The 72,089-nt window shown below is 36.7% G+C and overlaps 1 protein-coding gene and 1 pseudogene across 1 annotated transcript; both read left to right on the forward strand.

Moving 5' to 3' along the window:
- The first annotated feature begins 6,411 nt into the window (after window positions 1-6,411).
- On the forward strand, window positions 6,412-12,282 carry IFI44L (interferon induced protein 44 like). Its single transcript, XM_054566844.1, is given in 6 exon segments — window positions 6,412-6,558; window positions 8,109-8,278; window positions 9,798-9,808; window positions 11,517-11,617; window positions 11,903-12,077; window positions 12,242-12,282. Coding segments are annotated over 6 exon segments (600 nt in total). The 5' UTR covers window positions 6,412-6,456.
- A 17,798-nt stretch (window positions 12,283-30,080) lies between these two features.
- On the forward strand, window positions 30,081-52,879 carry LOC129065600 (interferon-induced protein 44-like; annotated as a pseudogene).
- Window positions 52,880-72,089: the final 19,210 nt, after the last annotated feature.

Raw genomic sequence — 72,089 nt, forward strand, 5'->3', positions numbered from 1 at the left:
TTTCTGAAGTTTTGTTCTGATTTTTCATTTGGGACATATTTCTTTGTCTCTTCACTGTGGTTGCCTTCCTGTTTTTGTTTCTATGTATTAGGTAGAGCTGATATGTTTCCCAGTCTTGGTAGAGTGGCTTTATGTAGTTTATGTCCTGTAAGGCCAAGTGAAACAGCCTCTCTAGTCACTTGAACTGGGCATACAGGTGTGCCCCACAACTCCCCTGTGAAGGCTGTGTGCACCCACCTATTGTCATTGAGCCTTAATTGCTGCTGGCACATCAATGAGAGGGATTAAACTCCAGGCCAATTGGCTGTGAGTATCTGCCACAGCTACAATGGAGGAACTGTTGTGCAGGGGTTGACCCATGGAGCAGGACTCTCTTCAGTGGTATTCTGGTACCCACAGAGGCTGCCCTTTGAATGCGTCAATTGTGGAGGTGGTTGGGTGGTACTCTGGGATGGCCTGAAGTTGTTCACTGGGTATGCTGTCTATAAGGCCTCTAGAAAGGTGTAGGGTAAGGTCAGCTGTCATCTCTGCCCTGCCTGGGGCCACCTGGCAAGAGCTACAAAGTGATCTGAAGATGTTTGTTACTTGTGCTGGGCTTGAAGGTGCCCAGGAGAGGCTAAGCTATGAACTGGAGTTGGCTGCTGCTAGTGTTGGGCTTGGGGCCATTTAGTAAGTAGTACATGTTATGCCAAGGCCAGATGCTTGTATGCCTACTTTTTTCACCAGGTTAAGGAAGTTTTCTCTTTGGGGTTTGTGACCCTTTGAGATATTTAGGAAAGTTGGCAGCATGAGCCAAGGCAGCCTGTTTATATGGAAAAGCCACTGGAAGTGGCTTGGGTAAGCTTGGGCTTCAGAGAATCATCAAGGATGGGGGAACAGTGTTAGCCAGACTTATGTAGACTCAGACATAGCATCCTTTTACACCTGGAGGGAGAAGGCTCAGCAAAGGATCAATAGCTTCTGCCAGCACTTCTGTCTGTTAAAAAGCTGCCCCTCAAGTCCTCACCACAAATTAGACAACTTGGTTCCACCCTCTATGTCCCTTTCCAGATGCCTCCCAGCACTGGAGCTCAGAGGAAATGAGTCCAAGCAAGTCCATGCATGGGCCCTTTAATAGGAATGCCAGGGATTCCAGCAGCCCTCTGACTCACTGAGCCACAAACTCTGTTGGTTTCCACAGCCAGAAGTCATGGCAACATCTCTTCCCAGCACTGGGACCCTGGCCCAGGGAGCCTGTTATGCGGCTGGGAGTCCTCACTCTTCATGGACGACCTCTGTAGCAAGATATCCCTCCCAATTTTTAACTGCCACATGGATGTGGGACCTGCCCATTCCGTGTCTTGGCCCCTTCTACCAGTAGAAGGCTTCCACTGGTAGAAGGCTTCTTTATATCCTTAGACATAGGACTGCTGTTCAGCTAGATTTCTGGTGGCTCTCCATGATGGTTGCTTTATAGTTTAGTTATAATTTTGATGTGGTGATGGGAGAATGTGATTACCATATTTAACTACTCAGCCATCTGACCAGAAGCCAATAAAGACTTTTTAAAATTATATTTTATTGATTATGCTATTACAATTGTCCCAATTTTTCCCCCTTTGTCTCCCTCCACCCAGAAACCTCAATCCTTCAGGCAATCTCCACACCATTTTTCATGTCTATGGGTCATGTATGTAAGTTCTTTGGCTACTCCATTTCCTATACTGTACTTCACATTCTCATGGTTATTCTGTAACTACCTGTTTGTACTTCTTAATCCCCTCACCTCTACACCCATTCTCCTATACCCTCCTCCCATCTGGCCACCATCAAAACACTCTCTGTATCCATGATTCTGTTTCTGTCCTTCTTGTTTGCTTAGTTTGTTTTTTAGATTCAATTATTAATATGTGTGTATTTTTTCCCATTTTATTGTTCAGAGTTTTGATCTTCTTTTTCTTGAGTAAGTCCCTTCAACGTTTCATATAATAATGCTTTGGTGATGATGAACTTCTTTTGTTTTTTCTTGTCTGGGAAGTTCTTTATCTGCCCTTCCATTCTAAATGATACTTTATCTGGGTAGAATAATCTTGGCTGTAGGTCCCTGCTTTACATGACTTTGAATATTTCTTGCCAGTCCCTTCTAGCCTTTCAAGTTTCTCTTGAGAAATCAGCAGAGACTCTTATGGGAACTCCCTGTAGGAAAGTAACTGTTTTTTTTCTTGCTGTATTTAAGATTCTCTCTATATCTTTAACTTTTGGCACTTTAATTATGCCATGTCTTGGAGTAGGCCTCTTTGTATCTATCTTGTGTGGGACTCTGTGCTTCCTGGACTTGCATGTCTATTTCCTTCACCAAATTAGGGGAGTTTTCTTTCATTATATTTTCAGATAGAATTCCAATTTTGTTGGGAAACCCCCAGCCTGGTTTCAGAAGCTGTAACCCTGCCAACAGGCTGGAGGGCTCTAAGGCTGGAAATAATCAGGAGGATTTGGAGAAACAGGCTCCTGAGGAGACTTGACTTGTTCCCCCTCCCCCCGGCAGGGGCGTAGCCCCTGCCTCTCTGCTTTGCCATGGAGGGTCAATTACCCAATGACAGGTAAGTGACCTTGCACTGAGGTTAACAACCTAAGACAGGTGTTGGCCGATTTTGGAAGCAGGTAAGAAACTGGGGGACATAGAGAAGGGGCAAAAAGGCACCCCACACCCCTCTGCTTGGCTTGGACACGGCCGGAGTCCTCACTGCAGCCGAGAAGCAGTCTCCTTAACCCTTGGTGGCTCCCTCCCCCGGCCTGGCTCAAGCTTGAAACAATGCAGAAAAAACAGCCCTAAATCAGATCTGACAGTCCTGGGGTAATCAGGCCTAGAAATAAATTTTTTAGAGTGCACTATGTTCCTCCCTCAAATCTCTGGTCAGCTCATCCTGCAAAGGGCACTCACATTATTTACATCCCTTTCCTTGTCAAGACATTTGCTTTATTTCCACCTTTTACCCTATATCTTGAAGACACCTTTAAGTCTACTTCCCCCTTATCTATAGCCTCTATTGTTGATTCTAGTCTCCTCTCAGACCCATGTACATCACTGATTTCCTGTCATTTGTTTTCCTAAAGGTATCTATTCTCTGTGAAACTTAACTTGCTAATGTAATGAGTGTACGTATGCACAATGTAAATGTACTTAAGTATGTAACTCTAATGCTTTGTGTAATTCCTTGCATGTTGAGGAACCAGTAAGTCCCATTCACTTAGATCACTGATAAGATTTTCAATAAAAGCCTTGGAACAAATGGTGATGTGCCTTCCCCACTAGGGGCATGTGCCAGGGCCTTCTCTAGTAAGAGGGAAGTGCCTCATCTGCTCTCCTGGCAAACACAGAAGTGTTTGCGACGTTTTGTGTTTATTCCCCCTCATCCGTGACAACCCCGAGATAGGCTCCGCAGGTTTCAGAGCCCTGCTCCTACCTCAGCTGGCCCCAGCCGATTTTCCTCAGGTTTCAGGGAGCGCTTCGCTCTCTGTCGCGCCCCCCTGCGGTGGTGTGTCCCCTATAGCCGCAGCGCAGTGCGACATAATTTCTTGCTCTTTCTCTTCTTCTTTTGGCACCCCTATGATGTGACTGTTGGAATGCTTGAAATTGACCCAGCTTATATTATCCTCAGTTTTTTTTTTTTTCCTGTTCCACCCCTTTAAAACCCCTTTTCTTTCTTCTTGTTTTTTTTTTAATGATGCTTTAATAGATGCTTTAATAGAGGTACTCATCAGGACAGAATTTCTCTCCTTTCTTTTTGGTTAAAAATTCCAAAGGCATTGCTTAAAGTTAAGATGTAGACGCTGAATTCCAAATGAAATGTAATAATATATAAACTGAAAGAATACAGGACAGAATATTTGTAAGGAAAATAATATTTTATTGCTCAGATATCTGATCCTTCTTTTTGAAGAACTGATGTTTCCAATAAAAATCAAGGAAAGTAATTAATAGTCAATGAAACCATGAATGTGCATATTGATCTTAAAATGTAAATGTACTTAAGTATGTAACTCTAATGCTTTGTGTAATTCCTTGCATGTTGAGGAACCAGTAAGTCCCATTCACTTAGATCAGAATTGCCGATGGGATCACTCCTAGGCATTTTATGACTTCATCAAAGTTTGTACTTGGACATAATGTGGTTCTGAACTTCCTGGTATGAAATGGGAGAATCGTGATTAAAGTGTCCTCTGATGTCTCTAAGAGCTCTTATTTATTTATTGGGTAATTTTCCCCAAATCTTCCATAGTGCTGTCTATGTTGGAAGTGTATTTGACCAACAAATAAAAATTTTTCAGAGTGCTACTGAAAAATTCTTTTGGGATCAGATTGAGTGTGTTTACTTAGGAAAGGTTTGTTAAAGTAGTGCTGCTCTTCAAAATGAGGTTTGTAGACCCCTGAGTTTTCCCAAGAACTTTTTAGAGGATCTGTGAGTTTAAAACTATTTTTACAGTAAAACTATTTTTATGGTTTTGCACTTTCTAGTGTGTTGATATTTGAACTGACCATACAAACTTGGTTTTATCAATTGACAACTTGACACTAATCAAGTAATGGCACCAAACGCTAGTAGTAGAATACTCTTCCTTACCACTGAGCTTGCAGTGAAAAAATGAGAGGTACATATAAAGCCCTTCTAATGCATGTCAAATTATGGTGGTTGTTCATCAAAGGCATGGATGTAACTGAGTTGTGAGCTCAACTTTTCTCATGTAACATAAAATTTTAATCAAAAAGACAATCGACAGACTTGCTTATTTATACTACATATTTGGTAGACAATTTTTGGAAAATGCACGAAGTGAGCTTATCTCTCCAAGGAAAACCAACAGTGCTTGTTGCCAATGACAACATTTTAGCTGTTAACAAAAATATGAGAACCTTAAGAAACGTATTTCCAACACTTTGAGCTTGATAACTTTCCAATGCTTATCTAATAAGATTAATGGTGGTATTAACAGATATGATGTTTTAATACTGTACAATGAAACAAGCCAATATTTGGAAAATCTAGATAAGCCAGTGAACCAATATAATCTATTTTTTTATCCTTACCCTCGGATATGTTCACTGATTTTTTAGAGAGAGGGGAAGAGAGAGAGAGAAAAAGAAATATCAATCAGCAGCCTCCTATATGTGCCCCAACCACGAATCAAACCTACAGCCTTGGTACATGCCCTGACCAGGAATCGAACACAAAACCCTTTGGTGCTCCAACCAACTAAGCCACCTGGCCAGGGTTGAACCAATATTTTAAATGAGCAATGCATCAAGTTATAAAATCATGTGTGGATAAAGGATATAGTCAAAGTGTAAGATACATCAGTGAATTTAATATAACAGAGTATAAAAATGTCACAGATACCATATTGTAGCTAACATTTGAGAAAGTATCTCTTATTGAGTTTTTATGTATGTTAATGAAGACTATCCAAAATCTTTTGAAAGCTGTTAAATACTCCCTCCTTTTTCTACTACATATATGTATGTGAGGCCAGATTTTCTTTATATACTTCAACCAAAACAATGTATTGCAACAGATTGCAGAGGCGGATATGAGATATCCAACTATCTTCTATTAATCCATACATTAGAAAGGATTGCAAAAAGTAAATCAGTCCCATTCTTTTTAATAATATTTTTGGAAAGTAATTTTATTTTTTGTAGAAATCTTGTTTAGATTAACCTGTAAGAGATTCATAATTGCATTTTATTTTATTTTATTTTAAGATTTTATTTATTTATTTATAAAGAGAGGGGAAGCAAGGGAGAAAGATAGGGAGAGAAACATCACTGCATGGTTGCTTCTCATGTGCCCCCAACTGGGGACTTGGCCCGCAACCTGACATGTGCCCTGACTGGGAATCAAACCAGCAACACATTTGTTTGCAGGCCAGCACTCAGTCCACTGATCCATGCCAGCCAGTGTTCATACTTACATTTTAGAATAAGAAATATTTAAGCTCTGGTCGTTGTGTCTCATTTGGTTGGAACATCTTCCATACCAGAAAGTCACAGGTCAGATTCCCTGGTCAGGGCACATACTAAGGTTGTGGATTTCATCCTCAGCAAATTGATGTTTCTCTCTCCCTCCCTACCCCCACTTCTGTCTAGAATCAGTGAAAATATATCCTCCAGTGATGATTAAAAGTTTTTTAAAAAGAAATACTTAAAACTTTCAGTTTTGACTTCTGTGTTAAATATTAATAAATGCAACCGATATTAAGTATATGTGGGAATCTCAATAATTTTTAAGAGTCTAAAGTGATTCTGAGATCAAAATGTTTGAGGACAACAGTGTTAAAATGTTAACCAGTCTCTGGTCTTCTTATTATCTTGTCTTGAGTGCTAACTGAAGAATACAATTTTACCTTTGATGTATATATTCTTTGCAGTATAGGATATATTCTATTGAAGATGGAAAAGATGGTGAATGCTTGCCATTTATGTTGTGTGATTCCATGGAGCTGGATGAGAAAGAGGGATCAGGACTATATATGGATGACATTCCCTACATCTTAAAAGGCTGCATGCCAGACAGCTATCATGTAAGAATTCTTTAATCTCTAAAGCATTTCAAGTAACTTTTATCATGCTTTCTGTTCAATTTTTGCTCCATGAGGCAGTTTCAACTATTATAAGGTGATTTCAACATTAACTAACACTACTGTACTTTGAATGAGTAAGTATTCATGTACGTACAGTAACTGCCCTTCTTTTCTATAGTATTAAGAAATATAGCCAAAAGACAGATTCTACTTCCAGTAAAAGGTCATGAGGAGATGGTGTTTATATCACACACTTTAATCTCACACTTTTTTGATCACTTAGACAAAACATTGGAACAATTAACCATTTTTTTTGTTGTTGTTGAACCATGATATACTATAAATAATCTTTGTTGCTTAAGTACTACTTAAATACCTAGAACCAAAGATTGGCTCTGCCACTAATTAGATGTGTATTTGTAAGCACACCATGTACTTGTCTCTGTAAGTCTTAGTTTCGTTCATGTGTGAAATGTATTGCAGGTTATAATAATGCCCATCTCATAGAATGGCTGAAAAGATAAATGAGTTGATATACTCTAAATTCTCAAAAAGTTAAACATCATTATCATCTTTCTTTTAGATATTGGGAGTAATACAATTAGCTTCAATTTCTAAATGGTGATTTCTTTTGACTTTCAATTGTGCTTGATTGGAAACGATAACTATGCACTCATTTATTCAAAAACCCTGTATTTAAAACTTTATTTGTGTCAAACACTATGCTAGTTACTAGAAACACATAGTTGAATAAGAATAAAATTCTTATCCTCATGGAGCTCACAATTTAAGAAGACAAAGACACAGGGAGGAAGAGCAGGGCAGAAAGATGGAGAAAATCATGAGCGAACTAACACCTTTATTTTTCACAGAAGAGAAAAATGAATCCTCTCATTCCATCATTAAAACATATAATTAAAAAATAACTAATCGATCTTTTACTATGCTTTGTAATTTGTTTTCCTAATCCTAGAAAGATTATTGTCTTGTGGTAAAGTGATATTAACTTGAATTTGAAATTTGGTATTTCTTCCATTTTATTTTAACTTTTTCTTCTGTAAAATTAAAATAAATCATAGTTTTTATTTTAAATGGAATTTTCAGTATATTTTGTCTCTCCTTTTTCCTCTATTCATTAGTTCATTCAAGTATGCAAAATGCTTAGAGAGGAGTCTTACATGGTGTGTAACATTGTAATGGTGTTTTTTTTTTTTTTGAGACTGAGATTTGAAGTTAGCTTAAAAAAAAAAAAAAAACATTGTATTTTCCTAAAATATTTCTTTCATAGATAATGTAAATTATGGATAAATATAATTTTTAACCAAAGTAATGGAGTGGTTTTTCTATTAAAAAATATATAATGGCATTACGCTCAGAGTGGAGAGGAAATATGGAATGAGCACCATTAATCGATCTGTGGAAGGGGGACCTGAGGGGAAGGAAAGTTTTGTGTTGGAAGTTAGTGGTGGTCACATTTGAAGCATGAAATTTGTCTTAAAGAATTCAACAAAGACTTTCTAAACGTTACCTTATGTTTGTTTTCCTAATAGTTTAGTCCCCAGCAACCAATTACATCCAGGCACCTCAGCTTCATCGTCTCCCCATCACGGAAGGACAGGATTCACTGTGTGGCTTATGTCTTAGATAGTAACTCTATGAACATTCTGTCCTCCGAAATGGTGGCAAAGTTCAAATAAATTAAAAAAGAAGTATTAAATTGGTGAGTCTCATTTCACTTATCAAAACAATGTATTTTGAAATAATTATAGATTCATAGGAAGTTGTAAAGAGGTTACAGAGAGGTTCCATGTGCCTTTCGTCCATTTCCTAAGGGCTGGGTGGTTGGTGGCAACAGCAGGCAAACAACATCCACAGCCTTGACTGAAGGAAAAGCCCTAAGCTCTGATTTTCAGTCCTTAAAGACTAAAATGGCCATATTTTTTTGTCATGTGTCATTTTATTGTAGCTTGTTAAGGGAGTCACCTCCCCACATTATGTGACAGACCAGGATGCTCAAAACTTGGAAATTGATCCTGTTTCAATTTGTGTGTATAGCTCTATGACATTTTATCATGTGTGTAGATTCACGTGACCACTATAATCTAGGTATAGAACTATTCAATCACTACAAAAGTCTCCCTTATAGTACCCCCTCAGTCCCCATCGTCTTTAACTCTTGACAGCCACAAATGTCTCCTCTCTCTTTATAATTTTTTATTTTAAGAATGTTATATAAATGAAATTACAGAGTATGTCACTTTTTGACTCTTTTTTCACTCAGTCTCATATCCATGGAGGTCCGTAGTAGTTGCTGCGTGTATCTAAATTCATTCGTTTTCATTGTTTAGTAGTATTACATGGTATAGATATACCACAGTTTGTTTAACATTTTGATTACTTCCAGTGTTTGGCTATTGCAAATAAAACTTCTATGAACATTAGTGTATGTGTTTTTTATAGTTTTTTCTTTTTTTTATCAAGATGAGGGAGTTCTTTATTCCTAATTCTCTGTGAGTTTTTATTTTTTATCATGAATAAAGGATGTTGAATTTTTGTCAAATAGTTTTTCTCCATAGATTGACATAATCATGGGATTTTTCTTTAGGCTTTTAATATGATGGATTATATTGATTGTCTTTGAAACTTGAGTCAGTCTTGTCTCCTTAGACTAAAACCCATGTATTCTTGGGATATAATTCTTTTGATATAGTGATAATCCCATTTGATAATACTTTATTAAGAATTTTTGCATCTATATTCATAAAGGATATTGGTCTGTAGTGCTCTCTCTCTCTCTCTCTCTCTCTGTCTCTTTTTCCTTTGTCAATGTTCATATCAGGGTAATACTGGCCTTGCAAAATGAGTTGGGAATTCTACCTTCCTCTTTTATTTCTGGAAGAGATTGTATAGAATTGGTGTTAATTTCTCTTTATATATTTAGTAGAATTCTCCTACAATGAAACCATCTGGGCCTGGAGATTCCTTTTTCAGGAGTTTTTAAAATAAAAAATTTAATTTTAAAATGGTTATAGAGCTATTAAAATGATCTATTTCATGTTAGATGAGTTGTAGTAGTTTGTAATCTTTAATTTTAGTCTATTACAACTAAGTTGTCAAATTTATGTTTGTAAAATTGTTCATAGCACTATTCTTTTTATGTCTCTAGGACCCATAGGTATATCCTTGTGTCCTTCCTGATGTTGGTGATTTGTATCTTCTCTTTTGTTTTTCTTTGTCAGTATTTCCAGAGGTTTGCCAATTTTACTGATCTTTTCAAGGAATCATGTTTTTATTTCTTTGATATTTTACATTGTTTTTTTGTTTTCAATTTATTTATTGATTTCTGCTCTTTGTTATTTCTTTTTCTGCTGTTTTTATTTTATTTATTTTTAAGTTAAATTATATTTTATTGTTTATGCAGTTTATGATTTCTTTCATCTCATTGATTTGGGTATAATTTGCTTTTCTTTTTTCCTAGTTTCTTTTTTAAAGAATGATTTTATTTATTTATTTATTTTTAGGGAGAGGGGAAGGGAGGGAGAAAGAGAGGGAGAAAAACATCAATGTGTGGTTGCCTCTTGAGTGCCCCCTACTGGGGACCTGGCCCACAACCCAGGCATGTGCCCTGACTGGGAATCTAACTGGCAGTCCTTTGGTTTGCAGGCCGGCACTCAATCCACTGAGCCACACAAGCCACAGTTTTTTTTTCTAGTTTCTTGAGATGGAAACTTAGATTATTGATTATGGACTTTTCTTCCTTTCAGTTAGAAGCATTGAGTGCTACATATTTTCCTGTCAGCACTGCTTTAGTTATGTTCCATAAATTTTGTTATGTTTTATATTCATTATTATCCAATTTAATACATTTTTTTATTTTCCTTCAGACTTCCTCTTGACTCATAAATTATTTAGCATATATTGTTTAACTTTCAAGTGCTGGAAGTTGTTCCTACTACCATTTTGTTACTGACTTCGAGATATATTCCATTGTGGTCAAAGGACACAATCTGTCTGATTTAAATTTTTTGAAGTTGGATTTGTGGCTCAGAATATAGTATATCTTGAAAAATGTTCCATAGGTGCTTAAAAATAATGTGTATGCTGTTGATTTTTGTCTTGTTTGACAAATGTCAATTAGATGAGAGTTTCTTGTGGTTTTTTTGTTGGTATTTTTTTTGGTATAAGTAATTCTTGATTACACTGTGGATATTTTGCATACTATAATATGATACTCTAGATCTTGGTGAAGTTTTGTGTTTTTACATACTTCTTCTGACACTGTGCTGGTAGGAGTGAAAGTACAGTTTTCTTACCAGGATTTGTTTGGCACATTTGAGGGGAAAGAATACTTTGTTTTTGATCACATATGGCCTACACTTACACCACAGGGGGCTAGGAGTCTCATTAGGCCTGCATGAATGGTTAAAGTTTCAGTTTTTCACTTGGCCCCCCGACACTGATAGAGAGGGAGAAGAGCACCTTGTAACTGTGGTTTAGGTGGAAGTCCAGGGTTCCCAAGGAGCTTCCATTGACACCATTGAGGGGGACCTAGCACACTGCAGGTATAAAGGTCCAGGCTTCCTACTTGCTTCTCTTCTATGGTATTATTAATATCCTGGCAAGGGATGGAGGTTGGAGAAGGGAAGAAATATTTCTATGGATGGGACTGAGGTTATCTCTGTGGTGTTTGGCCGGGGGAGAAGAGCTGTTGTCTAAAAGCTTTCTGTCTTGCTAGGTTGTGCCTTTTCTCATGGTTTCGCTAGAAAGAACATGATGGAAGAAAAAGATTATTTCTTGTAATAGAAGAACTTCAGGTCCCATATGGAGATGTGGGGGATATTTCATTCTCTAAATTTTAAAATAGCCTACAGGGAACTGATTTTGTGCCTATATAATTACCTTGTTGACACATTGCTGATTATGATATAAAAATAACCAAATTTATCTATTTGATATAGGTATACCACAGATAGCCTTGCTTACTAAAGTGACAAATTATCATGAAGTTCTTCAAGATAACTTTTTAAACATGAAAAAATGTATAACTTCTGAAAGCAAGGTAAAGAACCCTGTTTGTAACCAGCTATTATTGAAATAGTGTTGTATTCTTTGTGTGAGCGCATGCACTCACACTACATATTCACAGGCAAGTAAAGAAATGGATCAATAGCATGGTTAAATCAAGTTTATACTTCATTTTGAAACTATAATTATCTGAATTATACTTATGTTATGTAGAGAATTTATCTAGCCATTGCTTTTTTAAATTTCTTTTTTGATTCATATTTAAATTCAGTCAAATTTGAGTTGTAACTTATCTTTATTAAATTTATTTTTTCCACAGATAATGAAAGTCCAAGAAATGCTACACATTCCTACTTCTAATATTTTGATGGTTGAAAATTATGCTTCAGAATTAGAGCTGGAACCTTGAAAGGACGTTCTGATCCCTTCTGCTCTGAGGCAGATGTTACGGGCTATAGATGACTACTTAGAGGATTTGCCCCTTGAGGAGACAAGTAATCTGGCCTCTTTACGTTCTTTTCATTAAGCACTGGTTCTTTTTGAAACACCCAAAGCTATACCTCATTTGGATGGCTGGTGTCCATCTGCCTGTTTAACTCCTAACAGCCATGTTACGATAGGTGTTTTATTTCTCCTCTTTTCTTGTTTTGTTTTTCAGATGAAGTTGTGGGAATGTCCCAGCTTTGTATGTGTGATTAGTTGCCCTGATTCTGACACTTCTCCCACACCTGGATTGGCAAGCCTCAATCAGAGTCGACCTCTGCTGCTAGCCTCTTTGGGACTCTGTTTCTTCATACTTTGCTTTCTGTCCCTGATAGCATTTGATAGTTCATTCTAGGATCAGTCAGACTTCAAGCTCCAAGGCCAGCTCTGAGCAGTGATGGGCCAAAGTATCCCTACTGTAAACCATCCTTCATATTTCTGTACCATTTACAATTTAATTTCTGTGACACCTTCCTAAACCTCCTAGCCAAATTAATTATTCCCTAATCTATAAATCTATAACACTTTATTTAAGACTCTATGTAAGTAGTGATCATATTGAATAATAACTATACAATAATTACACAGGTATGTGCTTCCTTAAATAGACCATGAATTCTTTAAGAAGCCAGGTTTGGATTTTACGTATCTTTGTATTCACAGAACTTAGCACAGTATCTGGCAGGACGCAAGCATACCTATCACTATGCATCCCTTTTGACCTCCCCAGAATAGTACTTAAAATGTTTCTCATCATAAAAGGGAAGAACTAGGAAAGAATAAAATCCTAGAGGGATGAAAGTGAAATAAAGGAGAGAGAATGTTTCACTTATCTCTGAATGAAAATATGAATTTAAGTTAATTAAAAAAACAAATATTTCTTAAAGACTTAGATTTTCTTTCTGTGAAAAAAAAAAAATTTCTTCCTCTAATGAACCAAGGCCTGATTTTCTGTAATTAAATTCCAAACCATCATAATCATGTCTCCAAAGTAGAGTATTAAAATAAGATTACTAGTGCAAGTCAATAAGAGGTTTGTCTTATACAAGTGCTCCCAAATGATTCTAACACCCTCCAGGAAGCAATAGAAGTTAGGACTATAAATAAAGAAAACACAAATTCAAGAAGATATGTTTCAGGTTTTTTCCCCTAACACCGTCTTCACTCTTTTTTCTAAATTTCTTAGACTTTTGCAAATGAACATGCTTTGCTTCAATAGTTATTTATATTAAAGTAGTCTAATTTGTGTTTAATCGGAATTCTTGTCTTCTTTGGAAAGTCCTGGGTATTACCAGGGTATCTCTATCCTTAGAGATACTTACCAAAAAAAAAATTTCCTAAAGCAAAGCTGCAGGTTAAACTGTGCTCAAATGAATGTTCAGAGGCCATGATTCAGTGGAAGAGATAAATGGGATCTTTTGATGTAGGAATAGAATCATAGATGTTGAGGAGTAGAGCCAGAAGGAGATATTGGGAATAGAAGAAAAGTGGCAGGGAAGATGGCTATGATGTGGATCTAGGGATCAATAGATCCAAAAAATAAGATGTGTTTGTCTCCATGTGATCCAGCTAGAAAAAAACCAGCAAAAAATACTTTTCTTTGAAAGAGATTGAAGGTGATGGAAAAGCCAGCATCGTGCTCACCAACTATGGGGCCATGAGTAATCCCTTTCCAGAGTGGTGCCAGCAAAACATATGGGCAGAAGAAGATTTTTCTAGATGCAAAATTTGATTCAAGGTGGAAGATTTTTTACTCATTTGAAGGGGAAGCAGGCAGTAGCCTTACAAAGGAGATGAAGATTCTGAAAAGCACAGGAGCAATAGAGTGATGAAGAGAGAAAATAGATTATCCAGGCGAACGAACATGTGTTTGAAAGCATAAACACTGAGGCTACCAAGACTTTCCCTTTTTGTAGTAAAAAGGACAATGTTAGATAAATGGTGTCACAATTTCTAATCTTCTGGCTCTATATTACTTTGGGAACACTTAAAATCCAATGGAATTAAACGTATATTTGAAATTTAGGATGGAAAAGATGACTGGAGGGGGTCTCAAAAAGAAAGAAAATGAGTAAGTGGAACTATATCGTACTACAAAGCTTCTGTGCAGCAAAGGAAACCACCAGCAAAATGAAAAGGCACTCTCCTGAATGGGAGAAAATACATGGAAATCATGTATCTTATGAGGGGCTAATATACAAAGTACATAAAAACTCATGCAACTCAATAGCAGAAAAATAAACCATCTGATTAAAAAATGAGCAGGATAGTTCATTATTGGTGTCTAAAAGTGCCACCAATTTCTGAATATCAATTTTGTTTCCTGTTACTTGATTGAATTCATTTATCAGTTCTTGTAGTTTTTTGGTGGAGTCTTTGGAGTTTTCTATATACAGTATCATGTCATCTGCAAATAAAGATGGTTTTACCTCTTCCTTTCCAATTTGGATGCCTTTTGTTTCTTCTTCTTGTCTGATTACTGTGGCTAGAACTTTCCGTACTGTGTTGAGTAACAGTGGCGAAAGCATATATCTCTGTCTTTTTCCTGATCTTGTGAGAAACATTATAACATAGGACTTCACTATATATATGGAATCTAATGAACAAAATAAACAAAATAGAAACAGAATCATAGATACAGAGAAGAGACTGACAGTTGTGGGGGTTGGGTGAAATAGAGGAAGAGATTAAGCAAAAAAAAAAAAAGTACAGGCATCAGAATGGTGATTACCAGAGTGAAGAGCAGCGGGGGCAGGTAGAAGAGGGAGAAGTGGTGATAAATGGAGCTGGAAGGAGGCTTGACTTTGGGTGGTGAACTCACAGAACAGTATACAGATGATATATTATAGACCTGTATATCTATAACCCACATAATTTTATTAACCAATGTCATACCAGTAAATTTAATAAAATATACATTAAAAATAATCAGGAGATATGAACAGACATGTTTCTAAAAAAGACATACAAATGGACAAAAAATATATGAAAAGATGTTTTACATCATTAATCATCAGGGAAATAAAAATCAAAATCATGATGAGATGGCACCTCACACCTGTTAGAATGGCTATTATAAAAAAGACAAAAATTAAGTGTTGGTGAGGATGTGGAGACAAAGGAAACCTTATGCACTGTTGGTGGGAATGTAAATTGGTCCAGCTACAACAGGAAAACAGTATGAAGTTTCCTCAAAAATTAAAAACAAGGCTACTGTGTGATCCCGCAATTCTATTTTGGGGTATATAATTTGAAAACACTAACTCAAAAATACATATATATTCCCAATTCATGATAATTGTTCATTGCAGCATTATTTACAATAGTCTTTATATGGAAACGATCTAAGTGTCCACTGGATGGATAAAGAAGATGTGATACACACAGGTACACGCACAAATGGAATGTTATTCAAGCATAAAAAAGAATGAAATATTTCAATTAGTGACAACATTAATGGATCTTGGTGATATTATGCAAAGTAAAATAAGTTAGAGAAAATATTGTATGATCTCATGCATATGACGAATCTAAAAAAGCTGAACTCATAAAAACAGTAGAATGGTGTTGCCCGGGGCTGAGGGTGGGGGAAATGGTGAGATGTTGGTCAAAGTGTACAAATTTGCAGTTTTAAGATGAATAAGTTCTGGGATCTAATGTTACAGAATGGTGACTACTTAACAATACTGTATTATATTGAAAGTTGCTAAGAAAGTGGATCTTAAATGTTCTCACCACACATACAAAAAAGGTGATTATTTGAAATGATGAGTGTGCTAACTTAACTTATTGTGATAATCATTTTGCAATGTATATTTGTATCAAATCATCACATTGAACATTTTAAATTGCATCACATTATATATCAATTATATATTAATAAAGCAGGAAAAAAGTAGAGAAGGAAAGAGAAATGGCTAACAGAAGTGTAGCATTGTACAAATTCACCCAAAATTCACTTTAATTAAATACCAAAATGAGCAGTTATGGTGGATGATGAGTAAGCCTGTGTCTTTTAAAAACTAACTAAAAATTAAGTTCTTTCTTCATAAAAACAGCAAGGCCATAATTAATATGACAAAATTAATTGCAGGACTCAAGTAAGTCCCAGCTGCTTCAGGGACTGATTGATGAGTAATCATCTTGTAAACTCAATCTGATGTTAAAGCTGCCACTTGATGGCAAGGCTGATTGAGGTCTTCATGGTTACCTAAAAGCTGTAGGAATTCCCATCTCTAATGTGATGAGTCTCTGGGCCAGTTTATGGAGGATAGTAGATTGTTCATCTGTTTTTTGCCATCAATCTAAGCAAGATGGAAACTTGCACAGCAGTCATAAACCCCTGCAAAATCTTTCTGTGGTGTTGAAGAAAATGCAGGCCACTGGGGAAAGCCTGACCACAGAGTTAGGATTACAGCCAGTACACAGCTGCGCACCCCAATGTTTTCTCCCACAGAGCTCATGAAGGCAGATTCAAGATATTCCAGGCTTCAGGTCAAAACTGACAGCGTACGCAAAACTTCAAGCCGAGATTGCAGGAACAGCGACTGGGGAGGGTACGAAGGCTAACAACCTAGGCTGAACAATGGTGCGTAAATAATTATAATTTCTATTAGTTTTTTAAACAAGTGGTTTCTTTTGCACATTTAATAATGCTTGTCTGCCATTAATAAAAATTCAAGGAAATATATATTTAACATATATTTAAGCCTTTGAACTTATCTGTCTTTCATTTGGTATGTTGCTGAAGTGTGAATTCAAATGTGATTGAGTTACTACAGTTTAAATAAGCATTCCAATATAAACGCATACGTGGTATTCTGAGAGTATAAGATCCTGTTCTGCCTGGTAGATGATCAGTAGTCCTGTTCTGAGTGTTAGATTTATAGAGAGGGTATTCTCAATCTTCATTACTGAGGAGTACAGAGAGAAAATAAAAGTAACTCATTGGTGTGGTATGATTTCATACATTTCAAATGAACACTGAGAGAAGCTAGATAATCTCTTAAAAGAGAAACTTTTATGTTTTACCTGTACTTCTTTGTATATACTTCTTTCCTCATTTCCCAGTCACTCACAGTATCCTCATAAAATTTAGACTGCTTAAACCAGAGAATAAAAATATCCTAAAACAACATTCAGATGTTTTTATTTCCATAGTGGACCCTCAGGAGTCCTGGCCATGGAAGAATCTGAACAGAAAACTTATAGAATTACTATGGGTCAAAAAGGTAACAGGGGAAAGCTGTCTACCATCCCTATTTCTTTAAAAGCTATAAGACAGTAACCCACCCTGGGAAGGAAGAGGAAAGAGAAGTTGGACATAAACAGTGGAAGTATGAGAGAGGGACCGAACTGGGGGGACCAAGAAGACATATGTGGTTGGCATAGGGGGAATTTTGAGTACTATGTGAGAGGGTCAGAGCTAGGACACTGTTTGGAAGTCAACACCTCCAGAGTCTTCATTCCCATTTGAGAAAGCCCCACATATCATGTGGTAGAGAATCTGTCAAGCTTATCAATGTGACCGTGAGTCTTTCATTAATAATGACCTGACTGACATTTACACCCTATCCAAAATAATGGCTCTGCTCTGAAATTTAGCTCAGACTATCTAAACAGTTGGAGTGTACCTTCTTTACACAGACTTGAGACACTCAGAATATTCCCAAAATATATAATGGGTCCTTGACAATGAAAGGACCAGTGGAAGCATGGAAGCACCAGCATAAGGCTTTAACGGCACCTGTCACATCTCTGAGCTCATAGGAAGCAGCTATGTCTCCCAAAGTCTCAAGGAAAAGAGAGCTGGGAATATCAAGTTCTTGAAGGTGCTGGTTCATTCAAATAATTTATGAGCAAGAGACACCTACATTATTAGATTATTGTGTGTGTTGGGAGCAGTGAGGGGCTGGCTTGAATCTGTGTTTAAATAAATGCCATCTCTACAGTATCTTTGGGAAAAAAATATGAGGTAAGCACAAACTTTCAAATGATGTCTCTTTCCAACTCCATGTTTCGTTTCTTCAGTACTAAGGAGCCAAGCCTTGTTTGTTTCAGTTCAACTGATGATATGGGGAATTTGTCAAATATGAACTTAAGCTTCCAAGTCTTATTATTGAACTGATAGTTGTTTTCCAGGCCATATTAGACGCACCTCCCCTCCTGTCTGAGTTCTTGAGGCAATCTTTCAAATGGAAAAAGTGAAGATCTGCTCTTTTGAGCCTGCCAGGAAACAGTAGGGCCTGACAATAGATGGTATTCAGACTGTGGTGACACTGTGCTTTACCTCCGGGAAATTCTGAAAGCCAGTATTAGCTAATACTCTCTGCTTGAGATGATTCCTCCTCTACCACAGCTTTTTGGAAATCTGATACTCTTCTGGATTCAGCTTCAGGTTGTTTTTTTTTTGTTGCTTTTTTTTTTCTTCTTCTAACAACAGCAGCCTATTAAGGAGTATGCCCTGATGAGAAAATAAAAGGGAATTTGTTTGGCAAGAGACTTTCTCTCCACTGAACGTGAAAATAAAGACATGAAAGGAAATGAAACTGATGAAACTGCTCATCCTTAAATATTCATGTGTCCAGAGCAGGGGATAAACTCAGCTTGCTAGCAGCAGACCACAGTGTGGAACTCAGCCCTGTGGAGACAACTTTCCTGCAGTTTTTCTACCCCTCGCCCTTTTTTTTCTTTTTGTGGTAAGAGTTATATTTTCACATCTAGCACTTTCCGGCATTTCCATCACTGGGAGATATTTAGCACTACCCAAATGCCCTCTCCCCATGGTGAGACAGGACCAGTCCTCAAATTCCCAGCTCTTTAGAATGAAAGTGAGTCTTTCTAGACACATAAATGGTGGGGGCTTTGAAGGAAGGAGTTCTGTCATTTGATGCAGCTGATCACTTCCTCCTTCTTCACTTGGCTCCTGGGGTAACTACCTCTTCTGGCTTTTCTCTACTTTTCTGGCCATGCCCTCTTAGCTTCTTGGCTAGACAACTTTAATAATTACTACATAAATGTTGTGGGGCGGTGTAGGGTGTGGTCCACAGGACTGCTCTTAGTAATTGAAATTCACTCTTAGCTTTAAATATATTTAGATGTTGATAACTGTCAAATTTAATCTCCAATCTTTATCCTGGTTTCTGATCTCATATACTCAACTACCTGTATTATGTATGCACTTAAAGATTTCAAGGGAGACAAAATACTTGGTTTTCCCTTAAGAAATCTTCTTTAGTATATTTATTTCAATAAATAGCTCCACCATTTACCCCGTGCTCAAACCAAAAATCCTTGGGATCATACTAAATCCTCTCTTTTCCTTTATCCCTGACCCCCCAACCCCATATGTAGTCCATCAATAAGCACTCCTGACTTTTATTTATCCTTTTTTAATTTCATAAAAGTCTAAGGTTTTACTTATTTTTATTTTTTACTGTATTTTTCCCATTACCATTTAGTCCCCTTATACCTTCATCCCCAGCAATCACCACACTGCTGTCCATGTCCATGAGTTCTTTTCCTTTTTGCTCAGTCCCTCCACCCCCCTAATCTCCTCCCCCCACCCTTAGCTGTCAGCCTACTTTCTATATATGACTCTGTTTCTATTTTCCTTGTTCAGTTTGTTAGATTCCATGTATGAGTGAAATCATATATTTGTCTTTCTCTGACTGGCTTATTTCACTTAGCATAATGCTCTCCAGGCCCATCCATACTGTCACAAAGGGTAAAACTTTCTTATTTTTTATGGCCAAGTAGTATTCCACTGTGTAAATGTCCCATAGTTGTTTTATCCACTCATCTACTGATGGATACTTGGGCTGCTTCAAGATGTCCTAAATATGACCACATTTCACTGCTTCCACTACTCACTTTGGTCTACATGATGTTAATCTATCACCTGATATTGCAATAGCCTTCTAGCTTTCTTATACTCTTTCCCTTACCAGAGTGATCACTTACTGCATTTTCCTCCAAACCTGCTCTAGCCATATTGATGTTCTTACTGCAACAAACTGCCATCCAAAGTTGTTTGTACTTGCCCATCTCTGCCTACAATGCTCTTCCCTTAGATATTTTTGTGATGTTCTCTCTCACTCCATTAAGGTCTCTTTTCGAATGTCATACTGTTAGACAGACCTTCCCTGATCGTGTGATTTAAAGTGGCCCACACCTCTCCCCATCACCCCTTTTCCTCTTATTCTTATTTATTGGCTTGGCCAAAAAGTTTGTGTTTTTTCCCCCTCCTGTACAATGGTTCTATTAGCACTTAGTTGTCTTTAACTTCATTCAAAGCAATTTTGTTAGACTGTATTGTGACAGCTGTCATGTCAACATGCATTAAAAAAACATCAAAACTGGTGATTTTTTGTGTAGCCATTTTAATATCAAATATGGAAGGAAATAAGCAACATTTTAAGCATATTATACTTTATTATTTCAAGAAAGGTAAAAATGCAACCAAAATGCAAAAAAAAAAGAAAAAATTTATGCAGTGCATGGAAAAGGTGCTGTGACTGATTGGAAGTGTCAAAAGTGGTTTGTAAAGTTTCGTGCTGGATATTTTTCACTGGATGGTACTCCACAATCGGGTAGACCGGTTGAAAATGATAGTGATCAAATCGAGACATTAATGGAGAACAAGCAACGTTATACCACAGAAGAGATAGCCGATGTACTCAACATAGCCAAATCAATAAAGTTATTGGTGAAAATGAAAAATGTCTTATTTTATGGAATAAACTAAACAAAATTTTTGGCTAACCCATAGAACTTTTCTCTAGATGATATTTGTGTTGACTGCCTGACTTCCAGAGAAGAATACAGCTTCATGAGGTCGGGAACTTCATCTGTCTTGTTTATTGCTTTATTGCTAGTCTCCAGAACAGTGGTGGCACATAGAAGGTATTGGATTTTATTGCAAAGAAAAAAAAAATGAATGAAAGAACCATTGTCTGCAACACAGGATGTTTATCTTGCATAGCTAGAGACATTGGAGTTAACAGATAATTAATGACTTTTAGGAAGGAGCTTCTATTCCAATGGAAGGTTAGTAGTCTCTTAGCTGTTACTTTCTTACTTTTATTTTCATATCAATAAAACACATTATTTAAATATATTTATGAAGGTAATTGTACTTAAACTGTGATCAGACAGTTTAATGGTATTAAAAACTTCCTCACAACATGGGGAAAACAGGGTAATATGTTGTTTGGAAACTGTGGACTTATTTTTTAACTACTGAAGTAAGGTATAATTGAGATATTAAATTGCAGATGTTGAAACTGTATAATATGATCAGTTTTGACAAATGTATTGTACTTGCAAAACCCCTCTCCCCTCTGTTTTAACATTTATAGTTCAAATCTTGGCTCTGTAAGTCAAGAGCGGAATGATCTTTGACAAATAATTTACCTCTGATATTCTGTTTGTTCATCTGAAAACTGACAGTAAAATTAATACCTTTCTCCTAAGTTTATTAAAGTGAATAAATAAGATGCACTTAAAGTGTTTGGTAAATAATAAACATGTTATAACATCCATTTTTTTAGCTAAATGAGTAATACCCCAAACCTGCTTAAAATATTTCAAACTGATATTACTGTTGATGTTTTAAAAATGTTTTTATTGTTGTTTAATTATAGTTGTCCCACTTTTTCCCCGTTGCTCTCCGCTGCTCCCCCCGCCCACAGTCAATCCCCACCCTGTTGTCCAAGTCCATGGGTCCCTTATACGTGTTCCTTGACTTGACCCCTCCCCTTCTTTCTCCTGTTGTTTCCCTCTACTGTCCCCTCTGCTCACTGTGGGTTTGTTCTTTATTTCCATGTCTCTGGTTCTATTTTGCTCATTTGTTGATTTTGTTGATTAGGTTTCACCTAGAGGTGAGATCATATGATATTTGTCTTTCACCACCTGTCTTATTTCACTTAGCATAATACCTTCCAGTCCCATACACGTTGTCACAAAGGGTAGGAGCTCTTCTTTCTTTCTGCTGTGTAGTATTCCATTGTGTAAACATGTTACAGTTTTTTGATCTACTCATTTACTTATAGGCATTTAGGCTGTTTCTAGCATTTAGCTATTATAAATAATGCTGCTATGAACATAGGGGTGCATAGATTCTTTTGAATTGGTGTTTCAGGATTCTTAGGGTGTAGTCCCAGCAGTAGAATTTCTGGGTCAAAAGGCAGGCCCATTTTTATTTTTTTGAGGAAATTCCACATTGTTTTCCACAGTGGCTGCATCAGTCTGCATTCCCACCAACACTGCAATAAGGTTCCCTTTTCCCCACATCCTCACCAGCACTTGTTATTGTTGATTTGTTAATGATGGGCATTCTGATGGGTGTGAAGTGGTTTCTCATTGTGGTTTTAATTTGCATCTCTCTGATGGCTAGTGATGCTGAGCATCCTTTCATATGTTTCTGGGCCCTCTGTATGTTTTCCTTGGAGAAGTGTCTGTTCAGGTCCTTTGCCTATTTTTTAATTGGATTGTTTGCCTTCCTGGTGTGGAGTTGTGTGAATTCTTTAAATATTTTGGAGATCAAACCCTTGTCTGAGGTATCATTGACAAATATGTTTTCCCATACAGCTGGTTCCCTTTTCATTTTGTTGATGCTTTCTTTAGCCACGCAGAACTTTTTAATTTGATGAAGTCCCATTTGTTTATTCTTTCCCTTATATCTTTTGCCCTAGGCAGTATTGGTGAAAATATTGCTGCATGGGATATCTGGAATTTTCCTGCTTATGATCTCCTCCAGAATTTTTATGGTATCATGACTTTATTTAAGTCTTTTATTCATCTTGAGTTTATTTAGGTGTATGGCATAAGTAAGTAGTCAAATTTCATTTTTTTTTTCATGTAACTGTCCAGATCTCCCAACACCACTTGAAGAGGATATTTTTACTCCATTTTATGTTTCTGCCCCCTTTGTCAAATATTAATTGATCATAGAGACATGAGTGTTAGGAAACGTCCTGTCTGGTTTCAGGAACTGTAGCCCCATCAACAGGCAAGAGGGCCCCAAGGCTGGAGCTAATCAAGGAGACCTTGGGAAAACAGGCCACTGAGGAGATGAAACCTGTGCCTCTGGCACAGCCCCTGCCTCCCTTATATCACCCTGCTTGGCCCTGGGAGATGGGTGGTAGTCAATGATGGGTAAGATCTCTCAATGGAAGGGAGAAACTAAGACAGGCATAGCCATGTACATCAGGGAAAAAACTTGGGGGACATGGAGAAAGAGCAAAAAGACTTGCACCCCTAGCTTGGCTTAGATATGGCCAGCGTCCTCACTCTATCTCAAAGAAATCTCCTTATCTCTTGGTGGCTCACTCCCTCTGCCTGGCTCAGGCCTGAAATAATACTGGAGACAGCTCTTAATTGGATCTGGCGGTTCCCAGGGGAAATCAGGCATAGAAGTAAATTCTTCAAAGCATGCTTTGTTTTTCCCCCAAATGCTATGATAGCCAGCTCATGCCAGGAAGGAAATTTACATTTCCTTTCTGTAAATTTTTAATTTACAAAAATTAACATCATCAAAATGTCCATACTACCCAAAGCAGTTTATAGATTCAATGCAATACTTTTTAAAATACCAATGACATATTTTGCAGATATAGAACATTTCAAAACTTTATATGGAACCATAAATTACCCTGCATAGCTGCAGCAATTTTGAGAAAGAAGAACAAAATGGGAGGACTCATAATACCTGACATCAGACTATATTACAAGGCCACTGTAATCAAAAGTCTGCTACTGGCATAAGAACAGACACATAGACCAATGAAACAGAATAGAGAGCCCAGAAATAAAGCCATGTAAATACAGTCAGTTAATATTTGACAAAGGGGGAAGGAGCATAAAATGGAGTAAAAATAGCATCTTCAGTAAATGGTGTTGGGAGATCTTTCTCTTTTTACAGTCTTTGTTTTGAAATCTATTTTGTCAATTTTGTTTATGTTTTCAAAGAACTATCTCCTGGATTTATCAGTCTTGTGAATTGTTTTTTCAGTCATCTATGTCATTCAGTTCTGCTCTGATCTTGATTATCTCCTTCCTTCTACTTGTTCTGGCATTTTTTTGTTGTTGTTTCCCCAGTTCTTGAAGATATAGGGTTACGTTGTTTATTTGAAATGTTTCTATCTTTTCTAGGTAGGCCTGTATTGCAATGAACTTCTCTCTCAGGGTAGCCTTTGCTGTGTCTCATAAGTTTTGGACTGTTGTGTATTCATTTTCATTTGTTTCAGAAATGTTTTTATTTCTTCTTTGACCTCATTATTGACCCATTCACTGTTTAATAGCATGGTATTCATTCTCCATGAGTTTGAACGTTTTTGAGCTTTTTTATTGAGGATGGTTTCCAGTTTCAAGCCTTTGTGGTCTGAGAAAATGCTTGTTATGATTTCAATTTTCTTGAATCTGTTGAAGCTTGCTTTGTGTCCTATCATGTGGTCTATTTTTGAAAATGTTCCATGTGCATTTGAAAAGAATATGTATTTAGCTTCTTTGAGATGAAAGGTTATATATCAGTTAAGACCATTTGATCTAATGTGTCATTCAGTTCCACAATATTCTTGTTGATGTTTTGTTTGGAAGATTTATCCATTGTTTGAAGTGGGGTGTTAAAATCCCCTACTATCAGTGTGTTCTGTCTATATCTTTCTAGAAGTCCTCCAAGATTTTTCTTATATATTTGGGTGCTCCTATGTCTAGTGCAAATAGGTTTACACTGTTTATGTCTTCTTGATAGATTCTTCCCTTGAGTATTATGAAGTCTCCTTTTGTGTCTCATTTTATGGCCTTTGTTTTGAAATCTATATTGTCTGATGTATATATCGTTACCTTGGCTTTATTTTTTCCTGTCCATTTGTTTGGAATATTTATTTCCATCCCTTTACTTTCAGTCAGTGTAAGTCCTTTGTTATGAGGTAGGTCTCTTGTAGGCAGCATATGTGTGGGTCATGTTTTCTAATCCATGCAGCTATCCTGTCTTTTGACTGGAGAATTTAATCCATTTACATTTAAAGTTATTATTGATAGGTACTTATTCATTTTTTCCCCTTTGTACCTGTGTTCCTCTCTTTCTTACTCTTTTTCTTCATCTTCTTAAACCAATCCCTTTAGCATATCTTGCAGTGCTGGTTTGGTGGAGGAGTATTCTTTTAGCCTTCTTTTGTCTGGGAAATTCCTTATTTCACTTTCCATTTTAGTTGAGAGCCTTGCTGGGTAGAGTAGTCTTGGTTGCAGGTCTTTGCTTTTCATGACCTGAAATATTTTTTGCCATTTCCTTCTGGCTTGTACTGTTTCTGTTGAGAAGTCATCTGCTAGCCTTATCAGGGCTCCCTTGTATGATACTACCTGTTTCTCCCTTTCTGCCTTTAAGATTCTCTCTTTGTCTTTGAATTTTGCCATTTTAATTATGATATGTCTTGGAGTAGGCCTCCTTGGGGTTTTCTTGAATGGGATCCTCTGTGCTTCCTGGACTTGTGTGACTTTTTCTCTCCTCCAATTATGGAAGTTTTTCATCATTACTTTTTCAAATAGTTTCTCTATCACTTGCTCCTCTTCTTCTCCTTCTGGTATCCCTATTATAGGGATATTATTGCATTTCAGGTTGTCTTGCATTTCCCCAAATGCCTCTTCATTCTTTTTGAGTCTTTTTTTATTTTCTTGCTCTTTCTGGGAACTTTTTTCTACCTTGTACCCCAGCTTGCTGATTCAATCATCTGCTTCCTCTAGCTTGTTTTTTATTCCTTCTACTGTGTTCTTCAATTCAGAAATTGTATTCTTCATTTCCTTTTGCTGCTTGTTGATAATTTCTACGTCCTTTTTTCATGCTGATAGAGTTTGCAGTAAGTTCCTCATAGTTTCCCTGTAGTTTTTGGTAATTCTCTCTGAACTCACAGAGTTCATTGAGCTTCCTTAGAACCATTGTTTTGAACTCAATATCTGATAGTTTACTTGCCTCCATTTCCTTTAGTTCTCTTTCTGGGGATTCTTCCTTTCCCTTCAATTGGGAGATGTTTCTTTTTCTTCTCATTATTTGTGAGATTCTTCTTTTTTTGTTTCTGCTTCTTAAACTAACCTGTCTTGACTTCCTGACTTTGTGGTGTGAACTTTTATGGTAGGAGACCTGTGAGATTCAGCGGTGCAGTCTCCTTGATCTCCTGAACTTGCTGTTCTTTGGATGTCTTTTATGCTGTTTATGATGGCTCTCTGCAAGTAATTGGATTTTGATTATTGTTTGACCATTCATTGGTGGGTCCTAGCCTCCATCTTGTTGACTGAGCGCCACTCTGCCTACCACATCTTGTGTGTTTTCGTGCAGGTGCTGCCAGAACAAAACCACAAAGTCCAGGAAGCAAATCCACATCTACAAAAATAACTCTTTCCTACAATCCCACTATCAAGAGCAAATGAACTAGGGTTAATAAGGCTATAAAGAGATTAAGACCATTATATGGAAGGGGAGAAATAAACTCTAATATAAAATCTAGTGACTTAATATGCACAAACTTGATGGACAAAAAATGAATGTTAAAAAGCTATGTAGTAAAGAAAATATCACAAATCATGGAGGAGACCACAGTGGATTTCATCTTGGTAGCATGTAGTATTTACTGCTGTTTTGTCTTTCTGGATCTACCTCTGATGATGTCAGATGTTGATCCTGTCTGACCTTAGGCAGTCTGTTCGAGACTTTCAGGAATCTACTGTCTGTGGCTGTCTCCTTCAGCTGTTAATCTAGTCCGTCTGCACTCAGCAGTCAGGCTTAGGCACCACAGGGAGGGGCAGAGTCCCTCCAGGTGGGGGCTATTGTTTCTTCTCATGCTGCTGCCACTCAGGGGAGTGATCTGCCTGAGCAAGATGGCTGCTGCTGTATGAGGGATAAGTCAGTACTGGGATCCCCCTGGCTACTCTCTCAGTTCTCTCCTCAAAGCCTCCAAGCCCAGTCTCTCCTCTGCTGTGTCTAGCCCATTCTGCCCCTGCCCTTGCTTCGCTGGAGTACAGGGTAAGTGGCTACAAATAAAAATTTATGCATTGGCCCTTTAAATCACTCTTTGCATCTCCAGTGGCCTGTCTCTGGCAGAGAGCAACCATGCCACTTTTGCAGCTGGCTGTTATTGTGTACTTTTTGGGCTATGGCATTATAAGCTGGGGATCCCTGCTTATGGTTTAGACTCCACTCTTCTCAGGGGGATCCAATTGGCCATTTAAATATCCCTCTGGCGCTGCCACCCACCGGCACCCAGCCCACTTTCTTTAGTCTCCACTACACTCCTTACCAGTTAGGTTGTGCTAAAGTCAATTCTTCTGTCTGTCCGAGGTTATAAGGCTTCTTTCTCACTATTGTTCAGTTGTTTGTGCCTGGTGATTACTCCACAATTTCACTGTAATTCCAGATTGGTCCTGGGAGGAGGTCAGTGTGACTTCCATTCATTACCTCTCCATCTTGCCCCTCCCATTTCTGTTTTTTTTTTTTAACAGCTCAGGGTTCACGTGGGTTGTCCAGTTTCTGGCATCAGTGCCTGTATCTCCTTACCCTGTTTCTAGAGGGAGCATCTGTTGTGCTCAGGAGAGTAGAGGCTCTGTGTGTCCCTTGAAAGGCACTATTTAGTATCCTGGAAATACTGTGGATGTGTGCCCCCTCTCCCATCTTAGTTGGTCCCAATTTATTTCTAATATTGTATAGTTTCTGATTAAATAGCTGTCCATTTCAGCGGGGCTGGACGATCTGTTTAAGAATGTCAGCTCTCTCCCCCTTGGTATAGACAGCAGCTCTGTGTGCAAGCTGAGGCTGGATGGCACCCTTAATCTCCCTTGGGGCACACTTTCTGAATGTCCTCCTTTGATGACCTCAGTGAAATAGGGCCCTAGAACCCAGGGTACTTTGCCTCCCTGTGAGGAGTTCAAATGGGCCCTTTTAGGCATATGTCTTGCTGTCTTACTATTCCAGAAATGTCCCCTGCAGAGTTGTGTAGCCTGCCCAGTCAGTTTTGCAGATCTCCCCCTACCCTGCCTCTGCTCTTGCAGGACGTTGGGGTTGGGCTCAAATTTCCCTTCCCAGAGGCTCTGCCATGGAAAGGGACCCAGTCTGGCCTCAAATAATCTCAGGTGCCCAGTTTCCAGCCCACTGTCCTCACAGCGCCCTGCAGTTCTCCTTCTCCACTCTGCACCACTGCTGGGCTGGGGCCAAGAAAACCCCTTGCTCTTCACCCCTTCAATCTGCCCAGCTGTACTGAGTGGAAGTAAATTGTGCCCACAAACCTCCCTTCTTGTTGGCAGGGCAGCTGTATGTGCAGGGTTCCTGCTGAACACACCACAGCTCCCCTTTGGAAAAGTCTCTCTGGGACTTCCCACTGCAGTGAAGAACTACTGTCTGGCTTTTCACATGTTCCACCTCTCCAACAGGTCAAGAGTTTATCTCCATCATGGCCAGCTGAGGCCTTTGCCCTCCCAGGGGTCCAGGGGCAGACAGTATCTCTCTCACTCTCTGGCACTCTTCCATTCATCACCCACTGGGGCAGCTCAGCTATGCCGCTAGCTGTGTATGTGCGGAACCTGGTTCTCCCTTAACACTTTGTGTGTCCAAGTTGTTTCTGGCTGGGTCTGGGGATTCCTTGCCCTGGGAGGGAAGGGACCCACTAGGCTGCTATCTCTGACCAGGCTTTCTATGGATCCTGGCCTGGCGGCTGTAGGCGCCACGGAAGCTACGATTGCTGGTGCTACGCCACGCTTGGAGACTTTCTCTGTCCACCTATAAAACCTCTTTAGTGCCCATTTTGAAGCATCCTCTGTACTCTTTGACTTCCAAACATCTTATCAGCTAAGATTCTGTTGACTGTTCTCTTTGTTTTTTGGAAGATCGGCTAAGTGTCTGAGTTGGGTGCAACAGGAAGTGGACATGGCTCCCACCTACTTGTCTGCCATCTTCTGTAGTTGCTGTTGATTTTTAATAGACTAAAACTTAAATTCTTTTATGTGTTAGGCAGAGAATATAAATTTTTCAGAACCAGGAATGCAGGATTTGTGAAGATATGGGAACCGAAGAATGGATGCCCAATGATCTAAAACATTCAAATTTAAAATTTAAAAAAAAAGAAAAGAAATTGTGTTTTTGTCCTCCAAAAAAATCTGCAGGTTATATTTAGCCTTTAGGAAACAAGTTTATGGGCCTCAACAATGTGAAATTAGAGGAGAGGTTTTAGTTAGAGATTGACATGATTTCATTTACATTTTACGTAGGTGATTCTGCCTGTTCTAAGGAGAGTGGACTGGAGATGGGGTAAAAAGAAAAAAAAACAAAACAAAGGAACTGATCAAGAGGCTATTATACAATTTACGTAAGGAAGTATGGTTGGTTTAGAATGAATTAAGATCAGAGATCTAGAGAAGTGGATGATTTGATACCTGTTCTGGAATTGGAATAGACAGCACTTTTTTGTATGTCCATATACAAAAATTGGATTTCTTAAAAGTCTTTAAAAAGTCACTTAAAAATACGGTGAGAGTTTAGTTTTTTTCCATTCAATTTTGATTCTCTAATTCTCCCAATATTGTTTTTGTATGATTTTTATTATCTAAAATGAACTGGGTTAGTTTATGCTACTTTGCAGAGGGAAGCTGGCACACTGCCAAATGGGCTGTGCCACATTGACTTTCAGTTTTCTTTTCTCTGAGTCTCTGGAGCTTCTGCTACCAGCTTATGTTTGCCTTGCTGTCCAGACAGAGCAACTACTGTCAACTTCAGCCCTTGAACAGAACCTACAAACAGGTAAAGGACCTGCTTTCCATTTTATTTAGCCACTTGTACACAATAGTCATAAAAAATCTTTTTAAAAATAATAATTTAGAATGTTTTTTCTTGCTATCTGTCCACTCTCTGTTTACACATTTCATGTGGAATGTAGAATAAATAAGAGGCATAAATGCAAGATTTGTGTGACAGTACACATTATCTGTTTTTCCATATTGATAGAAAATATATTTGATTGTCCACTAGGTTGAGAAATATGGCAAGGACAACTCGTTTGACAAGGATGCAAGAAAAGAAGTTGCAAAACTATTTGGGAAGAAAGCTGTTTAGCCTTCTCCATAAGGCTAGCATCCATGGACTCAATGCTAGTGCTTTGCTTTGGAGATGTCATGATGAAGGATTTTTATTGATGATCATATTATTGTGGCACATATGCCACAGGGTTATGGCACAGAAATGGATTCTATCACCCTTTTTACCTTTGAAGAGACTAAAATTTTACAGTGTAAAATAAAACCAGGTTTACCACTGGAATTACCATTCCAACAATGGAATAAATCATTTTACTGTAAAGATTTGGACTTCCAGATAGATCTAAATGAAAGAAAGATAACCATGAGTTTAGATATAACTGAAAAATTAAAACTACCTGAATTTCAGACAGTTGCTTTTCAAGAATGTGAAGTTTTTCGATGTGAAGGTAAGTTTATCTAGATCATCTCATATAGAGTTCTCTCCTGCATGTTTGGAGGGTTTGAGCTGAACTTTCTCTTTAAGGAAAATGACCTTTTCACCTGTCCTTATTTCCAGGTGACTCAGACTGAATCCTGGTGACAAATTATTAGCTAAAACACAACCATGATCAAAAGTTGCATATACAAAGTTTTTTGGAGTATATATGTGTGGGGCAGGGGTTGGGGAGAGGAAGGAAAAACAGAAAGAGAAGAGAGTGAGAAGCAAATGTAAAGATTGTGAGATTCTATTGAAAAGAAACCAGGGGCTGAACTTCTCTTGATTGGTACTGGATCCTTCCTGATGCAGTTTCCCATTACATCAAAAGATCAAAGTTTGTATATTTGTTTTTCTACTTAAGGACATTTAAATTGTTTTCAATATTTGCTGTTGTCACCAATGCTTCTGTAATACCTTTATGTGTATAACTGTGGACAAAAATACTTCTTTAGGGCAACTTCCTGGAATTGGAATTGCTGTTTAAGAGTTATGTACATATACATTTTGATAGACAACTTTCAAAAGCTTCAGTCATCTACACTGTCCCCAAGAGTGTTATAGAAATGTCCGTTTCCCTGTATCCTTGCCAATCTTTGATATTATAAAACTTCAGAAAATTTGCCAGTTTGACGGTGGAAAGATGGTATTTCTCTCCACTTCCTTCCCTCCCTCCCTCTTTCTCTCTTTTGCCTGATCACTAACAAGTTTATGTGTATTGGCCATTTTAATTTTTTCTATTAAATATTTGTTGATACCTATTCCCTTAAGTGAAGAGCATCTGGGAATAACATTCCCTGAATATTTGTATGTTTCACACTAAATATCTGTGGTCTTTTTACTTGAATGTAATTTTTTAATTAGATTACATCATTCTGGGGTCACTTTTTGTTTTAGGGATATTGTAATATTTCCACAGCATTGATGTTGCTGTGGAAAACCTAAGGCTATGTTTATTTAATTATATTTATTGCTTCCCTTTGAGTGACTTGATCATTTTTCCTGGCTGCCCAAACATTTAAAAAAATTTGTTGAAGTCTGGTGAATTTACTTGGATATGTCATGATGTTGACCATCCTGTGTCATTTAAGTAAACTTTTAATTGAAGTACAACACATAAACAGAGAAATGCACAACTGATAAGTGTACCAATTGATAAATTTCTACAAATTGGACACTCTCATGTAACCACTACTTGGATCAAGAACTGGATTATCATCATCATTTCAGAAGACACCTTTATAAATCTTTCCAATGACCACCCAAAGGTTACTATATTCTATCTCATATAAAAATGAATTAATACTTCATTTCTGAATTTTATATAAATAGAACCCTACCATAGTATGTGTTCTTTTGTGTCTGTCCTCTTTTATTCAATCTTTTGTTTGAAAGATTGAGCACACACAAGAGATTGGATTATAAAATAAGACCCCTAAAAATTAGATACCTTACCAGTAGCAAGTTTTACTAATAATTTCAGGGAAAAAAAGGCAATCAAAAACCTCAGAGAAAGCAGAAAGAGTAGTAGAATATTATTCATGGTTTTCAGATCATTCTTTCCCAATTTAGACACATGATTTCTTGCTAAGAACAATAAGCAGGACTTTTAAATTAAGTTTATGGACCTTACATATCAGACAATAGTTAGGTTATGAACCATTGATGTACCAATGCTATGAATGGAATTATGTCCTCCTAAAATTCATATGTTGAAGCTGTAATCTCCAGTATGACTATATTTGGAGAAAGGGCCTTTGAGGAAGTAATTAAGAATAAATGAGGTCATAAGAGTGGGATCCTAACATGATAGGATAAGTGCCCGTATAAGAAGGGATACCAGAGGCTCTCTCTATAGCCATGCCCAAGAATAGGTCATGTGAGCAGGCAGTGAAATGACAGCCACCTGCAAGCTAAAAGAAGAGGTTTCAGAATGAAACATATGCTGGTAGAACCTTGATCTTGGACTTTGCAAACTCCAGAACTACAAGCAATAAATTTTTGTTCCATTCCATCCATGGTATTTCATTTGGCAGCCTGAGCAGACTAAGACTACCTACCAGTTTATGTAAGATTTTACTGGAATAGAGTCATAGGATCCGAATTTATTTACTGCATGTAATTCTTAGCCAGGATCATCCCGTTAAGGAAAAGTACCTTTCTTGTAGCACATAACATATGCCTATTTATTAAGAGATAAGATTATTAGCATATTTGTACATCAATTAGACTGAGCCAATTTTCTTTCTTTCCCCAAGAGTGTTACTTGGTAAAGTGAGTGAATGTGTCACAGGTTAGCTCCTACCACTCTAGTGATTCATCCATATTATTGTACATAGCAGTACTTTGTTCTTTCTCATTTTCATATAGTATTCCATTGTAATGATTCCATCACACTTTTTAAAAAGTCAAATCACTTTGGTAGACATTTGGATTTTTCAGTTTGGGGGTGTTAAAAATAATATTACTATAGACATTCTTGTACCTGTCTTTTGGTTTACACATACACATATTTTTCAAAGAATATGCAGGAAATTGTTGGATCGAAGGGCCTGTGAATGTTCAGCTTCAGACGATAATTACAAAGTTTTCCAACATAGTTGTACCAATTTCCACTATCATATGTACTGTTTGTCATAGTGGAAATTGGTTTTTGTAAGTGTAAATCTTCTCCAATACAACGCATTATTGGTTTTACAATAGGTCACCAATCTAATATGTCACTGGTAGTATATTTTGTGCATTTGCCTTTCTTTGATGAAACTAGTTAGCATTTATGTATTCACATTTTAAACTAATCAATTCCTGTATTATGTTCTTTTTTAATTTATAAAATTGGTACTTTTTTGTTAATTCCTTCTTTTTACATTTTAAGATTATTATTTTCTCTTTCTGTTTTAAAGACTTTCCTTCTTTCTTGTTATTAATAAAATGTACTTTTATCATTAAGTTGATATAAAAAAGTTTATATTTTTACTTTTTACCTATAATTACAATTGTGTTTTTTTGTTTCCTTTTGGATTTTGAAGTTATTTAAGATAATACTTAAATTTGCAAGAGGTTCTTTTTCTATTTGTTTACACTTGTTTTCTAGTTTTATTATGTTGTAGTCCTTGAATGCAGTCTTTACTATTTCTACTTCTGGTAATTTAAAGATGTTCTCTTTGCAACCATATATATAATTATATTTATAAATGTTACATACAGTATGCTTCATTTTTAGAGAATTGCCATCATCATTATACCTAATTCTTTCAACTTTAAATCGACCATAAAGTAGTCTCCCTTCCTAAGCAACCAAGGAATTTTGGGTCTGAGTCTCATTGGTCCAAACAAAGTCCTCAGCCTACCTCTGAACCACTCACTGTGCTGTGATTGGATAGGCAGAATCCTACATAATCTTCAAAAGCCAGGAATAAAGTCAACGGGGCTATGAATTCCGGGAGGCCCAATAAAATAATTGACAGTAACTTTTGGAAAAACCCTGGCACCTGTTTTTTTCCCCATTGTTGTTTTTTTCCCCATTGTGTGTCCCTGCACTTTATCCCTTTCAGACATTGGGCTATTGAGGAGAAAATAGAGCATTCCCAGTTTTTCCTTACCTGTCTGTGCCTCTAGGTCTTGCTTCTCTGATTTAGAGAAGCCCTCATCTCCCATGTTGAAGTGAGCCACGTGCTACTGCTTAGTAATGAAGTGAGAAAAGATCTGCTGATGTCATAGTCTTGCGGGGCTTACCTTGCTTCTAGTCTCTTCAAGTGAGGTGATGTTAAGGATATGTGCCATAATTTTCTCCATATGCTTTTCATTATGTTGCACTGTTCATATAAAAGGCTATTTTGGTATTTTTTTCCTAGTGAATTCACTGACATTCATTCAGCCAGATAATCATTCAAAAACTTGTAATCTTCATTATTCTTTGATTATTTCCTCAGATTTATTGGACACAAGGAATATGAAAGGGATCGGTGAGTAAGTCAATGTTTTTAATGTTTTGTTCATTATCTTAGACTTATTCTAACCAGTGACCCGTTGGTTCACAGGCCAGAACTCAATCCATTGAGCCACACCAGCTAGTTTTAGACTTATTCTATAACAGGTTCTGTTAATAAAATTTGTAGCACAAATTATGACAGATAAGTTGTGGATCAAGAACAAACTATAACTACATCTTTATTCATGAAACTATTTGGTAATAGTAATATTAAAACAGAAAGAACACCGACCAGAGGAAAGAAATTTCTAATGTTTTTATACACTTGAAGGAAAATAAATATTTGGCTGTATGAAGTCTGTCTGGAAAAAGTCCAGCCATTGTTAAGATAACAAGAATGGTTTGTGAGATATCAATGTAACCTGGCAGCCAAGGAGAGTGGACTGGAATGTGCATGTGTGAACAATGAGGACTTCACTGTATTAGTCAGTGAGGGCGGCAGATGCCCTTGAGTGGGCATGTGTACTATGTGACTATCACATTAAAAATGACTGAGTGAGTAGAGTAACCAATGTGTCAAATATTGCATTAAGCTTGAATATTCCTCCATGAAACTATTTGAATGATTCAGAACACCACAGGTATGGGCAACTGATGATTGGTAGCTTCATTAGACAACACACCCACTCTCACAGATACATGAGAGATTTTTGGTGAAACATCAAATCACCCAGATGATTCAGCCCCACTACAGCCCAGATTTGGCACGCTGAGACTTCTAGCTTTTCCTAAAACTAACATCACCTTTGAAAGGGAAGAAATTTCAGACTGCCAGTGAGATTCAGGAAAATACAATGGAGCAGCTGATGGCAATTGGGAGAACTGTGTAAGGTCCCAAGGTGCCTACTTTGAAAGGGCCTGAGGCATCATTATCCTATGTACAATGTTTCTTGTATCTTGTGTCTTCTTCGATAAATGTCTCTGTTTTACATATTCCATGGCTGGATAGATACCTTCTGGACACACCTTGTATGTCTACATTTTAGCTAAGAATTCTTGCATTTACAATTTCAACAATTTTAGATATTTGCTATGGAAGGGGTGGTTAGTAGGTGGGGAATACCTATTATGAACTTCAAGGACATGTTAGGAATGTTCTCTTGTAAACTTCAAAAGTCACATATATATTGTGGTTTTTGAATTTTATTTTTGATAACTTAGTTTCATGTTTAACACAGCTGACATTTATTTCTAGGCTTATTTATTGTGGTTGCTTAAGTCTGAAAGATTGTATGTCTGATTGGCCTTAGTTAAAGTGTAATTTTTTCTTTTCATTTTTTTACAATAGGTTTTGAAGTAGGATAGTTTCATGTCTTCATATACAAGAAGGCAAGCTGATAATAAAAAATAAATAATATACAAGAAAAGAAAATGAATTCAAGGAAAACATGGTGAAATCTTATGATCTAACCTCAGTCAACTATTAAATTCTCTTGTCTAAACAGGCTCAGGGAGAACTTATTGTCTGCCATAAGAACTTACAAACCATACAGAGACCTAGTTCACAAAATATGAATTCTGCTCCTGGGTCCAATGGGAGCTGGGAAGTCTAGCTTTTTCAACTCAGTAAAATCTGTTTTCCGAGGCCAGGTAACCCACCAAGCTTTGATGTGTTCTGACAGAACTGGGATATCAGAGCAAGTGAGTCCATTCTAGGTCACTCAGCCTTTGCTTCTTTGTTCAAGTTAAATTTGAAAAGTTCTTTTTTTTGACAACTTCATTACATGTGGACTTCATCTCAATTTATATATTTTTAAAGAAATGAACTCTTTTTTTAAATGAAAAAATTAAGGTTTTTTTCCTCCTCTGCAGTATAGGACATATTCCATAAAGGATGGGAAGGATGGTAATTTCTTGCCATTTTTCTGTGTAACTCAATGGGTCTGAGTGAGGAAAAAGGGCTGTGCATGGATGATGTATTCTACATCTTAAAAGACCACATTCCTGACAGATACCAGGTATAATTTGACTAATGATAAAGGAATTATAATTGATATTTAAAATGTTTATTTTTCTGCTTACTGTTGAAAACATAAAACTCTGCTCCATTAATATTTATTTTCTTAAACTATACTTGTTCAAGATCTTTTGTTTCTTGTTGATATTTTAATTTGCAAAGAATTAAAACATCTAAAGGTCTCTCCAGTCATAGCTATTATAACAAAACTGAATATCATTACACATTCAATTGCTTTTGGCTGTATAAAACAGAAATCCAACACATCAACTTACTCATATAGGTAATTTTTCTTATGTAACAGAAAGTCTGGAGCTAGGCAGCTTTGGGCCAGTGTGTCAGCTCTCTGAAGTTATTAATTTCAAGGGTCCTTGTGACTATCTGTTCTGAGATCCTCAGCATGGTGTGCTATGGATTGACTGTTTGTGTCACTTCAAAATTCATATGTTGAAGCCCTATTCCACAATTGGTGATTTTTGGAGGTGGGGTCTTTGGGAGGTGATTAGTTCATAAAAGTGAAGCTCTCATGAATGAAATGAGTTTCCTTATAAGAAAAGAGACTAGAGGACTTCCAGCATAGGTAGATACACTTTGCCCCTTCGCACAACCAAAAGAAGGATGACAACAACAAATTTAAAAACAAAAATAACCAGAACTGCCAGAAAACCGAACTGTATGAAAGCCCGACAACCAAAGAGTTAAAGAAGAAACATTCATCCAGACTGTTAGGAGGGGCAGAGACAAGCAGCCAGGCAGAGAGGACGTGTGGCAAGATGGTGGCTGGCAGACTGAGTGGTCCCACATTTGTGTGTGGATAAACTGGAAGGAACAGCTGGCGAGTGAGACAGATTGTGCAATCCAGGATTCCAGTGCAGGAAAAGAAAGCCTCAAAACCTCTGGCTATAAGAACCTGTAGGGGTTGTGGTGGCGGGAGAAACTCTTAGCCCCACAGGAGAGTTCTTTGTAGAGACCCACAGGATTCTAGTACCTACACAAACCCACCCACCCAGGAATCAGTACCAGAAGGGCCCAATTTGCTTGTGGGTAGCAGGGGAAGTGGCTGAAAGCTGGCTGAGAGTTGAGCAAGCATCATTGTTCCCTCTTGGACCCCTCCGCCACCTATAGCATCACAACGCAGCAATGTGGGTTGCCCCTCCCTGGCGAATACCTAAGGCTCTGCCCCTTCCAACCTAACAGCATGTTGAGTCAAAGAAATATGACCCAAATGAAAGAACAGATCAAAGTTCCAAATACAGAACTAAGCAATGAAGAGATAGTCAACCTATCAGATGCACAGTTCAAAACAGGTAATCTGGATGCTCACTGAATTGGTTGAGTATGGTCGCAAAATGGAGGGAAAAGTGAAAGTTATGCAAAGTGAAATACAGAAAAATATAAGGGAACCAACAATAAAGGGAAGGAAACCAGGACTCAAATCAACAATTTGGAGCAGAAGGAAGACATAAACATTCAACCAGAACAGAATGAAGGAACAAGAATTCAAAATAATGAGGAGAGGCTTAGGAACCTCTGGAACAACTTTAAACATTCCAACATCCAAATCATAGGGATGCCAGAAGGAGAGGAGGAAGAGCAAGAAATTGAAAAATTATTTCAAAAAATAATGAAGGAAAAATCCACCAGTATGGCCAAGGAAATAGACTTCCAGGAAGTCCAGGAAGCTCAGAGAGTCCTAAAGAAGTTGGACCCAAGGAAGCACACACCAAGGCACATCATAATTAAGTTACCCAAGATTAAAGATAAGGAGAGAATCTTAAAAGCAGCAAGAGAAAAGGAGACAGTTACCTACAAACGAGTTCCCATAAACCTATCAGCTGATTTCTTGAAAGAAACCTTTCAGGTAAGAAGGGGCTGGCAAGAAGTATCCAAAGTCATGAAAGACAAGGATCTACATCCAAGATTACTCCATCCAGCAAAACTATAATTTAGAATGGAATGGCAGATAAAGTGCTTCCCAGATAAGGTAAAGTGAAAGAAGATCATCACCACCAAGCCCTTGTTATATGAAATGTTAAAGAGACTTATCTAAGAAAAAGAAGATCAAAAACTATGAACAGTAAAAGGACAACAAGCTCACAACTATCAACAACTGAACCTAAACAAAACAAAAACACACTAAGCAAACTAGAACAGGAACAGAATCATAGAAATGGAGATCAGAGGGGAGGGCAAGGGGACAATGAGGAAAAAGGTACAGGGAATAAGAAGCATAAATAGTAAGTACAAAATAGACAGGGGGAGGTTAAGAATAGTTTAGGAAATGGAGAAGCCAAAGAACTTTTATGTACGACCCATGGACATGAACTAAGGGAGAGCGGGAATGCTGGTGGGAGTGGGGCTGCAGAGCGGAAGGGAATAAAGGGGAGAAAAAAATGGGACATTTGTAATAGCATAATCAATCAAATATTTTAAAAAATAAAAAAAAGAAACACAACAGATATTATCTCTCTCAGCTACATGAGGACACAGCAAAGAGGTGGCTGTCTACAACCTAGGAAGGGTGTGCTCGATAGACACCAAACCTGTCAGCACCTTGATCTTGGACTTCTTAATCTCCAGAACTGTGAAAAATAAGTATTTGTTGTCTGAGACATGCAATGTCATAATTTGTTATAACAGCACAGCTGTTATAGCTGTATTAAGACCTGTGACTTTCATCCTCCTGCTCTCAAATTGTTCATGGGGAGCACTGCCAGTGTTCCAAGAAAGAAGAAAGGGGAAATTAAAGAGAGAAGCCAGTCTGTCTTTTTTTTTTAAACTCTCTAATGCTTTTCGTAAGTATTTTGATCTTGAATTGTTAATTTACCTTGTTCCAAATAATTAGTCAGTTGTGCCAGCATCTTTCTTTTTTTTTCATTTCCTTCAAATTTTATTATGAAAATTGTCAAACTGTTAAATCAAAAAGTTGACATTGATAATAGAATAAACTTCATCTGTATTCATCAGTTAATATTTTTGCTTTTTATTTAATTGAAATTCTTTATTTTATTTTTATTTTTTAAATTTAATTTTAATTTATTTTTCAAATACATTTGTCTCTGCCTCCCCCCCACCACTTTCCCTTGCCCTCTCCCTCCTTCCCTCCCTCAGCTCTTCCCCTTTGGTTTTGTCCATGAGTCTTTGCTATATGTTCCTTGACTTTCCCCTTCCCTTCCTTGTCCCCACCCCCCTCCCTCCTTCCCTCTTTGTCTCTGTTGATTTCTTTTCCTTTCAGTGTTGCTGGTCTTATTTTCCTTGCATCTTTGTATTGTTGGTTAGGTTCCACTTATAGGTGAGATCATATGGTATTTGTCTTTCGCGCCCTGGCTTATTTCGCTTAGCATATTGCTCTCTAGTTCCATCCATGCTGTCGCGAAGTTTAGTAGTTCTTTTTTTCTTTCTGCTGCGTAGTATTCCATTGTGTATATGTACCATAATTCTTTGATCCAATCATCTACTGATGGGCATTTAGGTTGCTTCCAACACTTGGCTATTGTCAATTGTGCTGCTATGAACATTGGGGTGCATAGGTTCTTTTGTATTGGCGTTTTGGTATTCTTAGGGTATTGTCCCAGCAGGGGAATCACTGGATCAAAAGGCAGTTCCATTTTCAGCTTTTTGAGGAAATTCCACACTGCTTTCCATAGTGGCTGCACCAGTCTGCATTCCCACCAACAGTGGACTAGGGTTCCCTTTTCTCCACAGCCTCGCCAGCACCTGTTGTTCGTTGATCTGTTTATGATGGTCATTCTAACTGGTGTGAGGGGGTATCCCATTGCGGTTTTGATCTGCATTTCTCTGATGGCTAGTGATGCTGAGCATCCTTTCAAATGCCTCTGGGCCCTCTGTATCTCCTCCTTGGAAAAGCGTCTGTCCAGCATCTTTCATTAAACACCTTTTGCATCTTTTCCGTACTAAATATAAGCATTAGGTTTTGTATTGTCTAGTTTGTACTATTGATATATTTATAAATTTCTTTATTATGTTCATTAAAATATTGTTTAATTGTTTTAATTATAATAATAATAATATTTTGACAACTCATTGGACAAATAACAATGAATATTTATTTCTCACGTTTGTTTTTCTTGACTGTGTTCACACATATACTTTCCCAAGTGAGCTTGTTTGTATTTTATTGTTTGTGGTTGTGTTTTATTTATTGGTGCTTATATTGACATCTTGTTAAAGTTTTATATTAAAGTTGTGTTGCATCTTTACATATCCACTGTTTTTATCTAGAAACACAGCATGTTTTGTTTTACATTCATGTTAGTTTCTTTTATTGTTTAGCATAGAGCCATCTTGTAGAAGTAGTTAGGTTTATTTTTAAGTATACTTTTTTAAAACAAAGATCTTTATTGTAGAGAACTTTAAACTTATGCTAAAGTGGACAAAACAATCTAATGAATTCTTATTTACTTGGCTTCAACAATTTCTGACTTGTAGCCAGTCTCGTTTTATCCATGTCTACCCCCTTTCTCCTCCACTGCATTATTTGGAAGCACACTTAAGAAATCATAACATTTCATCCATAAATGAATATATATTTTAATATACAGGGACATATATATCTTTTTAAAAATATAAGCATAATACCCTTATCACATGCAAATTATTTCTTAATTGTCCCTTAATTTATCAAATATTACCCAATGCCCAGATTTCTAATTGTCTAATAAGTAATATGCATTTTTTTAAACAGTTTAAAAAAATGATTCTAAAAGTTATTCAGCTCCTTTTAACTGCACATTTTTCTTCTCTCCATTTTGATATTTTTACTTGTAATTTGTTTTTTAAGAAATCTGTTTGGTTATTCTGTAGACTTCCCCATAGTTTGAAATTCGCTGTTTTTACCACTTAATGTAGTTAAAAAATTTTTTTCTGTGTATCCTGAAAATTGATAGATGAATCTAGGCATACATTCAGATTTTGGTCTACTTCATAGATGCTGTTGTGTTTTTTCATGAAAGCCACCCAATTTTGGATTTTCTCACTTATCTAAAATTGATTTCATTAACATTCAACAGCTAGATCCCTTTATTTATTAGGGTGTGAAATAGTGATATTCTATATCATTCCTTCTTCACTTCACATATGAAAGACAACCTTCCTCTCATCTACTATTTGATTACTTAGTGGTACCTTTAATATAGAAAAGGTAGAATATATGCTTGATTTTTCTTTATAAGCTTCTGAAATAATAAGTTGGTTTTTTTTGCATTTGCCAGTATTGACCAGTGGTTTTTTTATCATTATGAATGCATGAATTGCACATATTTGACATATTTTAATGCAATGTTGTTTCTCTTCATACTGACGTCAGATGTAACATCTTTGACCAGTGGGAGCTGCTACAACTTGGATTCTGAATCCTATTGACATAAAAATGTGCTATATTTCTTGATTTCTAGTATGATCATAAATCCAAATCATATCTTGTATATTTACAGCCCAGATTTTGCATCAGTCATTTCTCTAAGAAGTATTAGTTTAGATTATTAGAACTATTCATTGCTACTTGATTAATTATTCATTCTTGCTTTTTTTTTAGTGGACAGATCTAAGAAATATATATTTTTATGATAAGATATACTATAAATTCACACAGAAACTTTTTTATCCTCATCTGGGGATATGTTTATTGATTTTAGAGAGAGAGAAGAGGGACAAAGAGGAAGGGAGAGAGGGGGACAAAGAACGGGAGAGAGAGAGAAACATCGATCGATTTCCTCCCATGTATGCCCTGACTGGGGATCAAACCAGCAACTTAGATGTGTGCACTGACTAGGAACTGAACCTGCATTGTTTTGGTGTAGGAGATAATGCTCTAACTCACTTACTCAGCTGGAGCCACACAGAAATTTTTCTTTAAAACACAGGACTTGATAGTTTTAATTTAATCTCTGTTATCTTGCATCTGTATCTGCTTTAGGCAAACAGAGAATATCTAGTCTCAAGGACACCAGAGATGACAAAAAATGTCATGACTCATTTGCTTTATTTCACATAATATTGACTGTAATCTCAAAATAAATTATCTATCACAGTCATGAACAATTTAATAATAATTATATTTAATACCAATAGAATAAGAAATAATCACAATAAAAACTGGAAACAGTTTTAAAAATTTGGCAGATTTATTTCCTTTTTAACATATTAGAAAATAAAGATTTGCATTTCTCTTTCTTTTTAGAGAAGTGGTAAATACCTTATGTTATTGATGTAACAGAATTTTGCTGTTACAAATAGTCCTGAAATTAATAGCTTTGTACATACATCTGTGGGACAGATTTCCAGCAGAGGGGTTTCTAGTTTAAGAGTAAATGCATCTTATTTTGTACCATTTCCTCCCTTACATTCTGCCTGATGATACACCAGATTTCTTTCTGCATGCTCTCTCCTCCACCTTTGCCCACATTGTTTCTTCTGTCTAGAACACTCTCTGCTATATTCTTATTCTCTTATTTATATTAACTCTTTTATTTTTAACTTCATATTACATGTCACTTCTTTGCAGAAGCTTTTCTTATGTGAAAGGACTGCTAGCTACTTGCCCAATGACTATCTTCTGTACCAGATTGTTAGCATCACAATTCTAGAGATTTTTTTGTTTAGTTCACTGTTTTATTCAACTGCGCATTGCCTGGTACATAGTTTACGCTTACATATTATTTGTTGAATTAATATGTTCCTTTATGTTTACCTCTCAGTTTCATTTCATGAAACCAATCACACCAGGTCATGGTAACTACATTGACTTCCCAATGCTGAAGGACATAATCCATTGTGCAGCATTTGTGTTTGATGCCAACTCTATTGAACACTACTCTAATGAGATGGTAGCAACGAGCAAACAGGTTTGAAGGGAGATGATAAAGTGTGGTGAGTCTGATTCTACTTTACCTCTAAGGGTAATTGTATTGTAGAATGGCTTTTGGACAGGATGAAGAACTTAAGAAAGTGCGTATTTGAAACTTACCTGCCCCATCAGTACGTTTCATTCAAATCAAGCATTCACTGGCTATATGTCTTTGGGCAAATAATTTAAAATTTCTATACCTTGATTTCTTAATCTCAGAGATTTTTTGGTAAGGATTAAGCAAATTAGTAAATAGAAGAGTTTAGCACAGTCCTTGCCACCTGCTGCCACTGCATCTTAGCATCATGAACTTACCAGCCACCCTAGACTTCTCCATGGGCCTTTAAAGATTAGAAAGGGGGAAAAGAACATTTTAAAAAAGAGTCAAGAAAGATGTTTGGTAAAAAGAGGTAACAGAAAGGTTTTGGATAAGGTAAACAGGATTCGGAAATTAAGATGCCCTGCACGGGACTTTCTTGGCCTTATTATCCATTCTGTTTTGGAAAGAGCCAGTTTATCACAGCTTTGATAAAGTTAGAAATGGGCAGCAATTGACTAACTTGCTCATTGAAATTTAAAAGCTTGTAGGGGTCATGTGCAGGGAGGTGCCTGCTAACATTGTGACATAGGAACAGTTTATTTTTAATATTTCAACATATTCTGTTTCCTTGAGGCTTCGTTTTCTTTATCTTGTTTATTGGATACCTTTGGACTTTTCTCTGGTCTCCATAAAAACACAACTGTTAATAGTATGTAAAATCAATCAGCTGTGGAATTGTGCACCAGAAATATTTATAAATATGTTAACCAATGTCACCCTAATATATTCAATAAAAAAGAAAATCAATCAGCAATATTGTAGCATAAATTTTAGTTACCTCTTCCAAAAGGTGGTTTCATTTGAAGCCTGTTTTCTTACCATGGGAGGCAATGAAGGGGACTCCCTATGGCAGAAAAATTTCAGCTACTAATGATTAATTAAGGGTTTTTTTTTTTGTGGGGGGTAGGGAACCTACCTGAATTTCTGAAATTCCATATCTATTTGTTCCATAGATAGGCTATTGCATAAGTCATAGCTGCTTAACTGAAAAAGATACTGATGCTGCCTATAATAATAAAAAATACAAATTTGTTTGTAATAGGTGTGGGACATTTGGTTTTGCTCACTTGTGTGGATAGCACGGATTTGATTATGAAAGGAGACCTTATAGACATATACAGATATGTGCCTGTGAAGCTCAAAGTAATGAATGATGTCCTTTGTAAACACATTTCTGGTATGTCAGTATAATCACATGATATTACTGTGTATAAAAATTAAAATAATACCTATGGGGTTTAAGAATATTTGGAACAATTGCTTGGAGAATTCAGACTTATTTTCCAAGTTTTAAATATTAAATATTTATTTATCTTTACATTGACTCAGATAATAACCATTTATTACAATTTAATTCAATTAGGTTCAATTAAAAAATATTTGTTGATTATCTTTAATGATTGATCCCATGTGATAGGCTCTAATCAGATATAATTCCCCTGTATGAAAAAGCTTACAATTTTATAGGTGGAGAAGAAGATTAGGGGTGTTAGATGAGAACAAGTTGTCAAAAGAATATGATATGACTGAGTATAATATCATAAAATGATTAAGATGCTTTGAAAGTCTAGAGGAGGAAAACATTGTGTTAAAGGGCACAGAGGAAGATTTCATTACTAGGATGGCATGGGAAGTGGCATTTAAGGCTGAGGAGTATTTCCTGAAAGGAAGAGACACAAAAGGGGAAACACTCACTCTGTGGAGACAGCATGAGTGGATACATTGATGTAGGAGAAGGCAACATTTTAGGAATCAAGAAGCTCTTCAGTTTAGTGGAGGGCTGGATCCTTACTGTAGGGGAAAATGAAGGCAGAAAGTAACATTTGCTTACTTTCTTAATGGGACGATATTACTTAATCATATGCATTATGCGTAATCATAGCAACTTTTTGAAAGAGTAGTGATGTGACCAAATTCAGCATCACAAAAATTAACTCGGCCCCTATGTGCAGAATAGATTAGTCAAAATGAACATGGAGGTAGGAACAGGCTGGGAGAAGACAATGGGAGCTAATATTTGCTGAGCTCTGAATACGTGAATGATTTTTTTATTCAATACTTGTAAAAACCTTATGAGATGGGAATTGTTATTACCATATTTTATAGATGAGAAATGCACATAGAGTCAATCATTTGCCAATGTTCATTGACAGTGCTAAGACGTGACAGCCCTGTATTGATCTTAGGCAGTCTGGTTGCACAGAAAAACTAGCCTAAGCAAGAGTTAAACATCAGCACTCTATACCTGAAACTAATATAAAATAATATCAAATGTCAATGGTACTTGAAAAATTAAAAAAAAAAAAAAGAATTGAACAGCCCAGCTGCTGTTGCTCAGTAGTTTGAGTGTTGGCCTGTGAACCAAAGGGTCACTGGTTTGATTCCCAGTCTAGAACACATGCCTAGGTTTCGGGCGAGGTCCCCAGCAAGGGGTGTGTGAGAGGCAACTAAACATTGATGTTTTTCTCCCTCTCTTCCTCCCTCTCTTCTCCTCTCTAAAAATAAATAAATAAAATCTTAAAAAAAAGAATTGAACATTAAACTAGTAAAATTGACTTATCCAAAGAATAACTTTTAAAAGAAAACTGAAGGAAATTATGGGTTTCAATGTAAGGATATTAAAATGCTTCAATTTCAAAGTAGTTTGTATGGAACTATTATAGTTACCTTCCTTTTTAATTCATATTAAATCTGTTATGTGCACTCTAAATGAAATAAAGTTAGAGTGTGACTTGTGAAGTTCTTTTAAAAAAGTACTTTAGGGGCCAGGTCTCTATATCCATTTTCCACAACAGGAAACATATTGTCAAATACCTACCTTTGTTGTTTGCTTTCTTCATTTATATTGACATTAAATAGTATTTTTCACTGCTTTGAGGTTTCTGGGTTTTAATTTCTGCATTGCAGATAGAGGAAGTCCACAGAAAACTTGGATTTGTGCTTTCTAACATCTTGAGGAGTAATTACACCTCAGAGTAGGATCTGGACCCTATAAAGGATGTTCTGATCCTCTCTGCACTGAGACAGATGCTGTTGGCTGCAGATGACTTCTTAGAGGAATTGCCTCCTAAGGAAACAGGTAGGTGCACTTGGTAGTATAGACACTTGATGTCAGTTTTATGGCTATTTCTTGCTTGGATCTATTGAGTACATGACAGTTCTTTGTGCCTCTGTGTGTTGCTGCCTTGTGAGTAATCCTGCTCTTTAACCCATTGGCAAGATGTGTTTTCATCCCCCCTCACATTTCCTGGTTCCCCTACCCCCACCTAGGTTATAAGAATTTGCACTACTTCTCATCCCTTTCTCTTAAGATGAGATTTTTGAAATGATGTATCTCTATCATTCCCATTGTTTGAACATCTCATGCTGTATCCTTGCCCTTATCTATCAAAATGTGCTTCTTTGCTTGGGACCTAGAACTGGACTAGATCAACAATATTCCTGATAAAATGTGATGTTTGGTTATTTGGCTCTTCCTTGAGGCCTTATGTTTCTGCCTTTTTGACTTGAAGATGTTTGAAAACTCTTTCTTCTGTGAGCCCCTCTCAATGTGGTGCGGCTCATGCTAGGTATGTGCCTTTCATATGCACGCCTCCGATTTTAGCGTTGTGTGTATTCTCTGTTAGCAATCTGTGCACAATACATACTGTACTGTTCCAATCAAATATCAAACAAGAATTTCAATTTATACTCAAATCTTATTTTAGTTTCTGGGAAATCAAATTAGAATATCATATCCTCTCTAGTTCTCTTGCTTACAAACTACTGAGAAACTCTCAAATTACTAAGTTCACCCATCCTGACTGTGCTATCTTGGTTCCTCCACTTCTCTCCTCATGGTGCATAAACTCCCCAAAATCAGGACTGGCTTAACCCTTGAGTAGCCCAATGTTCCTATTCCTCCTGGTTGCTTTTCCTTAAATAATTCATTAAGAATGTTTTGTTTCTCTCTTCTCAGATATCAGAGGAAGGCACTTACCAAGAGTACAAAACAAAACTTAAATATGTGAACCCTTCACATATTAATCATTTTTATCTCATCAGAGAAGAGTAAAAATTAAGAAGTGAGAAAACACAAGAAAAGAGAAGTAGCTGACCCTGAAGGGGTGTATTTTATTTATGGCTGGGATGAAGATGAACAAAAAAATTTAATAGCTATAAATACCTTGGAACAGCAGGATTTAAAGATTATAAAAAACAATAATAATTTTTTGGATATATGTTCTCTACCTATGAAAAATTAAAGTTTCTTCTTATATACCTGGATCACTCATGTGTGTGTGTGAATTTGGAAAAAGTTTATTTTAATATGACTTGTCAGCATCTTTGAACTTTACCCATGTCATTCTAATTTTCCCTTCTTATTTTATTTCTAAAGTACTTGATTTTGTTTTCTTTGAATACCCAATTAATGTTTTATTTTCAGCCTACAGCCATTTTTTGTTTAATATCTGAGCTCCACTTGCAGAATGTGCTATTAATATTAATTAGTTCCATAAGACTAAAAGTGAAAGAAACTATAGTTTGATTGCTCTGTCAATTGTAACTATTTTAGTTATACATAACAAAACTCAACCTGAACTACATGAATAAAAAATTAAAAAGAGAAGTACACAATTGTATCAAGTAAACAAACCACAGACAAGGCTGGGATTGAATTGAATTGGCCTCAGGGATGGTTGAATCCAGGGAGTCAAAAGCTATTCTCTAAGTTAAAAATTAAACAGCAAAGATTATTCAAGGAGCATTTGGGTTTATTTGAGAGTAGCTGAGGATATGCAAACTATGGCAAACCATAAGCAAGTCTGAGGAAACAAAAAGAGAGGTCAACTTTTATTGTGTTTTAGGAAAAAATTGGGGCGAGATTGTGGGGGTCTCTTATTGCAGGCTGATAGTGGGCTGATTGCTGTGGCTGGGGAAAGAGGAGGCAGGCAGCTGGTCATTATTGAGGCAAACAGCCATCGAGGGGACCGTCCTTCTTCTTCTGGATTGTATAATCTTCAGGGGCCGATTACATAAACAACAAGAGGTATGTGTGTGAGAGCTCTTCCTTCGTGGTTTCTGAATCCATGTTGAATGAGGGTTCCTTTAATTTCACATTCCCTCTCTTTTGATCAAGATCTTTCTTTGAAAGCATTGCTGATCAAGAGCCAGATTTTCTGTATTTAGTGGTTTTGTCTATTGGTGCCAGGAAGGAAGGGCATTTCCTAGTTGTCATGTCCCACATCAGAGGAAAAGTACAGAGTGATTAGAAAGCACTTAAGGCCACATTTGAGTAACAAGGAAGGTAGAAGAGGGAACTCTCAGGCATTTTCCAGTCAGAGTTTGTATCTTGTAAGTATCAGAAATAATCTTGAAGTGTTTTACCAACATCATCCTATTCAATGCATTGTTTCTTCAGGGATTTGATAGGCAACAGTCACAGAGTTTTAAAATGAATATACAACAAAATGAGCAGATAAAAAATCCCCTTTGTAAAATGGTCCTAAAGAAGCTCAAACCTGAGGGTGACGAGCTAAATAGATTGAAAGACCAGGGGCCATTACATAAAGACTTTTGCAACCAATGCGCTTGTCTAATTTTATGTAGTTAAGTTTTTGCTTTCCCAGAGGAATTTAGCCAAGTTCAACAGGTTGTTTTTGCTACTGCACAAATGCCTCCTAAGTCAATAATCAAGAATTATTTCATTGTCTAAAAGTACTTTGGTTAAGGAATCAGCAACTATTGCTTTGGTGCTGGAATTTCGCAAGTTCTTCCAGTGTCAGAGAGAAATTTATGATCAAATATTCATTGGAGTGTACACTAACAAGATAAAAGAGTGCTCTTGCTATGGAGACAAATCTGAATACCTCTTGGGATTCTCATTTAGGTAGTTGTGAAGGTTAAGTGGGGAGGACCAATGAGAGGATGAATAGGAGGTCTCAGGTTTATTGTGGATGCCAGTATAAATAATCCATCTTCCCTGTGAGTTTTGGCCTCTGATCTGCTAGCATTCATAGGCCCACAAAGAGTGCCTTTTGCCATGGAAAAACTAGGTGGTGCCCATAAGACTACTGCTAGTGTTTGATCAAAGCAGAGTGTGGGAGATTTTGTGTGCAGGAGCCATACATTTTAAGTAACATCAAGGGGAAATAAGGAGAAATTAGCAATAGCATTAGGAATGAGCTAAGCAATGGAAAAAAAGGGTATAAAGGCCTAGTCCAGTCATCTTGGGAGAGCTTTCTTCCTCAGATGGTGTCTGCTTTAAGTCTTGGAAATCTTTAGTTTTAGATCATAGGACGGCGTGCAAGCCTATTTGGGTTTTGGAACTTTCTTCAGGTATGATACATGAACCCAAGAATCTGGTCTTCAGCTCTTGGAAGGAAGACTTTTTGGAGGTGTCTTTTACAATAAACAAAATCTTCAGGTTGTAAAGTGTGGTGTTTGAGGTTTTCAACACTTGGGAGTGTGCAATGAAAAGTTGCTCTACTAAAGCATAGTTATTTTCAGTGGATGTCTGCTTTTATTAGTTGTGGATCTAAAGAGGCAGGAGTTAGATGCATAGGGAACTCAGTAATTATTTCAAAGGGTGAGAGTTTATGAGCTACAAAAGGTCTGAGATTTAGAAGGACTAACGGCAATGACTATGACCAAGGTATTTGAAAGGTTTTCATAAATTTGCCAATTGAGTTTTGATGATATGGTTGGTTTGCTCAGCTGTAAGCATTGAGAAGATCAATTAGAGGAATGGTAATGTCTGGAGTGCTGAAGTTTATAATAGTCCATTTTCCAATGTCCTGCATTTTTTTTTACAATAATGACAGAGGTTGGTGGGTTTTGTTTAGTCCTTCTGTCTTTTAAAGATGGAGATTAAGAACTGTAGTGCCTTTTCTTTTAGTTGAATCATCTGTGGTACAGACAAGCTGGTTTGCTAGATTGACCACATCTTGATTGGACATAGCCTCCCATTCTCCCAAAGCAGCGAAACTAGAACTTGAGCAGGAAACAGAACATCTTCAGTCCCTTTTAGCCACAATCTAGTTATTACCTAGAATATTCACTGTTCTGACTTATAATTGCATAGATAATTCTTGATTGTTTTTATCCCTTCTACAAATTATCCACCATTTATTCTTTGAAGCCTGATTTTCATGTGATGATGTGTTTGATTCATATATTTGCATGTAGATAAAGATCATTTATTCTCATCTAAACTAGGATTAATGAACATTTGGGTAGTTTTCAGTTTGCAGCTATCACAAATAGTGCTACTATACACATTTAAGTACATCCTTTTTGGAGAACATAGAGACATTTCTGTTGTGTACATATCTAGGACAAATTGTTGTGTCATAGAGCATATATGTGTTTAACTTTAATATATATTGAAAAATATTTTAAAAGGCCTTTGAGTATATTTTGTACTATTTAAAAATCAACGAGTTAAATTTTTTCAAATTTTAAAAACAAACCAGAAATTAAACATATTTAATTTCCTATTTTATTGGTTTAATTGCTTTATTAAACCTCCCTGAGCACCAAATGGTTCTTACAGATCTAATATCTTGACTTTAAAATGATAGTAAACCTAAAATTATTTTAAGTTTCAAAATATATGACATAATTTTTAGTAAGATTTTAACTTAAATCCAAAAGTTCAAATTAATTATTAGTTAGATATTTTAAGTGAGAGATATAAGAAATTTGATCTGTTAAAACGTTATATTTGGTTAACTCTTGCTGTCTAAGCAACTATTCTAAAATATTGTGGCTTAAACAGAATTATTTCTTGTCATCTGTGTCTGAGGGTTGGCTGCAGGTTGGTTATCCCAGTACGGGCTTAACTGAGTGCCTCTGCTTCAGGCTACGGCTGGTGGGATTGGTTGGCAGGGGCTGTTCCACCCTACGTGTGTGCATTCTGAGGCCCAGACTGATGATGGAAGAGCTCTTCTTGTTGTGTGGAAGAACTGTAAGGAGATAAGGGGAAGCACACAAAGACCCTTATTTAAAGCCTAGGCTTATGACTAACACATCATTCCTTCTATCTACCTGCCACTGGCCAAAGCTAGTCACATGGGTAAACCAAAATCAAGGGGCTGAATAGTTCTACCCACCCACAGTGTGGTTACGGCAAGTGTATGAATGCAGAAAGGAGTGAAGAATTGGGACCAATAATGTATGCATATGTCTATCTATTAATATAGTAAAAAGTTATGAGTTTCACAATTGCTTTCTTCTGATTTGTTTTCCATCCCATATCAAAAGAAAGGCAGGTTTGGCTTACTTTCTCACGAAAATGACCGTATACATTCTGCAGTCTCCCCCTCAAAGGTGCTTATATATCCTGGTATACTGTCATAACATAATATGACAAGATTTTTACTTCATCATTATCAAAACTAAGTTGATTTATTACAATGACGCTATCATAATAGCTTATCTATCAAAAAATAAAGCCAAGGAAGAAATGAGACCTGTGATAACTCATTTAGTTCAATTTTTTGGGAAAAACTTGGGCTGGGATTATAGGACACTTTCCCGAGAAGTACAGAATACATGTAATGTCTTTGTACATGTATACAGTATCTTTGCTAGGTCTTACTAATTGGAAAGAGGCTCAATGGCTTGTAGTGCTTTTATATGTTAGTGGGTATATAATTGTACCCAAGATATTATTAGCCTTTCTATACCAAATGGTCAAAAAGAACTCTGGATTTGATAGGGATCTGGAACAAAAGAGTCTTTGAGATGTTTATAAAGAAAGAGCTATAACTCATACAGCAAAATCAAGGCCATATAATGCTGATGAACAAATTATTTTAGAAACATCTACTGTGCACACTAAATTCTTTGGAAGAAGTCTGTAAGTGCTCCCATTTGGTGACTACTTGGCATTTGCACTTGCAAGTTACTTGACAGCAATAGTTAGATGTAGTTACTCCAAGAGACCATTGTTGTCTTGAAACAGGGCTTTGGTGGAGAAAGCTCCCATCACTAAAGGACAACAAGTAAATCTGAGACACAAAATACCTATTATGTTATGGGTAATGTCAGAGAGGTATCCCAATAATGATGGGTCGACTCCAATGATGGGTAACCTGGAAATGAAATAGTAACTAAGTGCAGCTCTGGGAAAGTGCATTGTACACATGAGCAGTTTGCAGCCTGCTTCAGAGACCAATGACAGAACCACTAGAAGAATTGTTAGTTTCTATTGTTGAAAAATCTGAACCTATGATTCTCATCTTACTAAAGTAACATGAGTTTCCTGTTTTGCTGATGATTGTCCCCTAATAGAGAGTCATGTGGCTGTCTTTCACCATGATGGTGGTGAAATCTTGGCTGAAGAAGTTAAGGTTCAGTCCAGGCAATGGGCTGATTTGAAGGCAGTATATCAGATGATGCAGGAAAATTTGAATTCTCATCTGAAGTAATGCTTATGAGTTTACAGACTTATGCTGTGGTCAGTGACCTTGCATTTATTGCAGATGGGATCTACATGATTGGACAATTAAGAATACCACTGTGAAAAGAACTATATCATGGAAATGTCTGGAAGTTCTGCAGAAGAATTAAAATTGGCCAGGTCAATGACCACCAGATAAAAGCTGGCTTCTGGCTCATAAGGGGGTTAGAGTGCAAAGGCTGATGCTCTGGTCCATTCCTTGGATATATCTACTTGGGTACATGAAATAAGCAGGAATATTGTTACTCAAGCTATAACCATGACGCACTCCTTTATGGAAATTGCTAATGTCCAAATACGCTTTCCAGAATGCTACTAGGAAAATGATTTCCAAACAGGACTTTGGATAAGATTTCCTGAGTACAAGGAATGGCAGCTAAACAACGTAGGACCCTTAATGCAAGCCCCAAGTGGCTTCACCTGGGTCCTGACTAGGATAAACCTGTATTAGACTTTGACTTTGCTTATCCTTTGGATGTAGCAATTGCTGAGGAGACTATTAAAGATCTGGAACAATACAATGTGAATAAACTGTCTCATAGGTTATATTTCATCAAACCAAAGTCTACATTCAACTGTGGCCTATGTACAAGAATGAAATAAAAGACATATCATATGGACTTAACAAATTCCATATTATTCATATCAGTAACAGTTTGATTAAGAACATGACAATTAAAGTATCTGTTGATAGAAACTGGTGACCATAAGGACTGGAAGGACTGGCTGGCTTGATTAGGTAAATATAAAGTAGGAAAACCACTGGGGAGTTTCTCGGTGTGTGGTTGTAAGGATAAGGAGAAGAATGATGATGCAATCACACAGCTCTCTTTCCAATGGAAATTTTCTCATATTTTTCCAGGTTCAATTGTATCACATTTGGTACTACAATAGCATAACCCCAGTAGAGGGAGGCATTGATACTCAGGAAATGATTTTAATCCTTCTGAATTTGACTTACATACCGGTAAGAAAACAATGGAGTTGATAGTGACTCATCTCATGTGTCAGTCACCAGGACTGACTTTACTTACTGCCCTCCCGCTGAGAAGTAGGGTGGTCCCATATTAAGGTCTAGAGGAAAAATAAATTATCACAGGTGTCAGCAAGGGGTGGGCAAAGACAAGGTCGGATGTGGGTTGAGAGTTTGAGTAGAAAAGAAAGAGAAATCAAGAGAAAAAAACTCATGCACATGAACAGTGTGGTGATCATGGGGGGAAGGTGGGTCAGGGAAGGTGGAGGAGGGTAAAGGCGGTATCAATGATGAGGGACAAAGACTTGAATTGGGGTAAATTGGGGTGATGTACACAATAAAGTGTACAGATGATGTATTGTGGAATTGTGCACCTGAAACCTGTATAATTTTGTTAGCTAGTGTCACTCCAATAAACTCAATAAAAACAAAAGGAAAAAAAACTGACAACTAAAAAAAAGACACTTGACACAAACCTTAAGAAGGCACTCTACAGAAAAAGGAAATTTAAATAACAGAGTCAATTCAAATTCTAGTAACAGAGGAAAAATGTTCTAATCATTAGTAGTAAAAAGTATCCAAATTAAAATAATTTGATTCTTTTAAATCTTTTTTGAGATTTGACATATCATCACACTCTGCACATATTTAAGGTATAACATTGCATGAGTTTTGACATGTGAATACATCTGTAACACCATCTTGATAATCAAGGTAACAAATATTTTATCACCCCACCCCCCAGCCCCCCACCGCCACAAGTTTCTTAGTGCCCTCATAAGGCATTATCTTTATTTCACCTCCTGCCCCGGTCCTCATACAACAACTGGTCTGCATCCTATCACTCCAAGTTTTCATTTTTAGCATTAATAAAGATGGAATTACACAATGTACCCTCTTTATGTTAGGTTTCTTTTATTCAGCATGAAGATTCTGAGATTTGCTCATGTTGTTCCATGTATCAATTTTTGCTGTTGTTGTTGCTGAGTAGTACACTGGGTGGACGGACCACATTTCTTTTTCCATTCTCTGCAATAGACTTTTGAATTGTTTCCAATAAAGTTGAATATATGCAGATAGACTCTATGAACTAGCAATCTGACTCTCAGTTATACATCCTAAAGACACTTTGTATGTGGGCATCAAAATACATGCATAAAAATTTTTGTAATAGCATTGTCCATAATCCAAAATTGGAAACAATCCACATGCACATAAATAGTAGAAGATAATAAAATTATGGCATATTATGTAACAATGAAAATTAAAGAACTATAACTATTACAGATAAACATTACAAATATAATATTGACTAAAAGGGGAAAGCCATGGATGAATCTATATGTTATAGATTTAAATAAATCTCACAAAAGTTCTAAATAAAAGGAATGATGACTACAAAAATGAAGATGCTAATTACTTTTCAAGGGGAAGAGATTGTGAAGAGTGAGCAGCTCACCTGGTGCTTCTTCAGGAACTAAAAATGTCCACTTTTTTGAACAGAGTGGTGGTAAAATGGATATTTGCTATACAATTATATTTAAGTTGTACACTTTTATATTATGGGCTTTTCTGCATGTATTTTACACTTCATAATTAAAACAGAAAAAAATGAGAAGTCATATCATACACAAATTTTGGAATTATACAAAACTGGTTCTGACTTCCTACTCTGCTTCATAATTTGTGATTTTTTTGGAATATCTAATTTCTTCATCTAATGGATGGGGATGATAACACTATATTCACGTATTGTTGTAAGGATTGAATTAGATTATATACATAACAAGTTTTTCAGTGTAGATGATGAGAAACATAAACTTAACTGCTGATAAGCATTGCTAATCCTATATAACAACAAGCTGAAAACTTACTGTATTGTAAATTTAATTTTGTAGTTGGAAACAAAGATAAGACTGGGACTTGGTAGCTGATAAGAAAACAAAAGATGCTGAAAGTGGAAGAATTAAAGTTTCTTTTTTTTTTCTTGTTTGATATTCACTTTTAAAGAAAACACCTTTGGCTTCAACAGCATGCTGTATCTCAAATTCAAAATGTGAAACAGCAAATGTAAGCATATTAAATGTCTTGGTCAAGTCTGCCCTCTAGTGGCCAATGCTTTACTAAATAGGATGCTGGGGTTAAAACTCACCTGAAATAAAAGCTGCCGAGGCTTCTAATTCTTAAAAGAGCTATCACAACAGAAAACTTTCTAAATGCGTAATTTTTTTAAATTATGCAATATTTAAATGGAAAAATAATTTATTCCTTGTGTTGCGTATGTGATAATATTTGAAAATGCTGTGTGTTCTGTATTACATTTTTTTATTTCTGACATATATATCAGAATTACACATACTTGCATTTCAAGCTAACATGAGTGTATGCTATCATAGCATGTTTGTCAACATGCAGAGTAAGAATTTGAATGTATTGTAACCAAGTTTTATGGTAATCAATGAACACACAAAATGGATACTTTTACCTTTTGCAAAGTTGGGGATAAATATGACCCCCAATTTACATTATTTCTGAATAATGAAATTTTGAACCTTCTTATACATGAGTGAATTTTTACAGGCCAATTACAACCCGAGAACATGAGAAACATTTTGCTTCTAGTGCCATGTTTCCTCAATTTCAATTTATATTTTATTTATGGTAATTCTTGATGAACCAAGGGTTTGCAAATTTGTTACTATAGTAATTTGCTAATATCATGACAATATGCCCTGCTTCCTTGCTGGTACTTCCTTCATGGAGATTTAAAATGGATTCCTTTCAGCTGCATAGTATTAAGTTCAAATTTCTTGGGACAGTTTTCCTCATCTGCAATACAATTGATCTCAAACAATAAAACAAGAACTCCACCGTGACTTCTACTTCCTGACTATTTTCTGTATACTCCTGTCTTCATGCTCTTGTTCATACTTTGGAGCAGTTATTTAATTTCTATTTCCCTTGTTTTCTCATCTGGTTAATGGAGATAATTATAGTACCTACTTTGGAGAGTTGTTTTGAGGATTAAATGAGAGAGTACATGTAAAGCACTTTTTAAAAAGTGCCAGAAACACTGTAAGCACTAAATAAATGCCTATCATCATTTTTCATCTTTCCTTTATATTCCTTCCATAATATTCCTCCCCTTATACCCCTTCACTACCTGCCAATCAAGAACTGGTTTCTCTGTCCATTGCATTCTGCTGACTCTGTAGATACCGGTCAAGCATAATCATACTGTGTGTTAATTATTGAGCTATATGGTGGTGTATACGACACATTGTTTTTTTGTGGGCAGGAATTCAATTAGTACAGTTTATGCACATATTGTTTTGGGATATTAAATGAAGTGTTTAGAAAACATATGAAGGCTGATAGGATGTGAACCTGATTTGTTAAAAGCAAATTGAGCAAAACAAGAAAACCGACTTTTTAAAGGTAGAGGACTAATGTAGGAAAAGGCAAAACAAGGTGAAACTGAAGTTACTACTCACCTTATTAGTCAATTTCAATGGCCACCTGCTTCTGTCAGACTCCAGGCAGAAAACCGATGCAAGTCCAGGTCTTTCAAGCAATTTAATGTAGAAATTTGGCTACACAAATGATGGGAAAACTGAGAAGTCAAATGCAGGGTAAAGAAGCAAGCCATAGGTTAGCCACACAAGGGAGGCAAAATTTTATCTCTACCAATCCTAAATTTTCAGCTGGGGCTCTTCAACAATAATACAGATTAACAAGAGAAAAACAATTTCTTAAACATATAGTACAGTTCATGTGGACAAAACCTCAGCGAAAAGTAACTGAAAGCTGTGGCTTAGAACTGGAGCCTATATAGCATCTTCAACAAAGAACAAAAAATTTGTAGAGAAATGTTAGCATAGAGGAAAGCAGTTTTAAGCTTTCAAGGGTGCAAATTGTGAGAAGGTAAATATTTGGAAGGGAACTAATGGAGTAGGGTTTGTTTGCAGATTGCTCTGGGGCTCTATCTGGGCTGTTAATCTGTCTCAGGCAAAAGGAGAATTTGTATCCTGCCTTTAGGCAGAAAACAAGAGAGTAGAGAAAGTTTTCCAGGCTTCTTAATTGCTTTTAGCTCAAAATAATTTTTACGTCAAAGAGGTGAGTTTTGGGTGGCATACTCTGATTCCATCAGCTAAAACAGGAGCCACTATCACCCACAGGGCAGAGAGAGTGTGACGAGAGGGTGTTACTGGTACCAAGATGCCACTCTAACCATAATGGGGACTTCCTAGTGAGAACTGAAACTGCGTAGGGTGGGGCTATCCCATGGAAGCTGCTGCCCCGAGGAAGGCGCAGTTGCTGCTAGAGGTCACACTCGAGAGAGGAGAGCAGACAGACTCCAGGATCTCCACACTCCTGCCCTTCAATGTCTAGCTGGCATCTCCTGCTGGCCAAACCTGGCCATAAAGCAGCTGAGGTGGCTAGCGGGGACACAGCTGTCTGCAGGGGAGGGCTGTTCTGTGACATGGAATGGAACTGGCCGCCTGTCTGAAGAACAGATCTGGAGGCAAAGTTCATCTTACCATCCTATAACTCTCTTTCTTCTCCACGATTTATATTCCAGTTTCTGGTCTCCTCTTTATTCCTAAACATAGGATAAGTGTTCATGCTTTTACTACTCCTGCAGCATAGGATGCAATCTCTATGGGTTTTTTCCTATTAGAATTCAACAAATTGTTCAAAGCTCAATTAAATGCCACACCATTATATAACTTTCCTCCACTGTAAGTGAAATAAAGAATTCCATCAATACTTGATAATACTTTACATGTCTCTTGTAGTAGTAATTTTTTCTTTACCATATAATGAATGATTTATGTATATGTCCTTTTCTCCTAATATTAAAAACATTTTCTGCTATCACTTAACTAAAAATGCCCAGAGATTCAATACCCTCTTTGGTGTCAAGATGTGTGGACTCTGAGTGGCTTCCAGAGGACATTACCTAAGGGGGCCTGCCTCCACCGACAGCCCAGGTCCGAGCGTATGCATTCTCTCTGTCTGGACGCCAGGGAGCACGTACATAAACTCAGAGATGTGGTCTGAAAAGAATTTCCTCCCTGAGGCATGGGGAGCATGGAGCTATCACGGATATCAAGATTTTGCTCTTTTTGGAGAATTCACCATTGCTGGTGCGAGTGGACTTTATTAAAAAAAATAATGCATTAATTGTTTTTAAAGATCATTTTCTTCTTCCATTACAGATTTCCATCTCTTTTTCAAGATAAGGCTACAGAGGGTGAGAAAGTTATGACCAGTATGCTCTTCCTTAATAACTGGTATGGAAGCTGATTCATTGACACAAATGTTAGGGTTGGTCATTATCTGCAGTATCTGTAGCTTCAAGTGACATATTTCCCAGTGTATCAAATTAAAAATCTGCCAGGATTCTGGATAAAGATAATTCAGCTCTTCAACAACATTCTTTATTGAGCGTTCAGGTGCCATGAACTTTTCAAGTATTTTAGGAAGGTCAGTTCTGCACAAAGTTTGGTCACAGTGATCGTTGGGATGGTGAGGCAGTTTCTTTAGGGGTGTGAATTGGGGTTCTTGACGGCCCAGCTTGTATTAAAGTGACAGAGTCGAGCCGCATCATAGCAATGCCAAGGACAGGCATTTCAACATACATGCCTCAGTAATCATTACAAGATCTCAATATCTCGAAACTTGCAACTTTTCCATAATCTCCACAAAGTTGGGCTACTCTTTAAGAGTCTCAGACTGTGGGTTTTTGAGATTCACTCCTTTACTGTTCTAATTGTTATCCTTTTCCAGGCATATTTTGCTTTTAAAACTTTTAGCACTCATCTGGGTTACATTTTCTATGCATTAGATATGTATGGAAAATGTTTATCCTGAAACCATGTGTATTTTAAATTACAAGGATGGACTCCTACGTGTATTCGAGAGAATTGATTTCTTTCATCTTTCATGAATATTATCCATGTGAATCTCCACTATGCAGGGCTTTGTGCCAGATTCTAGAGTTTGAAGGGGAAGCACCAAAATGGGACCCTGGAAGCATAGATTTAACATTTTGTGGGATTGTTAAGTAGCTTTTTGATTTGAAGTTAATTTCTTCTATGACATCTAGAGTTTTTATTAGTAAAATTGGCAGCTCGGACTTCACAAGATTAATTCTAAGCTCTTTTCTAGGTCTAAAATTCTATGATGTTATAATTATACAAATCCTAATGTAAGTCTTTGCATATATGGGACAGGAAGTTAAAACTATAAAATATATACCTCAAACACATGGGGTTATAAGTAATATAATTTGATTTTAAAAGTATCATTTGTGAGCAAGTGTGGTGGAAGAAGTACTTACATAAAGACATTAACACCTATAATTTACAAACTGTCTTTCTGTGACTTTTATTTCAACTTGTCTTAGTATTCTGTTCAGAACAAGTTTTGTCACAATTTGCAGTCAAGTAGAATCAAAATAATGCATAAAATCAGTCCATGTTCATACATTCCTTTAAAATTATCAACTGATATGTTAAATATCTGTAATTGGTCCTAGTGTGTCACTTGTGGGCTCAAATGACAAAACTGTATGTCCAGAGAAGTGAGGATATCATTTTATTACTTCAATCAGGTTACGTCTGTGTGACCAAGAAGAGATAAGATCATAATCGGCATTGAGACTCGGGCAGGGGCTAGGACAATGACAGACCAAGCAGAGAGTAAGAAAAGGAAGAGCAGTGGGAGAGGGCACTGGCTAGCTGGGAACAAAACTGCACTGAAAGAGTCATCTCAATGCAGCCCTGAAGCTTCAACAGTGATCGTTCATCAGAGTGATGGCTAGGTGGCTCTGTTCAGCTGCTAATGTCATATTTGCTCTTTTTTGCTAATAGTCACAAAATGATTTGGTTGCATTAAGTATAAGTCATAAAACCACAGTATATTAATTGTTATTTTCCCTGCACAACATTTATTATTGTTGTTTCCCCTTAATGCAAGTTATTATAAATACATTGCAGAAATTTAGAATGATATACGGGATTATAAGACAATGACTCATGAGGGCTAATTGTAAACCACACAATCTTTTAAATCATTTATGAATTTATACAGTACTTCTGGGTAATCAGATCCCTTCAGCAAAGTCAAAGATAACGTCCCCACTGTACAGTCAAACTAAGTTTAAAATATCTTTAAAAAAATATGTTGTTTATTTTTCCTAGGTGCTTGTCTTAAAGGTACCTGGATATGTCAGTAAGTGGAGAATCAGGTACACTCTTGCTGTGCAAGTCACTAAGGAAAAGTGCCTCCATGTCTGAGTGACCTTCCTAAAAATGACTCATGCAGAGAGGTTTAGGCTCAAATGGGTGACTTGCTGTTCTAATGCGGTGCTTCCTTGGTGAAGCTGTAAAAATGCATTAGAAGAGACATTTAATGTTCAATGGATTTCCAAGTACCCAAAGTCATTCAACAGGAAAACACATCTTTTCAAATAGAGCTGTAACATATAGTATATGCTGAAAAAAAAGTCCAACTCTTACATTACCCTATACACAAAATTAAGCCAAAATGGATCCTAAAGTTATATATAAACAGTGAAGTTATTAAATATATAGAAGAACACTTAAAAATCTTTTATGATATTGGATTAGACAAACATTTCTTTTTTTAGTTCATATTTTTATTGTATTTTTTCCATTACCATTTGTCCCCCTTATACCCCTCCCACAATCGCCACACTGTTGTTCATGTCCCTAAGTCCTTTCTCCTTTTTGATCAATTCCTCTACCTGCTAACCATGCGCACCACCCAGAGCTGTCAGCCTGTTCTCTATATATGAGCCTGACTCTATTTTGCTTGTTAGTTCAGTTTGTTCATTGGATTCCACACATGAGTGATATCATATGGTATTTACTTTTCTCTGACTGGGTTATTTCAATTAGCATAATGTTCTCCAATTCCATCCATGCTGTGACAAAGGGTAAAATTTTCTTCTTTTTCACAGCCAAGTATTATTGCATTGTGTAATGTTCCATAGTTGTGCTACCTACTTACCTACTGATGGACACTTGGGCTGCTTCTATGTGTTGGCAATTGTAAATAATGTTGCAGTGAACATAGGAGTGCTTACAATCTTTCGATTTAATGTTTTGAGTTTCTTTGGGTAAGTTCCCAGAAGTGGAATTGCTGGGTCATAAAGCAGTTCCATTTTTAATTTTTTGAGGTATCTCCACACTGCTTTCCCCAGTGGCTGCACCATTCTGCATCCCCACCAACAGTGTAAAAGTGTTCCCCTTTCTCCACATTCTTGTCAGCACTTGTTTGTTGTTTTGTTGATGATAGCCATTCTGACCGGCATGAGGTGATATCTCTGTAGTTTTAATTTGCATTTATCCAATGATTAGTGAAGTTCAGCATCTTTTCATATTCCTCTTGGCCATCTGTATGTCCTCTTTGGAGAAGTGTCTATTCAGGTCCTTTGCCCATTTTTAAATTGGATTGTTCGCTTTTTTGGTGTTGAGTTTTATAAGTTCTTTATAAATTTTGTATATTAATCCCTTATCAGATGTATTGGTGAATCTGTTCTCTTATTCACTGGATTGTCTTTATATTTTGTTGAAGTTTTTGTTTGCTGTGCAAAACCTTTTTAGTTTGATGTAATTTCATTTGTTCATTTTTCTTTTGTTTTCTTTGCCTGAGGAGACATTACAGATAAAATGTTGCTACAAGCAATGTCTGAGATTTTACTGCCTATGTTTCCTTCTAGGACTTTTATAGTTTCATATCCAACATTTAAGTCTTTAATCCATTTTGAATGTACTCTCGTGTGTGGCATAAGGAGGTTGATGTATTTCATTTTTTCTGTACATATTTGTCCAATTTTCCCCAACACCATTTTTGAGTAAACTATTTTTAGTTCATGGTATTTGCTTGCTTCCTTCTTCAAATATTGACTATGAAGGTGTGGGTTTATTTCTGGGCTCTCTAGTCTGTTCCATTGATCTATGTGTCTGTTTTTATGCCACTACTATGTTGTTTTGATTACTATGGCCTTATAGTATAGCTTGATATTAGGTAGTGTGATTCTCCCAACTTTGTTCTTCTTTCTCAGGATTTCTGTTGCTATGTGGGGCCTTTTGTGGTTCTAGATACATTTTTGAAGTATTTATTATAGTTCTGTGAAATAAGACATTTGTATCTTGATAAAAATGACATTGAATCTATAGATTGCTTTGGAAAGTATGGTCATTTTAACCAGGTTAATTTTTGTACCCATGAACATTGTATATGCTTGCACTTAGTTGTATCTTCCTCAATTTCTTCAGTGTCTTATAGGTTTTTGAACACTGGTCTTTTACATCCTCGATTAGATTTTTTCCTAGGTATTATATCTTTTTTGAAGCAACTGTGAATGGGATTGTTTTCTTACTTTCTCTCTCTGTTAGTTCATTATTGGTATATAAAAATGCAACTGATTTCGGGATATTAATTTTGTATCCTGCTACTTTACTTAATTCATTTATCAGTATGGTAGTTTCTTGGTGGAATCCTTAGGATTCTTTATGTACAGTATCATGCCATTTGCAAGTAAAAAGTTTTACTTCCTCCTCTCTAATTTGGATACCTTTTATTTCTTCTTGTCTGAGTGTTATGGCTAGGACTTACAATACCATGTTGAATAAGAGAGGTGAAAGCAGACATCTCTGTCTTGTTCCTGCCCTTAAGGGGAACACTTCTGGTTTTTGCCTGTTGAGTATTATGCATGCAGTGGCTTTGTCATATTTGGCCTTTATTATGTTTAGGTATGTTCCCTCTATTTGCGACTTAGCTAAGGGTTTTTTTTTTTTTTTTGTCATAAACGGGTGAAGGATTTTATCGAATGTTTTTTAAGCATCTATTGATATGATCATGTAGTTTTTTTGTCTGTCATTCTGTTTATGTGGTGTATCACATTTATTGTTTTGTGAATGTTGTACCAATCTTGAATTCCTGGAACAGAGTCCCAGTTGACCATGGTGTATGATCATTTTGATGTATTGCTGTATTCATTTTGCTATATTTTGTTGAGTTTTTTAGCATATAGGACCATCAAAAGTATTGGCCTATAATATTCCTTTTTTTTTTTTTTTTGTAATGTCTTTATCTGGTTTTGGAATTCAGATAATGCTGGCCTTATAAAATGAACTTGGGTGTCTTTCCAATTTTTTGAAATGGTTTGAGAAAGAGAGGTGATAGTGCCTCTCAGAATGTTTGGTACAATTCATCTGTAAAACCATCTGGCCCAGGGCTTTTGTTTGTTAGGAGCTTTTTGATTACTGTTTCAATTTCACTAGATGCAATCTGTCTATTCAGATACTCTGATTCTTTCTGATTTAGTTTTGGAAGATTGTATGTTTTTAAGAACTTATCCATTTTGTCCAGGTTGTCCAATTTGTTGTTCATAATATTTTCTTATAGGTTGTCCAATTTGTTGTTCATAATATTTTCTTACAATCTTTTGTATTTCTTCAGTGTCTGTTACTATTTCTTCTCTTTCTGATTTTACTTATGGGCTCTCTCTCTCTTTTTTTTCCCCTTGATGAATCTGGTTAAAGGTTTGTTGACCTTGTTTATTTTTTCAAAGAATCATCTCTTGGATTCATTGATCTTTTGTATAATTTCTTTAGACTCTATTTTGTTTATTTCTACTCTGCTCTTTATTATCTCTTTCCTTTTACTCACTTTGGGCTTTGTTTATTTTTCTTTTTCAGGTTTCTTTAAGTGTAAAGTTAGATTGTTTATTTGAGCTTTCTTGTTTCTTGAGATAAACCTGTAATGCTATGAATTTCCCTATTAGGACTGCTTTTCTTGTGTCCCACAGACTTGGGGTGGTTGTGTTCTCATTTTCAGGTATCTTTGTTTCAGGTATCTTTGATTTCTTCTTTGATCTCATTGTTAACACATTAATTTTCTAATAACATGTTATTCAGTTTCGATGTCTTTGTATATTTTTCAGATTTCTTCTTGTGATTGATTTTTAGTTTTATAGCATTGTGGTCAGAGAAGATGCTTGATATGATTTCAATGTTCTTAAATTTATTGAGCCTTGTTTTGTGTCCCAACATGTGGTCTTTCCAAAAAAACTAAAAAACAGAACAAAACATTCCATTGCACTTGAAAAGGATTTATATTCTGATGTTTTGGAATGAAATGCTCTGTAGGTATCAATTAAATCCATTTGATCTAGTCTCTCATCTCAGACTGCTGTCTCTGTGCTGATTTTCTGCCTGGAAGATCTATCCATTGTAGTCAATGGAGTGTTAAAATCTCTGACTATGATTGTGTTCCTGTTGATCTCTTCCTTTATTTCCATCAAGATTTGCTTTACATATTGAGATGCTCCTATGTTGGGTGCATAAATATTTACTAGGTTATATTCTCTTGTTAGACTGTTCCTTTCTCATTACGTAGTGTCTTTCTTTGTCTCTTACTATAGTCTTGGTTTTAAAGTCTATTTTGTCAGATATAAGTAATGCTGCCCAGGTTTTATGTTCCTTTTTATTTGCATGGACCATCTTTTTCCATCTCTTTACTTCTAATCTGTGTGTGTCTTTCATTCTGAGGTGGGTTTCTTGGAGATAGCATATATAAGGATCTTGTTTCTTATCCATTCAGCTACCCTATGTCTTTTGATTGGAGAATTTAAGCCATTTATATTTAGAATGATTATTGAATAGATATGTATTTATTGCCATTTTATCTTTAAAATATTCTCCTCTGTCTTTTTATGTTTCTTCTTCTTCTTAAAGCAAGTCCTTTAACATTTGTTGCAATACCAATTTGGTATTAACAAACTCCTTTAGCTTTTTCTTGTCTGAGAATGATTTATTTCTCCTTCTATTTTAAATGATAGCCGCCTTGCTGGGCAAAATAGCCTTAGTTTCAGGTTCTTGCTTTTCATCACCTTGAATATTTCATGTTAGTCCCATGTTGCCTGAGATGTTCCTGTGGGAAATCAGATGACATGATGGGAAACATGAGAATATTATGTTTTATGGAATATATATACTCCACACATACACACACACACACACACACACACACACATATTGAATAAATGGAATATTATTTAGCCATAAAGAAGAATAAAATCTGGCCATTTGCAACAACATGGATGGACCTCAGGGGCATTTGCTAAATGAAATAAGTAAGACAGAGAATTGCTAATTTGATTCTCTGCTTTATCTAACCTAGTGTTTATTCCTCCCAGTGTATTATTTATTTGAGATATTGCATTCTTTATTTCTGACTGGTCCTTTTTATGTTTTCTATATTTTTTTATACTGTTGGGTATCCTTATAATCATTACTCTAAATTCTATATCTGATAAATTCCACGTCTTCATTTCATTTAGTTCTTCTTGAGAATTCTGTTGTTCTTTCTTTCAATGCCTGTTTTTTTGGCCTTCCACTTTGGCTGCCTCTTTGTGTTTGTTTCTATGTGTTAGGTAGATTTGCAAAGACTCTGGTGCAGAACTGTGTCAGAAGCGGCCTGTGACTGTCCTGGTCAACATGTTTGGATCTATCAGTGGTCCACAGCATGTGACTCCTTCAGCTAGGCTTGGGTATGTGCAGAAAGAACCAGACTGTGCCCCAAGGCTAGCTTTTACCAGTATTAGACCATAGGGAGGGTCAGCTAAAGTCTTAGAGCTCCCAGGGATCTTCCTCTACCTGCTGGCTTTTTATTAGCTTTGATCTTTGAAATAGCCTCTTGCTGTATTCCTTAGCAGCTGGACTTAAGCACTACAGGATAAGGTGAGAGAGATTCCTGAGTGGGACTACTGCTTCCCCTCAGGCTGAGCCACTTGTGAAGGGAATACTCTGCCTGAGAAAGATGGCTTCTGCAGTATGGGGAGTGACCCAGCATTGGCATCTTGGTAGCTGTCCCTTCAGCTCTTTTTTCAGGGCCACCAAACTCAGATTCTCTTCACGTGGCTCTAGTCCATTCTGCCCTCCTTATACCGGAGCCCAGGGTAAGCAGTTACAAGTTAAATTTTGTGCATTCACCCTATAAGAGTCTCTCTGCTCTCTAGTTGTCTCTCCCTGGTGAACAGAAACCTTGCTGCTTTTCACAGCCAGGTGGTATTTGGGTTCCTTTCCTGGTTCTTGTGCTATAGGCTGGGGAGGCCAGCTTGGGGTTTAGACCCCACACTTCTAGAGGAAACTTCCCTGGCCACTAAGCTATCTTTCTAGAACTTCAGCTGTTGTCCTTGGGAGCCCAGCCAGCCCTCTTGTGCCTCCACACTTTCTACCAGTCTTGTGGTGATGTGGTATCTTACACTAGTCCTTGGTTATAAGGCTCAAAGGTTTCTTAAACAAGACACAAAATCCACATAAAATTAAAAAGATTTTAAAATATACTAGATTAAATTAAAAATGTTTTCTTTTTGACATTCTTATGTCAATAAAGGACTAATACTCATAAAAATAAACAAAGACCTTATCTAGATCATATAAATTACTTGCACTTAAGGGTTCCACATATAAGTGAGATCATATGGTATTTGTCTTTCTCTGTCTTACTTATTTCATTTAGCAAATGCCCCTGAGGTCCATCCATGTTGTTGCAAATGGCCAGATTTTATTCTTCTTTATGGCTAAATAATATTCCATTTATTCAATATGTGTGTGTGTGTGTGTGTGTGTGTATGGAGTATATATATTCCATAAAACATAATATTCTCATGTTTCCCCTGGAAATCCATTCATTGATTTCTCAGGCTATAGACTCCATCAGTGACTTTGTAGCACCTCACCCCCGTTTCACCAGTTTTGACCTTAGAGCAGGGGTCAGCAAATGTTTTCTGTAGAGACCAGTTAGTAAATATTTTCAACTTTTTGGCTGTGTAGTCTCTGTTGTGACTATACAACTCTGATGCTATAATATGACAGAAACAAAAAGTAAATAAATGGGAATGACTGCGTTCCAATAAAATGTTCTCTATGGACACTAAAATTTAAATTTTCTATAATTTTTGTGCATTATAAAATATTCTTTTGATTTTCCCATATAACATAAAAATAATAAAAACATTCTATTATTAAAAATATAAAAAACATTCTTTGCTCATAGAACACACAAAAAAGATGTTGGGTGAATTTGTCCCATGACTGTAGTTTTCTGATCCCTGTTTTAGGACCTCAAGTCCTCCCTGATATTCAGGATCCTCAGGAGATTTAATTATCTTGACATGTAACAACAAAGTTATGGTCATATGGGATTTGGGGGAAATATTCTGTGGAAAATCTGTTTCTGGAATCAACTTTAGCTGTTTAGTAGTCACATCATCAAGAGAAGGCGGCTTGTCAGTTTAGTGGTTATTTTCTGTATTCGCTCTAGAAATATAACTTGCTTGATTTTTTTGGCTTTCAGAGTAGCCAGCAATAAACATGGAAAAGAAATAATTCCATATGACACATTCTTCTGTCAATAAGAAAATGTGGAAGGAGACAGGATTTTTTTTGTAGTTGTTGAAATTTTACATTTATTAATGAATGAGTTCTATTTATGAAAATGTATAAGGCTTGACTAGAATCCTGCACATGTCTGAGAGACCATCATTAATGAAGTAAAAGACAGGGTGTCTGGCTGAAACAGCATTAAAGATACTGACATTTACCTTCTCTTGATGGGTTGAGCCTGAGAATATAGTCTGATAAGTAAGGACATTAAAAAAGAAAGACATGGGAGATGGCAATAAGATAATAAGGGCATATGATAATATAAATTCAACTGTGAGTAAGATTGTTATAACCCAGAAATTCATATTAAAGTAAAAAAAAAAAAACCTAGAAATCTATCCCCAAGATTATATCAGTTTTACAAATTTTAAAAATTCAAATGGGCAAGTATTTTAAACGCATTTTCAGTGGATATAAAGACACCTTTTTCCAAAGCAAGTTTTCAGCTTTGGAAAAGGAAAATCAAAGCTGATGTTTATAGTAAATTTGGAAAATGGTTTTCTTGCTTATGTCAGAAACTGCACCCAGTTTTTCCCTGAAAAGTCCTTCTAAACAATGGGATTAATTCTGTAGAGTTTTAGTAACAAAGAAAAAGCTTGAGAATGAATATACCAGCATGGGGGTAAGAGGTTGCTTCAGAGAAGATACTGTTAGGAAGAAATGGAGTATTTGAGTGAAAAGAGAGTCAATAATGGCTCCCAAATAACTGTAAAGCAGTTCAAGTCAAGAAGCAAGTAAGGGTTTTGCAAAGGCGGTTAATTGAAAGGACCAGTAGATGGCATAAACAAGTCAGGATAGGCTCAGAGGCTCAAGGAAAGATAAAGGATAATTTCGCAGCTCCTCAGTGTTATTTCTAACCCTTCTGTCCAAGGGTATACTATTTGCCTCTCTGATCCTAATGCTCTGAGGTACTACTCCAATGTTAGTCCACCCCTAGGAAGTATCCTATGAGCACATCTTGAGGGAATTAAGACCAAACTCTCAATAAGATGATGAGGCTAGAAGAGAGTTATATTCACCATTATATTCCTCCTTCCATCTCCATGCTTATTTCCCTCTCTCCCTCCTTCCCTTCCTCTGTATCTCAGGTGCAAATATCTGAGCCACCTATACTCTGCTTACCATCATCACTGGCTGCAAACCTTTCTGTTATTTTTTAAATTTTCTTCCTCTTTTCCTGGACTTCCAAAGAAATCTCCCCCATAGAAATTCATGTATAAGTATTTGATATCTTGCCTTGACATTGCCTGTACATTTGTAAAATGTGTAGTGTTTTGTGTCAGTACATACTTTTAATTTTCATATAGTGTTATATTGTTGATTTTTTTCATTCAACCCTAGATTTCTAAGAAATATTCAAGTTTCTGTTACTTCTCACTGCTATTTTATTTTGTAGTATGAACCTACTACATTTTTAATTGGCTATTCCTTTAGCGATGGACAAAAGTAGGCTTAGGTTATTTGGGGCTAATTATCTACTATCTTTTTCCTTTTTTAAGGAAAGGTCAGACTTCAGAAAAAATACATCTTGTAAAATGGCTTCTAAAAATGTATTAAACAGTGAATAAGACTGAGAAAACAAAGTATGTGTGTATTGGGAAAAGTATTCTTAGTCCTCTATGACAGTGCTGCTTTGTTCTGGAAGGGCTTTCTGATTCTCTTTATTACTAATCTTTACATGTTGCCATCCATGAGTATAAAAATCAAGGCAATGTTCATGTCCATCTTAGACTTATTTTCTCTGTTCTAACAATGTATTTTTTAAATTTTATTTTAATTTATTTTTTCAAATACATTTGTCTCTAACAATGTATTTTGAAAAGAGAGCAAAAGTGTGAACATTGTAAAATTAAAATAATGAGGTGATGTTTTATAACCAAAATCATGGCTTTTTAAAATCTGATTCTTTTTCACATATATAATAATTTTTATGAAAAATGAACATTAAACACCAGTAAATATATGTGCCAGATAGATGGGCAATATGGTGAAGTATAAATACCACATTCTTTGGTATAGATCATTAATGGGGAACTTTTTCTATTAGGGCTGCTATGGGTCAAAATGTGCCTCTTCAAAATTCATGTTGAAACCCTAACTCCTCACATGACTGTATGTGGTAACAGGGCATTTAATGAAGTGATTAAAGTTAAATGAGTTATGCAGGTGGAGCCCTGATTCCACAGAACTGGAAAAGACATAAGAAAAAGAGGAAGAGACACTAGAGCTCTCTCTCTGCTGTGAGGACACACTGGGAGGCAGCTTTCTGTAAGCCAAAAAGGGCTCTCACCAGAACCTGACTCTGCTGGCACCCTGATGTCAGACTTGCAGCCTCCAGAACTGTGAGAAAATAACTTTCCATTGTTTAAGCTACCCAGTCCGTGATATTTTGTTATGGCAGCCTGAGCTGACTAATGCAAAAGTCCGGATAGTAAATACTTTGGGACCAGCATTAACAGGGCTATTCTGGAAAGTTTTTATAAGAAGGTGACAGTTGGCTGAGAAATCGGTCATCAGTGAGATCCAATTATGCAAAATTCAAGATGTTTGTGGCAGAATAAACAGAAAGTGCAGCAAAGGCCTGAAGGCGGTAAACATGGCATCCAGCTTGTGGGTGTGGGAGGGAAGGGGAGATGCTCAGGACAACAATAAGCCCTAGGTGTCTGATTTAGAGCGTCAGAATGTGAGACATAAGAAATAAGGAAGGAGACTGAGGAAGGTGAGGTTATGGTGAGAATATAAAAAAAATCTTCCTTTCATCCTAAAGATTGGGGGAAGAATTTAGATTGTATGTGTGTGTGTTTAACTTTTCATTTTTTGGAGCACGTAAAGCCTGAAAGTAACTTGATATGATTTATGTTTTTTTATTGTTGTCGTCTAAGTCACTTTGGTTATCAAACGGAGTAGAAGCTGGGAGCCCAGGTAGGAAGCAATTGTAAACCTGGAACACTGATGCTGGAAAGAATGGGTATATTTCAGATATTATTTAGATTCAGAACAGTCAGCGTTTATTGATGGATTGTAACCGGAAAGCAAGAGAAAAATAGTGATTAACGTCTTTTTTTTTGGTTTCAACAACTGTAAGAGGGATGGTACAATTCACTGAGATTAGAAGAAGGGAAAGAATAAGGTCTTTTTCTAAGGACAGGGAGGCAAGTGTTTCTTCTGGGAATGTTGCATATAAGATGCTTATTAGAAATCCGTCGAAATACTAAATAGGTAGTTATAAGCTTAAGTCCACACCTCAGTAGAGAATATGGGTTGGTGTCTGGTCTTCAGGACAGTGATAGGAAAAAAGCCATGGGGCTGAATGGATTCTCCAGGGCAAGAGCGAACAAAGGGAAAAAGAAAAAAGGGGGCCCAAGATTGCTCCTTGGGCTATTTAGAGGCTGAGAGGAGGAAGAGGGCCATCAAAGGGCACCAAGAAGATTCCAGGGATATAGGAAGAACAGTTACCTCAGCATAGTAGTCATTATGACAATGAAGATTAGAGACCATTTCCAGACGAAGCCAATTAATTATTTTGGACACTGCTGAGGGATTGTGAAGGATGAAAATGAAGCCATGACTATTGGATTTGGCAGTAGAGGTTGTCAGTGGATTTGACAAGAGAAGATTCTTTAATAGAAAGGGATAGAAACTTTAATGGACAGTGTTGAGGAGAGAATGAGGGTATGAATTTGGAGGTTAAGAAGGAAAGTAGGATGAGCACTGAACTT

Source organism: Pteronotus mesoamericanus, unplaced genomic scaffold, assembly GCF_021234165.1.
Source record: "Pteronotus mesoamericanus isolate MK-2021 breed Mesoamerican mustached bat unplaced genomic scaffold, CSHL_Meso_final contig_181, whole genome shotgun sequence".
Classification (NCBI taxonomy): domain Eukaryota; kingdom Metazoa; phylum Chordata; class Mammalia; order Chiroptera; family Mormoopidae; genus Pteronotus; species Pteronotus mesoamericanus.